The sequence below is a fragment of the Opisthocomus hoazin genome, chromosome 26, assembly GCF_030867145.1.
Source record: "Opisthocomus hoazin isolate bOpiHoa1 chromosome 26, bOpiHoa1.hap1, whole genome shotgun sequence".
Classification (NCBI taxonomy): domain Eukaryota; kingdom Metazoa; phylum Chordata; class Aves; order Opisthocomiformes; family Opisthocomidae; genus Opisthocomus; species Opisthocomus hoazin.
The window spans coordinates 1,661,824-1,731,265 of NC_134439.1; the positions used below are offsets into that span (position 1 = coordinate 1,661,824).

Consider the following 69,442-nt stretch of genomic DNA (forward strand, 5'->3'; position numbering starts at 1 on the left):
TGGAACCCGGACCCGGTGCGTGCCTGCCCGCCAGAGCCGAGGGCGACTGCGGCTCCTGCGTCTGTCTGACACCATTACACGCCGCGCTTCCGCCGGGCAGCGCCCGCAGTTTGCACCGAGGTGCCGAGAGAGCTCTAAGCTGATCCTACCCTCTGCTGCCGCTGTGCCAGCGTTTCTCTGTCCAGGCAGGCAGTGGGAGTCACTGGACCACAGGGCCAAGGTTCAAATCCAGAATTCCCTGCTCCCCATCTCTAACCAGGAGAGGAACCGTTCCGGACGGCGTGGGATGACGGAACACCTCGCTCGCTGGCCCCTCTCCCGACAGGAGGCACCTGAGCAGAAGCAGTGCCACGCGCGTTGCGCAGGAACGGAATTAAAGACGTGGAGTGTTCGACCCAGTCCAGCGGAGGAGCTACCTGGGGCGATGCCAACAGGCTGAAGATGGCCTCTGCGAAGACAACAACAAAAAACACATTCTAGGTCGCTGCCAGTTCACGTGGGAGCACAGAATCTGCAGGCTGCTGTCCTCGGTCCACGGCAACCTCGCATTTCCAAGCGCAGAGGCTACCAAAGGGAGACGCCAAAGCCCAGTGATGCAGGGAGCTGCAGCTGCTGCTCACGGGGTGCTGCAGGTCGCTGGCACAATGCAGCCGGCTCAGGGTAAGATCCTGGGAGGGCCCAGCGCCGTAGTTTTTAGTGCAATACAGTGAAGAGAACAAACCTGGGTTGTCTGTGCTAACTATCGCACCCACACGTCTCCTCTCCACAGCGCTGCTCGAGCCAGTCCTTGTCACCACGCTGTAAAATCCTGCCCTCCCTCAGCAGAGGAGACAGCTTGTGGTGCAGAACATTGATAAATGAAAGTTTTTGAGCACTTGCACTCAAAAATCCCAGAAACCGTTACTAACAAACTTTGCACTCTGGATGAATTTATTTTTTCCTGAAGTGTACCAGGATATAGTGATAACCTAACATGCATGGACTGAAGTGGATTAGTTAAACTGCACTACACCCATACAAAGACACTCTTAATCAGAATTAACGTGATCTTAATTCAATTTAGCTTACTTCACCTTGAGAGTTAAATTAGTGTAACTGTAAATCACCCTTACCGGTCAACTGAATCAGCCGTGGCAGGGTCCTGCAAAGAGCTCACCTCAGAGCAACGCGGCTCTTCCTCCGGCACGCCTGGCGACAGAGTCAGCCTGGCAGGCAGAGGCACTGACTTTTTCCTTTCCAAACAGCAGAAAACGCGTGCTGGGCTGCAAGATTCTTAATGGAGCTTTTCCCGTGATCAGCCCGTCCAAACCTTTGCTGGTGCACAAGTGGTTTTGCGCTCTGCTCTTTGGTCACACGTATCCGAGAGCAATTTAAAAATAAAATCTCGGGCTAACACTTGAATTTCTGCCGTTGGTGCAGGGCCACGACTCTTGGCTGGTGCCATCTTCTGGTACAAGACATGGAGAGACTGAAAGCAGCACCCAGCACCCTGCCTGCAGGCAGCGCTGGCAGCCGGAGCCTTCCCCATGGCACACACCACCGAAAGCTTCACCTACGCTCCGGCGCAGCGCTGCTCCCCGCTTCCTTGCGAGGTGGCCTGTCTGTCAGCAGCCCTTCTCAGTGCCCCTGTGTACGGGGCTCTTCCAAAGGGTCCCTTTGTCACAGACGAAGCATTTTTCACTGCAGCCCTTTTTCATCAAACGCCTGCTCTGGCCTGAGCAGAGGGTCCGAACGCTGCTCCCCGTAGCCCGGGAACACGGAACTGCCCATCAGCAAGCACCCCTCTGCCCAGAGGCTCCCTCCCTCCCGGCTCCATCGCCACCCAAGCCGGGGTGGCTCCGGGTACACCCCCACGGGGCTCTAGCCCTGCTCCACCGAACCCCCGGGGCGAAGGGGCACCCAGGCTCTTCCCAAGCCGCTGTGCATCGGCGCAATACGATGCTCTGAACGGCAGCTCCCCTTTCCTGACACACAGCACGCTGCCCCGGCCTCCCATCTGTGCCAGGGTTTGCTTTTACTTTGATACTTCAGCTCTTTAAAGCTCTGTTAATCTGGTTTATGTCTTTCTGTCGTAGGAATAATCCTTTATGTACGCACAGCTTCGACAGCTGAACTCCTCCTTTTGCGTGAAGCAGATTAGCTTCGCAAGACTATCCCAGGAGATGCATGGTGACTGCTTTTGTTTTTTAAACCCTTGTTTAGTTTCTCCAGAAGCTGTTTTCTTTGTCCCCTAACGTTTAGCTGCTGCACAAACACGAGGCTTTTGTCTTTCAGGGGCAGCCAAGCCCAGTCACGTCTGCAGGTCAGTGCTTCGGAGGGGTCTTTGGGTGCCGGAGGCTCTCCAGAGGTGCAGTGCTCTGGGTTTCACCGGGAGGGAAGCCCTGTGCCTGTGAATTGCTTTTGAACAACCTCACAGGGTGCCTAGTTCGTATTTTAACACCAAAATACCTTTCAGTATTTACCCTTTGGGCCCTGCTCCATGCTATGTACCCGTTATTATATTTCGGTTTTGTAGGTCAGAAGGTTTTTGGACTGATAGAATCTAATAATTATATTAATGCAGAAAAAAAAATAAAAAAAACTTTATATCGTGCTTTAGCAGGTTTTTTTAAGCCAGGCTTCTTAATAACTTCTACTAAATGTATTTTTGTGGTAAGATAAAAGCATATTTTTGAGAACTACCCAGTACAGAAGCGAACCTTTGCCTACTTGGTTTTACCTGCAGAGCAAAGCACCCAGCAGAGCCGTGGTGATGTCAGAGGTCACAAAGCATGAGTCAGAGCCGCAAAAAAAGCCTGGTTTTTCTTGAGGAGAAAAACAAACCGAAGAAAACAACTCCCTCGCCGTGATGCAATGTTTTGGATTTGCCTCTTCACTTCCTTGCCAGTGCCCCTTGGGTGTGAAGGGTGCGCAGCTCTCGGGCTCCCCGTGGGTGACAGCTCAGCCCCCGAGGGGACCCCAGCCTCCTCCAGCAGCACCGGCACCCGCAGTGCTCCCCACACCCTGCAGCTCACCCGCCTGCACCCACATCTGTACCCCCCCGCCCCGGGAGGAGCAGGAGGAGGAGGAGGAGGAGGAGGAGGAGGGGGAGGAAGGAGCCCCAGGGGTCCAGGAGCTCGCACCCACTTGCCAAACAAAGCCCACAGGGAGCAGCCAGCCAGCCCCAGGGAGCCCAGCAGCAAAGGCACCACAAGCTTTATCTGCTCCGTCTGCCTCGTGGGAGGGTGCCAGGCCCTGCCAGGCGCTGCCGGCTGGCCAGGATCCCCTCATGGCTGCTCTCCCGGGGCAGCTGGAGGCGTCGAGCAGGCCCCAGGCTCCGGGTCCCGGCTGCAGCCTAAGGAGCTGCGGGGCTGAGCAGGCGCTGTCGCAGGAGCACGGCAACGGGGATGGGTTTCCAGGTCCTCCTCGAGGTCCCTCTCCCGCAGCGGGTCCCCGATGCTCGTGCCCCTCGCAGGCGTCCCTGCTGGGCACCGCGGAGCTGGCCAGTGGCTCAAACGCTACCCCCGGGGCACTCGTTCAGGAGGTTTTCATGTGCTTGGGGGAGTTATTTTATCGCTGAAGATGACACCTACTCATTCGGGCGCACACCTTAGCTGCAACACACCCTTGTCTTTGCCAGTAATTACTGTTATTTACATGTACCTTGAGAATATGGAGCAGATGAAAAGCACAAACGGCCTTCAGAAACCAGGCTGTGGCATGGGTGAGAGCTGTTGCACCCCAGGCGCCTGCAGCACCCGAGCCCACTCCGCCCCAGCCCCGGGTGGGCAGGCAGCGGCTGCCCTCACGGAGGAAAGCAAAGCTTTCTGTTGGCAGCAACAAGCATTTAAGAAAGCGATTTTTTTTGAAGGAACAAAATGCAGTAAATTACTCTTCAGATGTGAAGCTTCAGGTGTAAAGCAATCTCTGCCTGCAATCGAAGAGGTTCGTTAAAGGGAGCTCAGCTGACGGGAGCAGCTCTTCCATCAGTTTCTGAACGATCCGCAGCACCAACAGATCCCACGGTGGAATTAAGGGAATAGAGCAACCAGGACTGAGCGATCCCGTGTGTTCTTTTGAATCTGAATTACCTTTCTGAAAACTCCACATGGTGCACAGAGCTTTAGCTTTAAACATATGGGCAACAGCCTTGTCTTCGTACGGACTTCTGTCGTTAGAATAATGTGACTTGAACAAAGAACTCCTCAAGTTTCAGCACAAGGGCTCCTGGTTTCCCAGTTAAAGTCAGTCACACCACAGCCCCTGCAGACACGTTGTGTGGCTTTGAGCAACCCAACAGACTGAAATTAGCAGGAAATAAATGCATTCACTCTTGACTGGGGTTACTGCCCGGGCGTGCAGCGGGCAGCCAGGGCTGTAGCTTAACGAGCACACAGAGCTTGTTGGCCCAAGAGCCGGTGCTGTAGGAGACGACACCAGCAGCCTGCATGCCTGACAGGCGGCCGTGCCACCAGTTCTTCTGCGATCCGAAGAGAGTCCAACTCAGGAATTTTTCCTTTGGTTTTCAAAGTGCTTTTGCAGCGTAACTTCTTGTATGCAGTGTATTTCAGTAACGAATTCCAGGGTTTTATTCTCCTCTGGGCTTAAGAGGGAGACCGGCTGATGAAAGCCCTGAATCAAATACGGGCATTACCTTAAAGGACAAGAACCAGACCACTGTAAGTTTAAAAAAACCAAACATGTTGGATTTTATTTAGACTACTTAAAAAAAAGACCAAAAGGATTTAAAAAACATTACCATCCAATATACCCACTATTCCATTACAAACATCCTAGTTTACTGAAGCATCCGCATCATGTGTTCTCTTCTAGTTGTGAAGTCATGAAGGGCTTGTATCTGGTGCTACAATGAAGCTGTTTTTCTTGAGTAGGGCTTCTAATAGTATAGGGCAAAACGTGGCATTTTCAGTGCATTTGTAGAGTTCCCAGAGATTCTAAAAGCTCATGGCAAGCAAAACTACGATTTTTCACCGTTTGTGCCGTATTAGCGACTGCCTGCTCAGAGAACATGGACGTGTCTCAGCGCTCTCTCTGCCTTGTACTCGGCCATATCTCCAGCTGAGGTTATCCCAGGATATCTTAGTAGCGTGTAATGGAGTTAATTAGTAAAGAAAAGCAAAGACTGTTGTTTTGAGAAGAATCCTGCATCACAGAAAAGAACCCAAGATATGTCATTTACCTCAAGACTCTACTCAGCCCTTTGGAAATGGATCTCTTGAAACGCTGCATGAGGGAGCAAGTTCTCATCCCTGTAGAACAGCCACTCTACGAAAGACAACAAAGATTGCACCGAAAAGACCCCGAGACCCACTCTTTCAGCCTTGTTTGGGAGCACTACGCAGAGTTCTGAAAGTTTTCTTTAAAAGCCAAGAACCAGGCAGTCACAACGGGCATCCTCGCTGGCAAGAGCTGAGGCAGCAGTGGTTACACACGCCAGGCTGCTGTGGGGTTTTGGGGTTTGTTGGCTCAAGGCAACGCTCTAGGTTATACCACTACAGGCATCACACGTCTCTGCTTACCACCACCCTCAGCTTTCAGATGCCTCTAACATCCGCAGCCCTCGAGTGCCGTTACCCACATCTCTCAGCCGTGCTGCTCTCCCAGCCTCCATGGCCACAGCACGCCCTGCCTGCAAACGCAGAGAGGCGATGCGCATCTGCATCTCGCTTCAGCCACAAATCAACCGGAAGGGCCTTTGAGAAAGACTACATTTACACTGTGGTCATTTAACTAGAAGGAAGGGAGAAGGCCTGATTCCTAACACAAGAACCAAAACCAATGGTAACTCCCTAGGGCAGAAATCCCGAGCAGCAGGATCTCTCCGTATTGTACATCTGATCTGTGTTTAGACACACGACGTTTTCTTTTCTGTCTGCTGTAAGATATCCTTTGCCCCTAAAGGCCCCGTGAAGTCACTATGCTGGTCATCTGACGTTATTAAAACCCAGATTCCTTTGGAGACAAGTGATACAGGCAAGGAAGATACAAAAGCCGCACAGCACATTTTGAAATCAAATGAGTACTCCATTAAAAAGAGACACATGAACTGAGTCAATATTTATTCTTTCTTCTCGCTGTCCTCAGTGATAGGGTCTGCGGGAGGCTCTTCAACGGTCGCGCTATTGCTCTCTGAACCAGTGTTGCTGTCACTGGTTCCCTCCTCTGCAGTGCTATCGACCCCTTCTTGGCCACTCTCCTTATCATCTGGGGTCGATGTTCCTTCTTCACCATTCTGCTGGTTTTCTGTGCTCTCTTCTGGGTGAGGCTCTTCTGTAACAAGATTATTTCTCAGTGTCATTTACATGCCAATACATTTAATTAGGCTGTGCAATTAGAACTGAGGAAGAAATAGAATCTGTAATAAATCCGAGTATTCCGTAGCAGTTATTTCTGTCACTTAGAATGTGCAGTGAAGGCACAGCTCTGAAAGACCTCTCAGTGCTTAGGAGGCACATGGTCCTACCTGCAGCTGCCTGACCTCACAAGTCTAGCCACAAGAAAGCAGCACGCCTTGGTAAACCAGAAGCACTAGAATTCAAGTTCCTTGGTCCCCTTTCACTTTTGCTCATGCTGTTACGGCAACGGCTCACTGATATATTAGCCACCAATACTCTTAAACACAACAGGATTTTCTAATGACACCGTACAGAATACAAAAAAGCCTGCAAATCAGCTTGTGAGAGCAGCATGGGAAGGAGTGCTGTTCCATCATCCTTGATAGACATGGAGACTGGGACAAGGAAACACTTGCAGTTGCTCCTCGCTAGCTGATGTCCAAAAGGTGAGTTAGGTTTAGAAAGCAGTTTTCTTCCCTCTTGGGTACATCACACACAAAGCATTACACACTGCTTTGTGGGATCTTATCCTCTCCCATTTTTGAAGGGGGCAATTTAGTGAGAAGAGAGCAAACCCTTGTGTTCCCCAAGATGAAGTTAACTATTCTGAATGCTGTTCTTCAGCCTTTCTTCCTACTAACAGCAAAAAAAGAGGGCACTCCTGGCTAAGCTGAGCCTCTACAGAGGTACTTAAATGCTGATCCTTCAAGGATTCTGACACTGGTCTTTGAATGCAGTTACCTGTCTCCATTGGAACACTCTCCTCTTCTTTCTTCTCCTCTATCTTGTTAGCTGCCTGTTCCTCCTCAGCTGCGATGTTATTCTGACTGCGTTCGGCTTGCTCAGCTGCTTCTTTCTCCCTTTCCTCCTGCCTCTTGCGAGCCTGTTCCTCAGCTTGAGCAATTTCAGCTGCAATCTTTTCCATGTCCACTTCCACCTTCAAACTGCATAACTAGCAATTAAAAAAAAAGGAAAGCTCTTTTACTACCCCAGTTACATTGAGAAAGAAAACATCAGTAAAACCCAGTTATGAGTTCGATGTTTCTACATGCAGCGTAATTCTTTTGATTTGACAAAGTTTACATTAAAAGCTTCAGTAACCAGGGAGGGAGATACGAGCACATTAACAAAAAAAAAAAAAAGAGGGATAAATAAACAACCTAAACCTTGGTATCTGAACACAGCCAAGGGCAGAGCAGCATGCTCTCCACAGCAGCTTTAGGCCACCGTCCTTGAGCTGCTCTCTAGTGATCTCAGCCAGTGAAGCCTGAAGGCACTTTTAAACTGTACTGGCTGAATGTCACCACTAAAGGTCACTGAAGGAGCACGAAAGAACGCAAATGCTGTGTGCTTTCTGACACCCACACACTAGGACACTGCAGTCGGCAGTCAGGCAATAATACATGATTGAATACAGAACTAAACAGAAGAGGGTGGAGCTCTTGTACAAATGGGTAACTAGCAGATTCCTCAGAGCAAGTGGAGAAAAGTGAGAGTTGTACCCTTTTAAGCTCGTTGTTAAAGGATTCTGTGCTTTCCAAGAACTTCCTCTTCTTTTCCTGGTGACGCTCTTCAATTTGCAGCAGCTCAGCTTCTAGTTTACGCTGGAAATGAGATAAATGGCAAGAACCTTACTATGCACTCATCTGAAGAACTGGAGAAAGTTTACAGCTACGTACAAAAATACTTCGACTAGTATTCTGAAATACACTTATTCAATAGATAAACATCCTTATGCCTTCCTTGATCTAATACCTAATAGCTAAGAAGTTCATACTGAAGAGTACGAACATGTCTACGCAGTAATTCAGGATTGGCTAGGCATATTATAAATGAAAAACAGGATGTATTTGAGGTGAAATTTCCAGCATAAAATCTACACATTTTCTTTCATATTATACACCCCGTAGGTATACATATACACACACACACATATCAACTGCATTCTCTAATTGAAGACCACCACAATTCCAAGGAAAGAAGGGATACCACCCCCCTCTACCCCCCCAATCTTGTTTTGTTAATTAAAAAAACCCCAACAAATCTCTGTCTCATTCTGGTCTCTCAGTTTTCTTCACCTACATGTACACTGACTATACTGACAGGGTTCTTTTGTTAACACGCTTGTGTGGAAAATACAGGCACATGTCCAGTCAAAGCTAGGTGAAACATGTCAGTGTGACCTCACCACATTTCCTTGTATGCATTTAACTTTCAATGAAAAATGTTACAATAGGGAGAATTTACTGTAATAAAAACAAGATTATGAGTCATAAGCTACCTGAAAGTCACAACTTGACCAGTACCTATGAAACAGAAGCCTTACACTCCATACAGAAGGGTTACGTATAATGATGAAGAGCTATGGAATTAATACTTAAGATCTCCTAAAACCAAAATACAGTTTAACGTGATTCTCTGTAACAAAACAGCACAGAAGGTGAAGCCTCATGTCTTGCAACTCCCAAGAAAACCCAGAGATTAGCTAGTCGAGCGTCTAGAACGTTGACACCCAACAAGAATAGTCATGTAGTGATCAAATGATCCGAGACTTGGAGTACAGCCCAACATCGTTATGATTAGCTGCCCTCATATCATTTATCTTTACCTGATGAACCATTAAAGACTGAACCTGACGTTTAAGAACTTGCATTCTAGCTGTAGTGACAACAGAGCGGACATCAGGCACCACACTTTCACTCAGTATCTCACTGATGAGACGGTGGTTTCTTTGGAAACGAGCTGTGGCTGTGTGCTTCATAGAAAATCCATCGTCATAATCTGAAACAAGAGTTTTAAGTGCAACTGCTTTAATGCCACAAAACAAGCAACAAGTCTAATGACATTGTACCTACATTAGCACTAATTAAAAACAAAGTAAAAACCCTAACACCAGTTGCTGTCATGTCACAAAGTTCACACTCACAAATACAGAACATCAGGTAATCAGAAAAAAGGCAGTGGGAGGACAGAACACCACTGACCCTGGCACAGCTCTAACAGCTCCTATTTTACATGCATTTCCCACATGTTTGAAATTAGTTATTTACTGTGTTGCTTTCCATGTGTCCAGAGCAAGAGGGACTATTAATACGCCCAATAAAAACCATTCCTGATTAGTCGTGTTACCGGAACAATATCCAGTGCAAAATACCAACAGGAGAGCAACTCCTCTATAAATAAGCTTTGTTGCACAGATCAAAGAGACTTATTTTTTGAAACACTGAGGAATGAAAGCGTGAAGCAGCGCTACGTTTACTCATCACTGAAATTTCACAGTAACGTAGTATGAGTATTCAATTTCCATACACATTTTTTAGTAAATGCAGTTCTCTGAAGAACAGCTACTAGGAAAAAAAAAAAACACTTCAGGAAAAAAAGTACATAAGCACATAAGTCAAGTGTTGGTCTCCTTATAAGCTTCTTGCAGAGAAAAGACATTACAGGAAGCCCAACAGGAACCAAACTGCCCCGTTTGACGTGCATCTAGAGGATTAACTACAAAGATCTAAGAATATTTCAGGCCAAGGATTTTTTTCCTCTCTGATCAAATTAAAAGAGCTTCCAATTTATGGCAAGATACTGAACTCTGACAATTTTAATCTAGCTACACAATGTAACATGAGCTACAGCATTATGGATTTCACTAAGTATTCATTTTAAAAGTCAGTTTGATGCTACAAAGCAGATCAAAATAATGTGTTTTCCTATACTGAGCAGCACTCGAAAGCTTCCAGCTCACAGAAGACAGAAGCCTTCCTACGCTGACTTTCTGTGTTTCCTCAAGGAAAGCAGGCAAAGCCTTCCAAGCTAAGAAAAAAATCAAACCAGTCTGCAGTTTTCACATCAAGAACCTATCTACAAAACAGACTAAAAAAAATTCAAGTCAAACTAATTAGAATTTAAAGCACAGTAATTAAATAGCATTAAGTACTGGTGAGGAAACAAACTTAGAAGAAACTTCTGAGTGTTAATTCATATTTAGTTGAGTATTAAAAAGTTAAGCAACAAGTATGAATTATCTTCCATGTCATGTAGAAAAGTCCAGAAATTGAATTTATTTTAGATCAAGTTTTCCTAAGTGAGATTACTTTCCAACTATTCACAGAAATCTTGAGGGAAATCCCAAAATGCCATGCCACAGAATTTTACCAAAGATGGTAACCAGTTCAACGGAAGTTTCTCTCTGCTTTATTTCAAAGTGTTACGTCAAATTTCTTGTTGAGGTAACCGATTAAATGAAGCAAAGAGAGAAAACCAGTGGGAAGACAACAGATTTGCAAGAGACAAAGAAGTACTAAGCAAACTGGTCCCCTTAAAAGTTATGCCTTTGTTCTCTTAATAAGATTCCTTTTATGCTAGAAGTTCTTGACCCTAGGGACGTGCAGGCTGGGAGAGCAGCAACACCTCTGTCCCAGACGGTAACAGGCTGTCTCGTCCCAGGTGCAAACGGGTGCAACGCAGGGCCCAGGGCAGCTGGTTCTGGCCGTGTTCATTTGGCCCAGGTAGCCCAGAACAGCACTTTCAGTCCCAAAATGCCAGTTTCTGGAACACTAATGTATTTACATAAATTTTGCAGTTGCCTCACACCGGGCAAAGTGCTGTTTGTCATCAGCTTTATCTCTAGGGTGTGCTTTTATAAGGGGGAAGAAAAAAAAAGGGGTGTAACTGACTGAGTACATTTCTCACCCTCAGGTTTCAATAAGGATTTGGTCACGAATTCAAAAGCAGACACTAGGTGTACAAGTCCGAGTTTTTCCCTTGGGTGGGGTGAATTTCCTTGCAGTCAAATAAACTTTCAGAATTTTCTCATCAGCTTGTCAGCACCAAGGGCAACTTATTTTCTAAACAATCTCAAATGACAGTTGTGGAACACCTTCAAAGTTCAGGTGCTCTTCATCAGGCCAGAACTCTGCCTGTCAGAATTATGTGGTTCTGCTAATAAAGTACAAAATTCCATGCCAGCTGGATTAAATCAGGCATCTAAGCCTTTTATAATGCACATGTTAAAACCATGACAGAGCTTTAAGCAGACTTTTCTGTTTTGAACTGTAAGCATTACTTCACACGTAATTAAGGGCTGGAATAACTTTTGCCACTGGCTTGCCACCTTAGTTTATGGAAACAAGACAAAGTCAGCCGTCAGCTGTATGAAATAGAATGTGACAATGAAAATCACTATTCAAAATAGGAAGGAAGTCACATTAAGCATTGTGAAAGTTGTGCACTGGTAGTTTTCCATATCTGGTGTCTGTTTCTCTATACTGTCGGTCCTGCAAGGAGACTGTCTCACTGGACACGCACACAAATTCCTTTCTGCTTACCATCTGGATCTTCTGCTGGCTGTATGCTCATGTAAGGTTCACCTTTCTCCATGCGTGACTGCCTTTGCCGGCTTTCTTCTTCCAACGCAGCCTCAGCACGACTTTTTGCGTTGATGTAGGCAAGGTATGCAGGAGAGTTATGGTAGGCCTTCATGGACTCATTGTACTCTATCTGAAATGTGACCAATATTGTTTGATTGCACCACTGGATGGTTTCAGACATGACATTAGTGCAGTCTGTAGAACTCAAACTGTAGTTATACAGACAAAGCTCTTTTGAATCATCTGGCTGATGCACAAATGACCACATTCTCTCAGTCTTTCTTTTTACAAATGAGAACTTCTTCCATAGTCATTCTTAAAAACACTAGCTGGGCTTTCAGGTACATTTCAGTTTAAATACCTGAGAAATCTTATGATAGTTTTGGTTTTTGAGATTTGAAAATCAAACACCTCAGAACAAGGCATTTATGATCAGACAAATTCTGGTAAGATTAAGAAAAATGAGTTAACTTAAAATATTCTCAATAATTCTCTGGAGTTCTAACTAGATCTTTGATTCTGATTTCTTCTCTTTTGTTACTCCGGTACGTCATGAACCAGTTTTCAAAATAACTTACGATTATTCCGTTCTTTGATCCATCCCTGCACTGGGATGATACAGAATGCTGCAGCCAGACTACTGTCTCCTCCTGGTACCAGGACTGCATCACTATTTTCACCTTCTTTGAAGTATTTTTCCCTTTGAATTGCTTTCTTTAATCTCACTTTTAAAATTCGCAAAGTCTAGATTTTGTAAAGTGATTTGAGATATTTCCAATGAAAAATGAGATATAATCTACAATATTGTTAGAAGTACCTAAATGTCTTGTTTTCTGGATGATTAGGACCGGAATCCTTCTACCTAGGCACTGTAAAAATATAAGCAGTATGGCCCTTGCCCCAAGGAGCTTACAATCTAAACATCATTACCATGTTAAAAAAATTGAATTCCTTGATTTTTTTTTTTTTTTCCAACTAAGAGCATCCAGCTTTGAAGTATGTCTCTATCAACATGGAATAAAACCACCTTAGATTTGACCAGGTTACACACAGCCTCAGATGCCTACCAGGTTTAGGCACAACACAGCAGCTGGACGATTTTCCCTTTGTACCTTACAATCACAGTAACAGTCTTGTAAAGGTCCTCAACACTTACCAGCCTAGACACATGAGGTAGCTGTCACCGTTTGTCATGAAGATCAATAAAAACAAAACCAAACCACAAGAAAACACTGAAGTGGTAGCATTTTTCTATCAAGAAACAAAACACTATGCCATAGCGTGGAGTTACACCAGATTACACCATGGAAACCAAACGCTACGTGACTGGAAGTCTTTTATGAACACGTTCATGACAACAGCAGTAGTTGCAGAGCACCAGTTTTGAAAGAGGATTTTGGTGTTGAGACAATCTTTTCAATACTGATGTTGTACAATCAAATCCATTCATTAAACAGTTAAAATCGACACTCAATTATAAACACTTCATTTTGAATTAGGTCTAAAAACTGACCAGTCACAGTTGATGTACAGTTATTTATAAAAAAAAAAAAAAAAAAAATCTAAAAGACGTGTCAGGACATACTTCCATTTAAGTTACATACAGTGGTCTCGTGAATGCCTCATACACCACTGCATGGGTAAGACGAACTTTTCTTCTCAGACCAGTTCCTAGAAGAATCAGCTGTAATAAACATCCCAGATTTCTTCCATTTACCTTTTCAGCTTCATATTCATTCAAATACTCTTGCTTCTCTTCATCAGTGAGATCTCGCCACATTCCTCCAATAATCTTGCCAATTTCCCATAACTTCAAATCAGGATTGGACGCCTTCACTTGGTCCCAGACCTTAACAGAAACAGCTGGAGCTTTACTAATGATATCTAAATACTTCCAAATTAAACATTTTATATTGTCATCTCAGAGTTCTTTCTGGAATCACCACGAAAAACAGGATTAAGTTAGGAATGAGTCTGGCTAAACTATCTCGATTATGTTCTGGGGCAGGAAGTCAGCAGGAAGCCATCTACTGAAACAGGCAATTGCTGAAATGGCTTTGGTTTCATGAGAATATTGCCTTTAACCCTCTTAATTCTCTTCTTAAATGCACATCGCTGCATCTCTGGGAAAAAAAAATGCTACTGAGTAAACACATCCAGCAGTAGATTATGACAAAGACCACTGAGCTTTTCAGATCAGAATGTAACATTTCACAATATTTTTCAGTCTTGCTGATCAATTTGAGTTCCAACAAGTTCTGACTCCACCAAAAAAGTTTCTAACTTTATAGGGAAGGAAAAAAAAAAAAAAAAAGAGCTGCCAGTGTTATTTCTTGCTGCGCCACTTGACTTTTTTTTTGTTGATGGTTTTTTGCCTAAGACAGACATGCTGGTAAAGATACTTTACCAGAAGTAGAAGAATTTCCTTTTGGCTCACCCGCTTCAGACAGGCTGACATGCCCTCCCCATGCCCCATCAGATTTCAGACTCCACAAGAGTCTCACTCCTATTTTCTGTCAAACAGTTCATAGAATAGCGAAGCAAACGTTGCCACAGGCTAGGTTGGTGAAGGAGAACATGCAAAGTCCACTCATTGCTACTCTTCAGTCCAGCTACAGCACTGTACCAAGCCCAGTATACCGCAAGGAATACTTCCTTTATACAAAAAAGTTCTGTCAGTAAGTCACAGGCACTTCTGAATGTGGCAGGGTGGATCCTTGTCAGCAGAGACAGTGGTAGTAAATATCATTTTAGAGAAAACTTTTCCCCCCAGAGATTGGCAGCTGCGTGAACAGACTACTGCTGCCTTTATTCTGAAGGGCAACGCATCTGTACTTTACAATTCCCTTAAAAGAATGTGCAGGCTGTTAGAAGTAAAAGTTTAGAAGCTGAAACTAAGATAATAGCAATTAATTGTTAGCACATACAAATACTAACTTTTATTCTCACTTGTCTGACACTGTATACCCACCTTCCGGCTGTACCTCATGTAGGGCATCAGGGGCTTGTCTGGGGGTTTGGGGGGCTTTGGAATGGTAATACCGGAGGAAGCCTATAAAAGAACCGAATAAACCCATTTGTTAATGTGATCACTGGACAGTTTCCACACACAGTAGTTTTGGAAAACACTCATTCTTGTGCAGTTAGCACAAACCAGCTACACACCCCCCAAGAGAAGCAAGCAACATGGCCACAAAAATTACCCAAACTGCACAGGCACTAACTACAGCTGGTCCTCATGGTGATTTTTTTCCAATTTAAGTTTGTCCTTTTATCTGTAAGTTTACAGAGCAGTAACTAGATATATCTTCAAAAGGGGTCCATATTCTTAAAACAGAAATACACAGCTTAGAAATTTACGTGGAAACACCGATCCCAGCAGGTTGCTTTTCTCATTTCTGATGAACAACTTATTTTACCTGTTTTGAAAAAATTTAATGTGGCTACTGTACAGGTGAAAAAAGATCAGGAGAAAGCTTAAGATCATGAAGTTAGAGACATATTTTCATTTTCAAATCACTTAGCAATATATTTGTCTGCAAAATTTGTCAGTGGTAATGTGGAGCCAATTAAATTACTCATTGTAAAAAGAAAACAATGCTATGCAACTGATCTGCCACTGCGTGCACTATTTGTATCCAAGCTGTACTTAACTGTCCAAATTAGCCTTTAATATCCTTCTGTGCTCTTCTCTTCCTTTAGGTTTGTACGTCGTCAAGCACATTGCTGGCACTAAACAGGACACTGAGCACTACGTGTTGCTGATGGAAAGTTGCTGCATCCCCTCTTGTCCCCTCAATCTACAGAACACCGACAGGGTTTTCTTCTAAAATAGTGCAATGATGCTACAGTCCCTGTCAACTGCAGGTTCTGAAAACCTCCACTCTTCAAGCACTTACACATGCGAGGAGTTCTATTCTATTAAGTGGGAGCATTTTCATAAAAATATAAAGCAGTTTCAAGATTTTCCAGAACTACGGCCACAGATCAGCAACTATGTGGGTTTGGCCAAGCAGGCCCATGTTCAGTGTCGGGCTTTCAAATCTTTCCTCTTGATATTTTTTGTTTTGCTGAATTTATGGAGCTCTATGAAACAATGCATACAGAATTGTGTATAAATAATGTACATGAGGAATATGCATTACCAAAATGTATACATATATACACATACAGATGGATTTGAAAAACATTAACGGAAATTGTTTAATGCCTCTAAATTAACAGGAATTTAACAACACCATACATATATTGATATATGCATGGCAGAGAAGGCTGTATATGCTTGTGACATACAGAAACAACGACAAGGTCTCAGACAAAACCTAACTTCTTCTTGTATAAGGAAAAAAGTATATGTTCAGACAGCATGTTCAGTCAAGTTCCAGCTGGTATGGGGAAGGCTTTTTCCGTAAACATTTTAACAAACCAGACGAACTTCATACATGAAGTCTGATAGAAGGTTTATGAGAGGCATAAAAAGAGTATACTTCATTAAAAGCACCATATATTTGTTCCTTGAGAAATGTTCATATCACATTCCAAACTAATCAAGTGTTTTGAGAAAGTTTTACACGAAAAACCTTGAATTATGAGAATTACAGAAACTAAAAAAAAAAAAAGGGGTATTTACTCTATGTTGTGTTTGTTATAAAAATGTTATACTTCCACAGTCTATCTCTGTTTCCTAACTGCGTCCAATGCTCAGGACTTTATCTGTATTTGAAAGAAGCTGTCATCTCTCTCATCCCTTAATTCCATCTCACTTTGTTTACTCCATGAAAAATGAATGTAACATCCATTTTCCACACACTGACAGAGTACATAAGATCTGAAAGGATTCTAGTTTATCATCATCATCACACTTCTGTTGAAAAAATAATTTCTGAACTTGGGACTTTACAGTTATTACCAGACTAAGACTGGAAAGAAAAATTAAGGCTCACATCTCCTGCATGGCTCAACAGTATGATGCAACTACTATCAACGATCTCCAGTTTGAAAAATGTTCTTCCTTATTTTTGTGCCAAAGAACCTCCATAAAATGCACAGTTCCCTCCCTCCAAGAACTTGTACCCATGCTATAGAGCTTTTCCCTAAACAGGCAGTGGTCACTGAAGACCACAAAGTCTGTCTTACTGGAGTTCTGCATCATACACGATTACCACATTTTTTTCTCTGCCGAGTAGAAGTCCATTTTCCTGCAAAAGGCTTCAGAGTGAAAGGGAAGGGGTAGGGGTGGGGAATAAGAATCAGAAGTAATTTTTTGTTTTTATAAAGAAGCGGCAGCTGACAAGACTCAGAAGAACCTAACTCTAAAGCCATTTCTGGTCAACTCCTGTTGTTTGCCGGATGATGTAATAGTTGATTCTCCTACCGTGACCCGGCTGTTGGTGCCCGGGTTCCCTCCCAGCCTGTAGTTGTTGTAGGCCAGATGGCTGTATGGATTGTATCCCACAAACCCTGGTGTGCTGGGCATTTGCTGATGGAAACAAATGAGACAAAAACACGAATGAGAAATGAGCTCAAACGAGGAAAACACAGAAATGAAAATGAACTGCAATATGGCATGCAAAAGCAACCAGAATTTAAACAAGCAAATGAGGTGTAGCAGTTGGTATCTTCTCAACACACAAAACTTACTCCAGTACAAACCTATTACGGAAATAGGATTTTTAAGCAAACGTGTCACTACAGATTTCTGTCTGAAGTCAGTGATTTTATTTCTATTAAGTGTGTAATTCATTTAAACAAGTATTCTATAAATCCAGCTCATGGCTAACAAAATTGTCCAACATAAGCCACCAAGTAATTCAGGAAGACTCTTATATCCAACAGGTTAAGGTGACAAGGCAACACAGCACACAGTAATCGGGCAGAAATCCCCAGTATTAACATTTCCTATAATGAAAATCCCTGTCTGCTTTTCTTCCTATCATTCTGCCTTTCTGACAACCATTACTGCAAATAAATCGGGGGAGAGGGGGGAATCTCTCCAAGAACCATCTGTGCACCACTATGAGTATTTGAAGACTTTCCTGGTGGTTTGCAAAATTTAAGTGTTTTCAGGAACTAGGATTAGAAAGCTGGGAGAGAAGACAGCTCAGAGATACCCTTCTGAAGGGGTTCTAGGCTGCAGGCTGACAGAGCTAAGGAACCACTATAGCAAGATCTACAGGTTAGAAATTAGACTAGTCTTAACAGGTCACCAAATCCAACACAATTTCAGAAGTTAATCAACACATCTTTATCCATTCTTGAAAGTGGATTGCTTTGTTCGCACTTCAGTAACGTAGAGAAGAATCTAATTTCTTTACAATCCCTTCTTACCTATCATCTCATACAATCAAGTATCAGGAGATTCACTGTATTCCCCTCCTCGCATAAACCTCTTTCCTGCTTTCTTCCACTATCCCCCTCTTCCCAGTCTAGTTTTGCTGGAAAAGATGGATCAGCTATTTCACAGTACTTGTGACCAAGTCCTGACTGTGGTGGTCTTAGCATTCCATCAGGACTCATGATATCCTGCAGTGTTTCTAGACATTTAGGTGTCATCCGCAGAGCATCCCGCTCTTTAGTAGCACTTTGGCCCTAATAAGCAACACATATTCCAACAGTCTTTTGAAGTGATTTGCTGACCGGACCCATTCTAGATTACAGTCACAAGAATTCCACCAACAGGTGTAGGACTCCAGGAACCAGGGTATGACAAATATTGAACAAACATAACCTAGAAGCTGAACTACATTAACTTGTGAAGTTTTCAAGTGTATGTAGACGCACTGTAGTTAGTTTATTTCTCAACATACAAATACAGAGTAAAGTTATCCTTTAACAGTCAGCCTTCAAATATACATTTTATTGCCAAACTCCTTAAACTCAGTCACAGCAGCTGGCATTTACTCGATCTGTATGCCTGTGATCATGACACACACATTCACTATTTAATATGACACCATTTTACTGAAGTTTTCTGTGTTACCATGACAACAGGTTTTGAATATGTTGAACTACACCTCTTCAATAAAACCAGATGATAACTGTAATCTCCGCCTGCTTAATTCTTTATTTCTGCAAGACAGGATTTAAATGTTACAAGGGAACTACCTTGCATCACACGGAGAATTTTTACTTCAGCTAGAATACTGTAGTTATGAGAATTACTGGTATGTTGTTGACTGTAGTAACTGGAACTGGCTGTGGAAGAACAAGCGAGGTTATTTGTCTACTTATAATTATGACTTGTGTTAACAGAGCAGAGACTATCATCTCAAGGACTGTGCAAAGTAATACAGAAGATGCTTGAAAGACAGGTAAAGCATGTCAGTAGTGGCAGTTTTGAAGCTGGTTTCATGTACCATTCTAGAGGCTTCCAACTTGACTAAAGAATGTACCACGTCAATGTACACTGTTTAACAACATCTGCATCCATGCTGCGTCCCAGAGAAATCACACATGCACACGCACAGCTCTTGCTGTAGGAATCCAGTTGTAAGAGTGGATGCCATGATGTTCCTTCTAGTACTAACACAAATCTATTAAGTTGTGTGCACAACGAACACTTTGAACAAACTACGCAAATCAAGTTTTATTTCTGTAAATTTATAAGACTGTAACTTACATCTATACATTATATAATTTTCAAGCCTCTTTAAATGTAGAGTATGACACAATAAATTTGAAGGATCACACTTCATCTAAATCCCATCCTGCAATTTTATCCCAGATGCAGAGATCAGGGACAGTCTACTGAATAACAGTTCTCAAATTCTCTTTGCTAAAAATTTTCACTATAGCATCTTTGCTCATTCTTCCATACAAAATATTTGTATTTTCTCATGTGAGTATATTAATCCTAAAATGCAAGCTATTTAGAAATGTGAGCACTGCAGCAGAGATGCATTTGCTCTCAATGCTTTCCTCACCACAGCACACTGGCATTTCAGTACCTTTTTATACATGCACGAATGCAACTGGACATCATTCACAGCTACTGTTTGTGTTCTCCTTAGTGTCATTCCACACCATTTTACTAGAAAGTAAAAATATTTCTCATGCCATAGATCCCAAACTTCCAGTGATTTCAATAGATTTGAATAAGACTGGCATCATCAGTGTTTCATTATTCTGACCAATATAACAGAATTTTGCACACTCCTGTATTCCACTAAGTATCAGCTAGGTACAGAAACACAAAAAAAATGCAGTGTCTGCCCATGAGTCAGGCACAAGCAGAGTGGGAAGTTCTAGAATTACATATATCAGTTTGTTCTTAAATAGTCCAGTGTTCTCTTGCAACCCACTGTGAATACAATTTCAGACCAACAGACTGCTTACAGAAAATTAAGCATCTGCAGGGTCTAGCCTTAAAGGTGAAACAACTTTATTCAGCTTCTCGCTCACAAACTGCTTAAAAAAAAAAAAAAGAGATTAATTTAAACAATGCATATCACATTAATAACAAAATACGAGTCTGTGCTTCCAACACAGGAAGGTGATACAACTTCGTAATTATTGCTCTGTTGAGTTATTCAATGTTATATTACCAGCTCTGTGTTAATGAGAAAAATCACTATACTTACGGTTGCAGGAGCTGGGGTGGGAGGTGGGGCATAAGACGGCCTTTCTGTTAAGATATAAATGTAAGCAGGTATTTTTTCTTGAAGATTTGAACGAATTCTTTATAAGGCATCTCCTATGGCAAACATTTTAAGCAATTACAAAACCAAGACAGAAATCCTGCTCTCTAAGACTTTGCATTTTGCCACTGAAGAGCACAAAGCAAAGAACACAGGAGTAAGAAAAGAAAGAAAAAATTTAAGACCAGACCTGTGCTATATTGCTAGCCTTTTATTTAGGCATAAGACTGAAGAATATGAAAACCATTTATATGCACAAGAATTAAAAAGAGGGTAAACAAAAAATGCAGTGAAATAGTATTTACAAGCAGCTAATATTTGGATTTCCTATGAAAACAGTACGCCAGAAGTCAGCCACAGCAAGATTTAAGGCCAAAGAGTTTGCTCAGAAATAACTACACTTCATATCATTCCCTTTAATGCAAGGAATAATAGGATTATCTCACAAACAGGTTCTGCTGAACCAGATCTTTAATTCATCAAGTTAAAGGAAGAAAAACATCTGAAAACTTACTTGACATTTTGATAGGCAAATTTTCAGCCACCTGACATTATATTTCTATTTCTGAAAGACAAAAGAATATTGTGCTATTAAGTATTACGCCTTTGCTTCCCCAAATCTTCAAAATGTCAATTATTATAGTTACTGTTTGTTACCAAAAAGTTTGCCAATTTTGAAGTAAAGACAGAAGAGTTTCTAAAATCTAAGGTGTTATCTCTTTGAAACACGAATGTACTTTTCAAGGAATCTGGCCTTAAACAGCTGTGAAATAAGACACAGATTTATGTCATCTCTGTATTAAACGTTTTAAGTATATGCTTTTCCCTTAAAAAATAAAAATGAATACACCTCACTATTTTACACTGCTGGTTTCACAAAGCATTGGTATTTACGTATAAATAATCAAATTAATACCAAATTGGTATTAACGTATAAATAACCAAATTAAACAGTCTCTTCTCTCCAAGGTACACACAACCACCACCGAGCAGGCGGGCAGCAGCGTCACAGCCCACGGACGGGAGCAGAGGGGACCGGCCAGCAGCAGGCCCACCGCCGCGCACGGGAGCGGCGGCAGGACGGCGAGATGCCTGTTCCGGCCCTTCTCCTGGGGCAGCTCCCCCCCGGCGGCAGCAGACGGCGGGTTTCCTTCCCAGAGCCCCGCTCCGCAGCGCTCACCCCCGGACTCCGGGGTGCGGGCAGGCGGGAGCGGCAGGGCCGCAGCCGGGGCAGCCCCAGCGCCGCGGCTCGCCCCGCGCCCGCCATCCGGGGGGGGGGTCCCCCGGCCTCCCCGAGCCCCCTCCCCGCGCTGCACAGCGGGCACCGGGAAAGGCCGCAGCGCCAGCGCGGAGGGGCGCGCACCGCGACCCGGCCCCGCCGCCGCTCCGAGCCGGCCGCTGGAACCCCCACCCCCGCTCCGCCAGGCGCGGCGGCCCCTCGCCCCGCCATCACCGGCTGCGGAGGCCGCAGCCCCCTCCGTCCCAGCCGCCGCTAACGGGGAGGGGGCCAAGGCTGAGGCCTGCCGCCTCGCCCCCCTCCAGCGAGGCCGGTCCGCGGCACCCGTATGCCCGCCCGCCCGGGCCGCCCCGACTCACCCGCTCCCGCGCCGGCCGCGATCCCTTTGTTCCCCGCCAGGCCGGGTCGGCAGCGAGGACCGCGCCTGCGCGCGCTGTTCCGCACTTTCGCGCGCCGCCGTCGCCCTCCCAGGAAAAGGACCCACTGCCGGCGGGCCGGAGGAGGGCGGCGGTTTGCCCAGCCTCCGAGCCCCCGCCGGGCCAAACCCTTCCCCGCACCCCGCGGGGGACGGCGGAGGCCGGAGGGGTTGTGGCGAATCTGTGGGACATAGAGGGCAAAGGCGACCCGGGCGCTGCGCGCGGCCCCGCCCCGCCGGTCCCGGGTAGGCGGCGCGGCCTCGCCCGGCGGGGCTGGTACCGGTGCTCCCGAGACGTCGTGCGGGCCGTGCTGTCTCCGCCCCAGACTCGCGGTCTGCAGCACCGGGCTCGTCGCTTTCGCCCCGCGAGAGCAAGGGGAAGGTGCGGGAGGGACACTGCCCGCCCTCCCGTTCCTCTCGGCGCTTCCCGCCCTCCCGCCGAGCCGGCTGCCGCTCGGCAGCCCCGGCCGTTGTTGGCGGGCGGGAGGAGCGGGAGCGCTGTCTGCCGGTGGCGAATCTGCGGCGGCGGACGAGCAGGCCGGGGGCTGCGGTTTGGCGCCTTTTTCCCCTCAGCGAGAGCGCGCGCGGCGCCCTGAGGCGCGCAGGTGCCCGCGCTGGTGTCCGGGCTCGAGGAAACCCCCTGAAGGCAGGCGGGGGGGGGCTGGGGGGAGAGCGGGAACCGTTTGCTGGTGCCGAGCTGAAGCGATGCTCTGGCAATGGCGTCTCCTCGAGGAGAGGCGGAGCGGGATGCGGCCCTCAGCCTCGTGGCGCTTGCTGCGAGGAAAGCGGGAAGATGGCGGCGCGTCCATGGAGGGTGCGCACAGCAGCGGGCCTAGAGGAGGCACGTGAGGAAGGCTGGGCATACACGCTGCGGGGAAGACCCTAGGTTATAAAACTCAGTGGGTTTTAATTGTGAACTAAGTCAGACCGACAACTCCAACACTGTATCACAGAGGATTATGAATTAGAGTACGCTGGGAGCAGTGGAATTGTCTAGAACAATTTCTTGCAGAAATTTATGACAGTTTCACACACAGAGGTGAAAAGCTTGCAAATACAAAACATGGTACACCGTGGGGCTCAGAGTGTTTGAGGAAGATGAAGAGTTTCAGACTTCAACATTCAGTGTAGGAGTCTTTTATGTGGTGAAAATTGTTAAAGTGACTCAATTAAAAATGAAAATATGAAGTCTGGCACTGAAGTGCTGTCCTATGGCTAATAAGATAAATTTCTAGACATCCATGAGAGAGGATTTCGGTGGATCTGTGAATGGCAGCTGAAGGAAAGCCAAAGAGTGAACGTTCATGACAAGATAGTGGAAACATCTTTGATTTTTTTGAACAGAAAAAGACAGATGATACCTACTTAACCCCAAAAGGTGGTAGAAAGGGAAAAAGAAGAAAAGCCAATTTAATATGATACCGGGTTGCTGCAAGTTAAGCCCGTTTCTTCTTGATACCTACAGTTTGTCCAGCCCAGTTTGCTTTCGTTCCTAGATAAGCACATTTTAATGAGCAATTAGACAAGAACTCTTCCCTCGTCTGCTTACAGTGTGCTATCTGTGGCCACAATGGAAATTTGTTGCAGTGCAGCACAATATGTGACTTCAATCTGATAATTAAAAGAATGTGAAAATTGAAAAGATTCCTCAGTCAGCCAGCAGCCAAATATGCCTCTCTTTAGTCTACAGTTTCACCTGGGCAGAATATTTGTAAAGAAAAGGTGAGAAAATACTTGTTAAGCGGTGAAAAATCGCCTGTTTTTTCCCCTCGTTTTGGCTACTTCATGCATTCATTTCTACTTTATTAAAACATGCTTTTGTTGGTAGTGTTAAAATGCATTTAATGTTGATAACATTAAGATAAATTCTAAATTTGTGCAGCTTACTGAAATGTTTATTACAGTGTTCATGTACATTTACTGATACTCACTTTCCATGCTAGTAGTTCTGAATCATTATATGTGTTTTCAAAGCCAGTAATGTATTCCTTACTTTGTTGTTGTATTTTTTACTTTGCTATTTGCCTAATTTCCATCTTATGATAGTGCAAGATTTTGCCTGCGTACACTTTTTAATATACTGTAAGACATAAGTAGTTTTACTCATTTAATTGGATTGTTTATACTGCATCATACCAAGCAGGGGGCTCTAAATAGTTGGCTCTTACCCGACTGTTTTAATGAGCAACAGTTTCATAAGCTTTGTAATGAGGACAAACTCACTGGAAAGTAGGTTGAGACAATGAAACTCATTTTTATGTCAGACATTTGCAGGTATTGGATGGCAGTAGCTCAGCTGGTCTGAATTTAATTAGCAGCACAGAGGGGAAGGATTCTTTGCCATATTATCAGGCTTCAGTGTTGTATTTTTTCATTGAGGTTTAAACTGACCTAAAATCAGGGTGAGATGTTACTGTGAATACTTCTTTTTCTTATGCCCACATGGAGTTCATGCTGACGCTAGTGGAAGTTCAGGTAGTTTATGAACAAAAGAGTAAGCCCTTTACATTTGAAGAGATAGAAATTGTCAATAATGCAAAAGATATATATGTACTGTAAGGTGAGAAAACTTAGTTAAAACCAGGATGCACACTTGAACCAGTTCTAGAGTGGCAGCAATTAATGCAGCTAATGAAGTCAGTGTCAGGAAGTCCCACATGAAGAAAATAGCCTTGAAGAGGTAGGAGTGGGCAGCCTGTGTTGTGTGTTAACAAAAACCACTATTAAACTGCAGTCTGTTTCTTTTTTTTTTTTTTTTTTTTTTGTAGAGCATCAGGTTTGTGATCATAAAACAGCGTAACTGGGTTTATGCCAGTTGCTTCAAACTTCAAACACAAGTTGTATAGTTTATGAGCAGTCGAGTTCCCAGTTAAACAATGGCAACTACTGTGGCTGGAATAAATTTCTCAGGATGTACTTGTGCTGTCATCGGGGTCAGGGAGATTGCTTCAGAAACCATGAGGTCAGGCCGTTATAGAGGTGAAATAACATATATAATGAAGGTCAACTTTTTTTTTTCTAGTTACATAGTATCTCAGACAATGGGGATATAGAGACACAGTAATTTTCTCTTCTAAAATAATATGGAGGTTGTATTGCAAGGCAAAGTCAGCTGCGTTTTCTGTATTATGCTGGACAAGGTTTCCATCATTAGGGAAGAAAAAAATAAAGTTATGTGGAGAAGATAATAGCCCAAGAAGTACCGTAGGACAGAGAAGAAGCCAAACAGCCCCTGGTTAAAGAAAAAAATAAGTGTGTGTGAGTAAGATTATTCCATTATTGTTTACTGTAGAGATGGCAGTCCCTTCCATGTATTTGTAGAGTAATTTTTATATGCCTACGCATGCTCTTCCAGTATGAGGAAGTCTGCCTAAGCGGTTTTAAAGATATATGCCTTAAGCTAAGTTTCTGTTACATACTTGCCTGCTATGTCTTTGCCTGTCAGCTTATCTTTTAAACTGTAAACTTTGTATGTCAGATGCTGTCTTCTTTCTTGTGAGCTACTCAAAGGCCTTTAGAGCTGCGCAGGGTTACCGGATTTACCAGAAGAAGAGTAATTTCTGTAGCAGGAGGACCCTCACTTTACATGTTATGATAAACATTCTTAGAGAATTTGTGTCTTTCTAGTTGTAGAGCAGAGCTCAGAAAACACTTGGTTGCAGCACTACAGATTTTCTTATCTACAATTTTTATTTTGTATTTCTCTGTCACTTCTTTCCTTTTAAGGTGTATGCATTAAAACTCACAAAATATGCATGGGCAAGCTCTATTTTATTACTTTTTTATTGTAGTACTATAATTTACTTTGGTAAATTCATATCCCTGTTTAAAGTGCCTTAAAGCAATTAAAACTTAGTTTAAATTCAAGTATTGTAAAATATACAGAGTATAAGCACAAAAAAAAAGCTGCATAGTGAAAATACTAGAGCAGGCTAATACATTCAGGATGCCAAATACTCAAGTATTAACAACACCGGATCAGTATTAAGGTTAATGATAATTAGCCAGCTTCATACAGTAGATATAACTGTGGGCAATATAAATGCATTGTTCTTACCATTAACAAAAGATAGAAGCATAACTTAACACTGAAAGAATTTGTAGTATCAGTTTTTGTAACACATGCCGTAAGTAATAAGGCAAATACTGACACTTAAATTAATCTTTTACATGCTGCTGTGAATCCAGCAAATACGGTATGTGGTTTTTCTAGATTCTGAGCCCCTGCAATCCCATTGACTTCAGTGAGAGTTTGTGACATCCATGCCTCTTAAAAATCCTCATTAACAATCATTCTTATCTTAATGCAATGTCTCATAATGTTATAAAGAAGTATGTCTGAGTTTGTATTTCTGTTTTTTCTGTGTACAGACACAAGATCATCTACTGTACTTTGTATTTGCCCATAGCTACTTTGAGTAGTAGTGGGGGATACTTCACGGGTATGGTAGAATTTTACTTTGAATATGTAGCCCTTATTTTGTCCATTTAATTTGAAGGAATAATAGTTGCACCCTGGCACAATAGTGACTTGTTATGTATAATAGATCAAGAGCATAACTTGCCTATCATGTTTGTTGGAAGAGGAATTTATGGAAGATATTTTAATACATATTATTATAATAAAATTAAATACCAGCATTAAAATGGTTGGTTGACTCTTAGATTTGAACAATTGAAGAGTATAATTTTATTTGCTATGGCTAAGAAAGCTGTAGTACAGCTATGTGTGGACAAATAAAAGAATGATTGATTTTCAGTGGAAATTACTGTTTCAAAATCAGTGGGACAATACGGCTACAATATTATTGGCTATTAACACTTTTAAAAACTTGTGTATAATTATGTAAGGGAAAGACATTTTTGCTCAGTTGTTGTCTGAAAAAAATTCATTTAAAAATACCAGCCACTTTGAAAAGAAAATTCTTTGTTAATAGTTTGTGTATTTTAAGAGCATCCCCGCAAGTAGTTTTTGCTGTTAGAAAGTGTTATTTTAAAATATATTTCAAGAAGTATGACAGTTGTGATGTCATTACAAGGATTCATCAGTCATGATATGTATGCAATACTGAATAATTAAGAGAATGAAATATGCAGTTCTCATTTCCAGAAAGAGAAAACGCGTTCTCTTTTACAAAGGCAGAATATGTCCAAGTATAAAGTTATAGTTAAAATTTTTTAATATTTGGTGAAATACTACAAAACAACAGCAATAATGAGAAAATTAAAGGGCTGCACCCAAAGTATAAAACTAGTAGAAGTTAGGTTTCTTGGAATCTTAACTCCCTTGCTCTTCTCCCTTTGTTTTTATTGGATTCATCAAAGTACTTAGTACGATTTTGTAGTTGTAGCAAGATAGGAGGCCGTGTAAGTCCATCTACAGTTTATTTCCAGAGCCCGTTGGAGATGAACTTCGGGTTAATTTGCTGTAAGTTAAGGTTTGATAGAAGGAATACTGCAAGATCTCCTCATTACCAGCCTGACTTCAATGTCAGGAAGCGTTTTCTTTTTAGTGTGTAAACATCCTTCATCCGTTGCTGCTAGATGGAGATCAAAGCGCAATGAAACAGATTTTTTCCTTAAGCGAGGGTTGTCCTTAAAGAAAGAACCTTCCCACTCTTTAATGACTTCATCCACTTTTTCTGTCCTGAAACAATAAAGCAAATGTATTTTTGATCCTTTAGGCAATATGAATTATCTATCTTCAGGACTGCTTTTAAAATGTAGAGAGAAATTGCATAATAAAGTGTCAACGTATTTTAGATGGGTACTGAGACACTAGAATTTTTCTTTTTTTCCACAGGTTCATTCTCCAGAAAAGCTAAATAAAAGGTGAAGGTTAATTATATTCTTGGTTTTGTACTTTTAAGTAGACATGGATACAAAACCACTGCTCCAAACACATCAGGCAGTTTGTTTCCAAGGAGAAAGTTTGGAATCCAAGCTCAAAAACTTAGCAAGAAACCGGAATTCCTGCATCTGAAAGCCTTCAAAATAGGGAGGAGAAAAATCTAGTTCAAATCCAAACCTCAGAATGTAGACCTACATGAAAATAAAAAAGAAAAAAGGGCAGAAGTAAAATATGGAGAATATAAAAGCCAGTTGATTCACAACTGTTTAGGGACTCAAATCCTATTGATTTAATCCTTTAAGTATGTGTCAGGATCCAGATCTAAAAGTCTGGCTGTGGGGGCCTTACTCAGGCAGAGTAAACTGCACCCAGTCAAGCAGCCACGTTCATATCTGACTGATAGTGTAAGATGAACAAGATTATGTATGAAAATGAGCTTTAGGTATGGAATGTGTATTGGTGGACCATATGATGGCATTAATTTTTAATCTGATTTTCTACATGTTTTCAACAGCTGATTACAGTTAAGTATTAGTGACATGGTACGTTATAGTTTGTTTTAAACATAACGTTAAATGCTAGTCTACAAAAAAGCTTAAAGAATCACAGCAGGAAAAAAAAAAGAATGAGGCAATCCAATACTATTAAAGCAATTTAAGGTGAATAATACATACTAACAGACTTTCACATGCCCACTTAGGAGCCAAGCTCTTCGTTTCCTGTTTGGTAGTTGGTGAAACATAGGAGTTTCCAAATAGCAAGTTAGAGCAGCCAAGCCTGAATTTATATGCATAAATTTGCCCCAGAGGGACTCACAAACGTAGTAAGGGCTCTTTTGCTTTCAACCTTAACTAGATGAATTATTCATAGTTTCATTCTTAACAGAAATAGAAATTACAAATCAGAAGCATCATCATGATATTGTTAGCTTATGAAGTAAATGGTAATAAAAAGAACTTTAAAACTTAATATATTGTTAAAACATGCCATTCAATCTACCTTCAAGAACTGTCACTTATTCTGGAGCTTCTTGGCTGTATGGGCATGATATTACAGATACTAAATAATGGAAAACTTGCACCTACTGGAATGTAATGCCCACCATTTACTTTCAATTGTTATTTTGTTAAATTCATGTTTATCTTACTGTACAGTGCCATGAGCTTCAGCACTGTCCTTCATCATATTTCCATCTAGGATTGCTTGTTTTGTCATCAGTTCCGCCTTCTCAGTTTCATGCTTCTTTACACCATCTGTAAAAGAAAACGCAGATATACTAGGCATGCAGAAGAATATGGCCAGGATGCAGGACCTACAGGTCTTTTTCCTCCTGCTGCATTGGAAGATCTTTTGTAATGTCCAGTAATTTGTCGGCAGTTAGGTACCTTCTTTAGGGCCATTGTTCCCTAAGGGAAAAAGTCTAAAAACTCACTTGAAGGCAGTGTAAAGGCAATCTTGCTAGTGGTAGGCTTTTTGTCATCCTTCTGGTCAGGTAGAGAGCAACGAAACCTACAAAAATAAAAATTATTGCAGTCATCTAGTAATGCTGAATTACTTTAATCCAAAACTTGTCTTACAAACAGCTATGAAAAATTTAAAAATATGAGAACTATGAGAAGTTCTGTTTGACTGTAGTAACTATTTGTTAGGATTTCTCATTCTGAGTATAGAGCTGAAGAAAGTTGCTGAAAATATCTGTGCAATTTTGTCATTATTTTCGGACAGTTTTTAGTCAGTTTGTTGTGTGCTAAGAAGAGTTATTTAATTTTATTATTACTGAATTGTGTGTATTTTCAGAGTTAGGAGCATTAAATCTGAAACTGACTCCCCTGTTGGGAGCCTTCTTACACAAACGTGTGAGGTTCCTGGACTGAAACCCTTCATTTTCTGTAGAAAGGACTGGGGGAGGCAATGTTCCACCGAAAGGTTTCTGAACCGCGTGCCTGGTTTTGTTACAGGACACCAGTGCTGAGTGCAAGACGTGATATTTGGCCTTTTCCTTCTCCTCCTTGTTGTTTACATTTGTATAGCTGCCACTCTCATGTCTACATTTCAAAATAGCGGTGTTTCCGTACCAGGGAGAGGGCAGATGTGAAGAGTTACAACCAAGGCAAAATGTCACTAGAAGGCATATTCTTAAATAGCATTCTAATGTGTGCCTTAACACACTTTGAGTGATACTGAGTAGTATGAACTCCACATGCAAGGGGTGTCTGCCATGTGATGAGACGTGAACTCCTCTCCCAGAACTTCACGCGTGTGGACTTGCTTCATCAGTGATCTGAGACAAACAGAACTCACGTCAGGCAACTAATGGGATACAAAGTCATGTATCCCATTACATCCCTCCAACATGCAGTGCCTCCAGTGAGGATGCAGTAAGTGTGCTATTAGCTGCGGTGCATCGTGGAGACACTCTGAGCTCCAGAAAGTGTGGACTCACTGAAGTTAAGTTACAATGAAACCATTTCTAAGGATTTTATACTGTATTTTTTTAATGACTGGTTAATGTCTTTACAATTCTGATGATTATTTCAATGAAAAGTTACGAAATGGATGATAAATTTGAGTACTTTTTCTCTAGACAAAACGTACCTGCTTTCTTCTTGCTCAAGCAGACTGCGATACGTTGCTATCTCTTCCTCCAGTTTCATCCTGGTGTTCAGCAGAATTTCATGCTCTTGAAGCTGTTTCTCAATACCTCTTCTCACTTCCAGTAGCTCTTTCTCTAAGCATTCAATCTCAGCTTCTAAATTTTGTAGTTGCGTGTGGTACTGCTGCTCTGTGGCACGCAATGAACGTTCCAAACCCTTTTCCTGCGAAATTTAACTCATAATAAGATTTGGAAAGTATATGTGTAAAGATCTCGTATGTACTTTTCATTAACAATCTGTGTATTTTTACATCAGTTCTTTTAAGAATATTCTTTAGGAACAGGAGTAAAGCTTTCACGATAATACTTTTGCTGAGAAATTTTCCAGTAAAATCTGTAATAATTTAAGATAAGATAAAAAAATGTAGCCTTCTGTTGTACCAGCAGTCCACTGCCATTGATTTTACAGAGCTCTGATTTTACCTCTATGGTTAAAACGGTATCTAGCGCAGCACTGTATGAAAACTGAGAGGTCTGTGGGCTCTTGCAGCTCATCTGTACTACTGAATTCAGTTAATCACTGACATATTTTATCATGAATGAATTGATAAATTTGGCCCACACATTCAAAAAAAGTTATAGGCCTGATGTGAATTGGTTAGGCAGAATGACCACGAGCTTCATGAGGGAGTATCATGCAAGTATCTGTTTGGCAGGCGTGAGAACATGCAAACACATGTATATTGAATGGCAGATCCTGAACCAAGATGTGATGCTCTTAAATGTGAGCAAATGGCCTGGGTTATTGCTTGGTGGTTGGTGCTCTGTGAGAGGAGCTGAAAGTCCACCACACAGCCTTGCATTTCTGCGTGTGTTGTATTTCCGCTGTATAGTGGGTGGGATTGTTACATAAACTGAATTGTGGAAAAGTTTACATCAACAAAAAGATGTATTTATCCCATTAGATTTTAAGTTTCATTTTTTGGTGCTTACCACGGCGTGGAGAGATTCAATTTCCATCTGCATATGGTGCCACTGTCGTCTCACTTCACAAAGCTCTGCTCTGGCTGCCTTTAATGCTTCTCCATCTTTGTCCATTCTTTTCATTGAAGCTTCTTCTAGCTACAGGGGATATAAAAAAGATAACAATATTAAAAAATAGTCAAATAATGAAAATAAAATAGATACATAAAAATATCTAGTTGGAATTTTGTTAGAGTCACAGAGATTTGTTAAAGCTAATAGTGATGAGTTACTATTTTATGTGCCGTGTAGATGGGAAGCCCTTATCCTGCTGTGTTTGATGGGAAGTCATTGGCCACATCTTTATCCCGAGCATATTTGTTATAGAGGAACTCCTGTACAAATTAACCAGTTGTACTGAGACCTTATTCACCTCTAGAGCAAATGGGATTCATTCATGGATATTAAAGGAATTGCAGTCAGTTCAAGCTTCCAGGTTTGAATAACATTCTTTGTTTTTAATGCATTTTTGATTCCTAAGAACAGTTTTAGAGAGAGGAAGCATTTTTGAGTGTTTGCATGAATAGATCACAATTGACAGTTGCTGTAATTATGGTTTTGCCTGATCTAGTCATTGACTAGATTTCAGATTGTCATGTGAGAGCAAGTACCTCCAGTAATTTAAATATGAACAGCATCTTTATCCAAATCAACAACTTGTCCCTGTCCACTAAGGACAGGTTATTTAAGATTTACCTGTCACAGGAAGGAAAAAATTGGCGTGTTCTCTGAGTATATGCTGTCACCCATGTTAAATGTGACAATTCTGAAATGAAGTGCCTGTTCTAAGCTTAATCCTGATCTAAAATATTATTTGAGATAATTTGCCATCCTTAAGGCTGAAGCTTATTCTTAAAAAGAATAGTCAGTCAACCACTGTATTGTGTTTGCAAGAAAATGTGGGGTTTTGGTTTTTTTAATCCTATTAAATGTAGTTTTTTTAAGCCAACCCTGAGCATGTGTGCGGTCATTTTAGATTTGGTCTCATCTGTGATTTAGATAATGTGCTCATGCATTTAACTTACAACATGATTGTTTTGCTTGTGAAAGTTATTTTTCCTTTTTGATTCTGAGTTTTACTGCAAGTGGTGAAGATGCCACAAGCATTTGAAACAATGCATGCGCTTTTGCATATTTCACTGCTGTATGTAGGTTCTTACGATGCCATCAACTCTAAGGAAATAGACTCTTTATTCAGGGCTTATGAAGCAAGTAAAGTTTCTTTTTTTCCCCTGTAACATACTGACCTACTGTAATTTTACCATCCTTTCGCTGAAAAATCTAGATTTGGCTAATCCACAAGTGAACACTCAGTATTCTTTGCTTATCCTTTTTTTGCCTGGATACTGCAGAATTTATGTGACAAGATTATATCAGTGCACATTGGCTGCTTTGTGCCAAACATAAATATAAACTTGGCTTAACTATCTAGTTTATAGCTGCTGTGTGTCACTGGATTACTGTGTAGATCAGCCAGATTGCAGCAGCAGTCTGGCCTGGGCTTGAAAAAAACCTCCACAATTTCTGCAATACCGAAGAAGTACAACAGGGTGATATAATACCTAATTTTCACCCTGAATTTCTTGATGTTTGATGGCCGAAAATTGTTTTGCCATTTTACTTCAAAGTTCAGTTGGGTTTTAGAGATGTTCTGTAAGTAAATCTACAATAGTAGCATTGCATGTGGATAACAGTTAATCAATCTATATGAAAGAACAAATTATATTTGCTGAAGACTATGACATAGTTTTACTGTGAATAGTATAAAATAACTTCTGCAAAGGTACAGTTTTCTTTAATGGAGGTGCTAAAAAATGGTAAAGCTTTCTGTATAGAATTGGATTCTTTACATTGCATTTGATTTTCAAGATTCTTTTTTCTGGGATAACGAACTGGTGCTAGAGGTTACCACGTCACAGCATATGGCATCATTTTTAAATCACAATATCACTGCTGCAGGTACAGAAAAGCATCCAGATGAATTACATAGCATTCGTTAGTGTGAATTTCATACCCTAAGCAAAATCTATTTCCTTATCTTCTAGCTCACATCTTACTGCAGTAAAATCACAATCCCTTCCCCGACAATATGCTGCATCGAAAAGGAAATACTGTACCTCACAGAGGCTGAGGGAGGAACTGTACAGACAGGGATTGTCTCCTTACTCGGGAAGGTGTATGTCTGTCTGCAGTAATTACCTGGGTCCTTGCTGAGGTGATGGTCTTTATCTGATTTCTGGCGCTGAGCGTTTCATACTTTGCCCTGCTCCCCCCGAGGAGCGGGGAGAGCTCCATCCCGCGCCCATCCTCCCCCCGGCTGCGGGGCCGTGGCGATGGGATGAGCCCTGCGCAGGGCCTTAAAGCCGCAGCGCTGCGTTTCTCGGGGAGCGCCGGACGGCCAGAGGCTGCCCAGCCTTCCGAACAGCGCAGAGAGCTGTCACCTGCAGCGATTAAAACAGTGATTCATCAATTCTGTGCTGAAATGAATACATCCAATGTCTTTATGTTTTCGTTACACTATCACTGTATTTTTTATAACCGCAAAAATGTGAGGTGAAGCGATACAAAGCAAAGGACGAAATGACAGCTGCATGGCATGGGACTGCAATGGCAGAAGGGAAGGCAACAGCTTCCCAGCAGTCCGCCTGGATTGGTGGCAGGGCTGCGGGAACGTGCCTTCACCAGGCAGTTGTGCAGCACGGGAGCAGGCTGTTAGGGATGTTACGGAATTTCTGTCCGTGAAGGTTTTTAAGACTCAGCGAGGAGAAGCCTCAGGTGGCTGACCTGATCTAGCGTTGCGGGCTGTCCCTTTCCCAAAAAGAGCTGGGCTCCTGGACACCCTCTCACCCAGTATTTTGGTGTTTTTATGGGCAGGAACACAAAAAGAGGGAGAGGAACCAGCACTGCTAGTGGTAAAGAATGCTGCGCGCCTTGTGGGGAGGGCTTTGGCCCTCCTTCTGCAGAGTGCCAAGTTCTGGTGAATTAATGCTTCAAACATAGCTATCTGCTGTCAGAAGAAGGGTCTGGTTTGTTTCTGAAGGTGTTCAGGGTGCCTCTGCCGCCTGTCAGGGTGTTCTGGTCATAGACGGGGCAGATCGTGGGAGATTGATGCACCTTTCCTAACAGCTGCCACGGAGGTGGAATGTATAGGTTGTCTGCTGTGCTGTATTTTCTGCAAATAATTCTTGATTCCCCGGCTCACTCTGGCTATTGCACGATCCCAGTGATCTTGTCTGCTAAGAACGGCTCTGACCTGTTTTTCAAAGTTTTTTCAGTAATGGGCAATAACAGATATTTAGTAAAAAAATCAGATTTCAGTAAAAACTAAAAATTCACTAAATAGAATGCATTTTTAGCCTCCAAATAAGAAAATACATCAGTAAAGCAAGAAAAAAAGGCAGTAAACTTTTACAAGACACTCATCTGTTTAGAAGTCAGAGTATTATACCACTTAAAAGTCTCCTTGTGTGCATAAGCCTTCCTTGTTCTTGGCTCTGTCCGCTGGCACACGTGAAAGGATCCTGTGTTCTCATTTTATTTTTGTTAGCCGGCTGTTTTTCAGCTGACCTGGGCTGAGATGAGAATGTTTTGTTGTCCACTATCTTTTCTACAAGTGTCTTAATTATTCTAGTTTTGTGTAGTGCTAAAACCAAAATATTGACAGTGTTTTTCATTGATGGTATGAGAACAGTCACATAATATAAACATTAGGAATCTATCAAACATAAGATATTATACCTTAAGACAATATAAACATTAATAGGAAGAGCTTATGTGTTTAAGCTAATAAGAACTTGAAATGTAATTTTAAATCTTCCTTTTTCTTTGCATTGCAATACCGAATGTTTACAGTTTGCTTTCTGTTCCCTGCGACTCAGAACATCTTCTGTTTACATAAGGCGAAGTCAAGGCTGTCTCATGTCCAGATATGGATCCAGAAATGTGTGAGCTTGAAATACAATATAGAGGTCTGCAGGGATATTGTATTTGGGCCCACAGCCCAAACTTTATGCATCAACAGGCGTCTATGGATGAATCTTCACATCACCAGGAGCTAACCATTTGCCAGTTGATAACATTTTTAAAAGCTTTTTAAAAATGAAGTTAGCACTAATGCTTTCTTTTTCTGTCTTTTTTTCAGGTGTAAAGGGAACATCTGGCTACAAGATCCCTGAAAGCTAAAGGTAGGAATTGTGTCTTTACTAGGATTTATGTAATTTTGACTTCTAGCTACTTTCAATGTTCATATTTTATTTCAGATGTTGGATTTTAGTTAACTTTCTAGTTCAGATACTGTGCAACAATTCTTTGGATTCTGTGACACAGCGTGATGCTGCTGTAGTCATTGCAAACGGCTTTGGTTCGCCTTTGGTGCTTTCTCGTGAGACAACAGCTGGAGCGGTTTCTAGATTTTACGTACATCAAAAGGGCACCCTAGGCAATTCTAAGCCATCTTTTAGATCATAATGTTAAATTCAGGATTAATGTGTGCGTAGGTAAACTGCATGATTGTTCAGTGGACATCTGCGTTGAATGGTGTGGGGAATAATGATTCCACACTGATCACGGTTGCAGTCCTTGACGTACGTACATTATTTCATAGTTTTGTGTATACGATTATTCTGGAAGTATATGTGCCTTTGGAAGAAGAAGATAAAAGAGACATTGTTCTCTTCAAAATGGAGATGCTGTCAGTAATGGGGAAGATGATTTGGTTTCAGGTTTTCCACATATGAAAAAAAAATTATGGATAGGAAAGAAAGGTGATGAATGTTGTCTTGTTTGAGGAAGAGAAAAAATTTCCTTCAGTCTATAGTCTTAAAATTTCTCTATAATGGTAATCTTGGTAATCATACCCAGCTACATAAACAACCTCAATTTGTCTGTTTCTAATATTATTTTAATTTATATTGTAATTAGTTTTAAAAAGTAGTCTGCAACAGTAAAAAATATTATTGCAATACATTGCATGTAGTAAGATGCATTTATTTATCAGCCCTGCTTTTGAAGGGTGAAAAAAAAGAGGTGTACTCGTGTTCCATGCTGTTAGAAAAGGAATTACTTCCTTAGGCTGTTGAAGATGGTGCATTTACTCAAGAGTTTTTGAAGTTGTTCCCTCTTTGTACTGGCGTATATAGAAGATTCTTCTATTTCACTTCTTTGGCTTATTTATCACAGTGCTTTTTCTTTAACTGACTGGATTTTAGCTATTGCAATTCTACTATGCTCATTTAGTTCTTTGATTGTTGTTTTAATTACCCTGGCTTTTACTGGTTCGATGCAGGAAGCAGAAAAAATGCCGGGGGTGGGTTTTACGGAAGGCAGAAGGGAAGCACCGTGTGAAATCCGTGCTCGCAGTAGGAGTTTCGTCTGGGTCAAGCACTGAAGGGCCGTGGTAGGACGCGCAGGACGGTTGGCTCACAGGGACACAGTGATACAGGGGCAGGAGGTCACAGGAACTTCCTGGGCTGGTCTGAGAATCCCGCAGCAATCGCCCAGGCTGCGGGGCGCGTCCTGCGGGGCCTCTGCTGCGGGGGCCGGCCGGCCGCGTGGGGCGCCGCCAGAGGGCGCCCCGGCGCAGGGACCGCGCCCCGCGGCCGCTGCCTGCGCCCAGTCCGGGGCGGGGCCTGGGGCGGGGCCCGGGGCGGGGCCTGCGGGGCGTTGTGCGGTGGGCGAAGCTGCGCTGGTGCGAGTGTTCCTTTAATCCCACATTTAAACAGTTTATTTAACGTGTTGTAGCATTGGATTAATTTCTTTAAATGAATGGGGGGGTGCTGTATCCCACACATGGTGTGTGGTAAAGCGGGGGACCCCACGAAATGGCACACAGGGATCAGGAGCAGCAGTGCTAAATGAAGAGTAAGGGGAGACTGATACCTTAAAGCTTGTTGAGTCCTTTTTATTAGTCAAGAAAACTGGAAAACGAGGTTAGAATAGCAGAATCATTTTATCTATTCATTACTAAAAATATAAAAAAGTGTATCTAATTAAATGCGTAATGTGTGCACCACATTTCTGGTTATTGAACAAAGAATTGATGTTATATTTAAAGAACACCGTGAAAATAATACAGGTAGTACCAATAGACTGAAGCAGAAAATACATGGCATGGCTGCTAAGAATGAATATGCAGGCTTTGTTGTATGTAAAAGAATCTTAGTAAAAAGCCAATCTATTTTTATCACTTCATACAAAAGGTGAAATTATTTATCCATTTTGGCTTTGAAAGAAGTGTGGTGTGAACGGATCCTTTGCAGTGTCAGATTGTGCCTTATATCTTCTCTTCAATTTCATTAACATGGGATGCAACAACTTTTCCATCTACCACTTCTTCGACAATTGTCTTGATCTTTCTAGTTTTGGTAGGGTCTAAACAACATAAACAAAACAAAATATTTATGAAAGTGTTAAAAACTGTAAAACAGAGCAGCACGTGTACATGAACAGTTACATCCTTTTCATTTCAAATTGGCTTCTTGTTATGATGAACTGTATGATGTAGTTAAACAGAATAGCATAGATTATTTTATTTATAAGAATGACTTTATAAACAAAATTTTATTCAATCAAGTGCTACCTACCCTGAGAAGAATCCAGTGACTGTGTTTGTGATTTGGACCCTGTCAAGGATGAGCTTTCAAACGCAACTCCCTGTCCTGCGCTCCTAAAAGTGAATCAGAGACACACGATATTGCAGAATGTTTGTCAGGATCAGGAGAAATTGTATTACTTTAAATACTGAGCAGAATGGTTCATTCCATTCTCCTTAGGCAGAGTATATCGGTATTATTTCAGAATTATCGTATGTCCTTTACTATCTTCTGGTGAATGTACCACTTCTTTTTACCTCTTTTTTGCTGAAAAGGATATTGCCACAGAAAATAAAACAAAGGAGATATTTAATGTAAATTAGTTCCTTACACAAACTCGCCATCCAGCAAACGACGATAGGTTTCAATCTCCATTTCCAGACGAGTCTTGATGTCTAGAAGTTGTTGATACTCTGCATTCTGGCGCTCCATATCAGCCCTGACCTGAAACAGCTGAGACTCCAGATTCCCAATCTGAAGTTGCATTTGTGAAAGCTGAGCACAGTAGCCTCCTTCCGTTTCTGCTAAAGTGTCTTCAAGAGATTTTTTCTGTGCAAGAAGGATATTAAATAATCTCTGATTGAGTAAAAAAAAAGTCTTTACAAAGATAAAACCAACTGAAGTAGTTTAATGGGAGTAAGCATAGCCTCATTACTTAGAGATTTTTGGGGGTTTTTTGTGAATACCAGTTTGAAAACTGGCCTTTGCTGCTTCAGTGAATGGGAACATAAAAGTTCATCTGCTTTCTAACATGCTACTTGCAATCTAATTATGTATATTACTGCTGTTTCGGAACTAAAAGAAGGCAGGATTTAGTAGGAGATAAATGCAAATCTTAAATCCTGTAGAATAGTATAAGGTCTAACAACACTTTTGAAATTGGAAAATCTACTCTGACTAGTGAGCAGCTTCCTTAGAACATACCATCGCAAGCTGAGATTGCAGTTCAATTTCCAAGCTCTGAAGAGTCCTTTTTAAATCTGTGATCTCACTCTTTCCTGACTGAAGCTGCTCAGTGTTGGTGGAGATTTCCCTTTTCAGCTCCCCACTCTGAAATGACAAGGAAGAATAGAGTGTAATTTTACTGTTCCAAATATTTAACTCATTTTTACATGCATTTCACTGAATTTGCTATCATTGGTTGTTACTTTTTCATTGAACCATGCTTCAGCCTCTTTACGATTTTGGTCAGCGATGACTTCATACTGTCCCCGCATGTCATTCAAAACCTTGGTCAGGTCAGTTCCTGGAGCAGCATCCATTTCAACACTGACTTGGCCAAGTGCACTGCTTTGGATACTCTGAAGCTCCTGGAGAGATTGAAAATAAAGAAAAGTTTCTCTTAATGAAAGGCAAAATAGTTCTACCAAAAATATGTATAAAGAAATACCTGTGATATAAATTCTGTTTCAACAAGAATCCATAGCTTGTGTGTGTATTTCTTTCACTCTTTAATTTAGTAAACGCAAAAAAGAACAGCAAACAAAACAAATAATGAAACCAAGGAACTCCCACTGGCATAAATAGGGGAATAATTCGGTATTTCACAGTTCCATCTGCCTTGTTATGAATTCATGAAGAAAATAAAAAAGTACCTCTTCATGATTCTTCTTGAGATAAGCCAGTTCTTCGTTCAGGCTTTCAATCTGCATCTCCAAATCAGCTCTTGTCAAGGTCAGCTCATCAAGAACTCTGCGCAGACCATTGATGTCAGCTTCCACACTCTGGCGAAGAGCCACTTCATTCTCATATCTGTACAGAAAGTCATTAAATATGATTTTTTACATGGTTAATGAGGTCAGGTGCAAACTCTTACTATGTACTTCCATAGCTTTTACTATGAAATTTTAATACACATAATTATTGTAATATTGTTTCATAATTATGTTAAATGAAAGAGATTTTTAAATACAAAAGATTTTTTCCTTAAAATATTAGTAAACATTTTTGTAATATTAAGATATACTTACTTCAGTCTGAAGTCATCGGCAGCCAGTCGGGCGTTATCGACCTGCAAAATGATTCTTGCATTGTCGATAGTTGCATTAATGATCTGGAATACAAACAATGTTCAGAGAATTATTTTATAGCCAAATGGCTTTGCAGCTCAATATAGCTATTTACATAACTGTAATCCTAAATACGATTATAATATTAAATGTAGTTTGTTGGACTCTTGTATAATTTACGATGAAAATATATAGGACAGGTTTTCAGCTTCTGCAAATCAGCAGGCTTTGCTTGATGGCAGAATACCAGTTTGCATTCTGTTACTAGACAGTTTGCAGTCGCTGAAGACCTTGCCAGGCAGTCCGTCTATTTCAGGAATGGAATTTGTGATAGAAGAAATATGAAACTTACTAAAATTTTAACTTTGTAATCTACAAGAGTCTGTAGAGCTGGATTCCATCACTGCCGTCTCCTTCATTCAAATTAGACCAAGTCACAGAGCATTGTGTAATACAGCTACAGAACTGCCAGTAATATACAAGAAAAATTCAGCACATGATACCGGTGCAATGTGACGGAGGATTATTACAGGTGTAGAATAAATTTGCTCTTGGTTTCTGAAAGGAATTAGTTATTTTTATCCAAGATACTATTAGGTGAATTACAAATGTAAAGATACGTGAAGTGCATTGCTTTGTTACCTTGTTTCGAAGATCTTCAATTGTAGGATAATATTTACTGTAGTCATTCCCAGCTCCAGGGATACCAGCTGCAGGGCCATTTTTCTCATACCAGTCACGGATTTTGCGCTCCAACTCAGTATTGGCGTCCTCCAGAGATCGCACTTTGTCCAGATAAGCAGCCAGACGGTCATTGAGGTTCTGCATAGTTTCTTTTTTTGAGCCAGAAAGAAGGCCACCATTCCCAGTGCCAGCAGTGCCAAAACCACCTCCAAAACCAGATCCTGAGCCACTGCCAAAGCCACTTCCAAAACCAATGCCTGAGCTGCTGCCAAAACCACTTCCCAAACCTCCACCAAAGCCGCTGCCTAAGCCGCTTCCATAGCTCCCACCTAAACCACTACTGAAGCCTCCACCAAAGCCACTACTTAAGCTGCCCCCAAAGCCTCCACCTGAGCTACTCCCAAAACCCCCACTGAAGCCAGAGCCTGAACCAAGCACCAAAGAAGCACCAAAACCTCCACCAGATCCACCACCAAACCCAAGTCCACTGCCACCAAAGCCTGCTCCGCTGCCAGGAGCAGACATTCGGAGAGATGGCCCGCCAAGTCCGCTCCGAGAAGAGAATTGCCGGGATCCACCACTTGCGCGCACAGAAAGGGCCATGGTGCTCCAGGTGCCCTGGTCTGCTTTGCTAAGCACACAAGGCCGAGCAAGGCAGGTCAGAGAACAGTTTAACCTTTATATAGGGAAGGCAGTGGGTGTTTCAGTAGTAGTCCCCACCTCATAGGAAGATCTTTAATTCTTTCTCTCCCTCTTGTTTGGAGGGAAGTCAGTTTATTATGTCCTGACCAAATGAAATGATATATACCAATCTAAATTGCCAATGGGAGTGGAAACTGGGTGCCCTCCAGGTCTTTGCTGTATGAGGGAAATGGGTGGAGTAGAGCTGAGACATCATGATAATGTTTTGCCATGTGCAATGAAGCACAAAAATTTCCTTTTGCATTTAAATCCTCCTTAAATAATTTTTTTGTCATTATATGTTCATTGCTTTCTTGGTTTGGGGCTATTATTATAGAATTCTGCTTAAGTCAGTGGAATGATCCCTTTCATATCACACTTCCCAGTGTGCATGTCAAAAATGTGTTTCTTTTCATAATACTTTTCTGGCGTGAACCTCTGTCAGATTAGTGCTCTCTGTATGCTTAATAAGAAGTAAGAAAAGTGATCAACACAAGTGTATGAAGAGGCATATGGACAATCAGTGATCTATGGGTTGATCGTTAATATGAAGACATAAACATGCTTCGTCATACCAAATATAATTTGTAATTATGTTTTCTGCCCTAAACCTTTTATCATTGAAATATCTTTGTAATATGCATAGCCTATACCAACAGTTTATATTCGAAGCTGAAAACTAACCATTGTTTCTTCTAAATAGTTTGCTATTATCTCAAAATAAGGAAGATGGTTTCTGTATTTTGTGCTTTTCATAAGATGAATCTAAAGATCAAATATAGCTCTTCCAAATTACAGGTTTATGCATGGAAACCCTTCAAAAACAATATACTTTTCTTTTGAAGTTATTTTGGTAAACAGAAAATTGTTTTTTCTTTGTCCTGGCTTAATTATATCATTGGATTTGTCAATTGAAATGTATTAATTTTTATTTTATCTGCATCCAGGAGCAGGGGTGCTTTTTGGGGCAGAAAAGCATTATGAGCAGGAGATCAAAGGTTTAAGTAAAGCATTTATGTAGAAATGAATTGATAGCCTGGTATCAGTGACTCGTGACTGTGCAAGCAAAGGATTATTTTCTTTGGCAGCTCTTTATGTACGGTAAATAACACACTGGACAGGTGAGGTTTCAAAAGGAAGAGCTTTTTGTGTTTATGTTGTCAGGAGGAAAATGCAGACTCCTTGGACTGGAGACCTGGGTGTGGCATAGGAGACTTCCACCGTATGGGAAAGGGTACGCACAGTTGTTGGGAGAGAAAGGTTTAGTAGGAATGGTGGTCTTTTTATTTCTGAACTGAAAGGCAAAATATCTTCTTATTGATAGAATATCTTTGCTTGCTGTAGTCTCTGGTGATATAAACATTCATAGAGAATGAAAAATAATAAACGGGCTTCTTCAATTTTACATTTTCATTTGCTATGAAATAAAAAGTGACATTTATTTGAAAATCAGTTTTTACTGAAGTGAAGCTGCATTACATTTCAATGATAGTTCAAGTTCAGAAAAGGTGCACTGAATCAACATTTTAATGCATTTTTAAAAACAAATCAACTCTAAATATCCTAGTACATGAGAGAAAAAATAGATTGCTAAACTTTGGACTGCAATTAAACTAACATATTTGACAAAGAGTGTATTAACTGTTTCTGGTAAATTCTTTTTTTGTAAAGTTTAGATGAGGTGCCCATCAAGGTTTCAGAAATAGCAGCTCTCTTCTAAAAATTTTTCATTTATTATTATGTTGAAAGTGTGAGAATACTTAAGACACCAGCTGTTGAAGTGAGCTGTCTGAAAAAAATGAAGAAAAAATTCTCATAGTGCTTTCAGAAGAGTCCATTACTGTCCAGAGCTTGTTAAGCACATGAGCAAGTTTTGTCTCACGTCTTCAGCTAATGACTTTCGCCAGCTTAATGGTTTGAAACTCCAACAGTAAACATTGCTTCAGTATTTTTCTAAATTTAATTTCGATTTTTTTAAAAGCTGTAGCAAATTGATGCTATACATCATTTGACTTTCTAATTTTTACTGAACAAGTTTTTTAATGTAATTTTAAGATTCTGATGTAGAGTGAAAACTCATAATTCAATTTTTATCTGTCTTGGAAACAATTATACATTTGTAACAGGCTGATCTGTTTGGTTTTTTTTTTATCAAGGTATTTAGTCACCATGTAAGTAAACTCTAAATCTTTTACTTTGTCACTTACTGATTTTTATTAACACTCCACCCCCCCCCCCCACTACAAAAAGAGAAGAAAAAGATTGAGATTTGATAGTTTGACATTTTTCAACCTTTCTGGGTTTTAGGGAGAATTAGATGGGATTCTTTATCAAGTTTATCTTCTAGCTTTGGCTAATCTAGCTAATCTTCTAGCTTTGGCATCAGCTCGAAGCAGCTCAGAGGCCGTCTCCTCTCTGCTGGTGCCATTTACATCTTCTCTTCAATCTCTTTGATCTTCGAGGAGACAACCTTGCCATCAACCACCTCTTCGACAATTGTCTTGATCTTCTTAACTTTACTTGATTCTGATAATGAAATTGAACAGTGAGTTAATTAAATGCAATGTATGTTGACAGAATTACTGTCATACTAGCAGCAGTTTCACCAATGAGAAAATAGATGAAGGCATCTTTTCAGTGCACAGTTCCTGTGAAATAAACTGTTGGGGTATACAGGATATGGTTTCTCTTCCTTCGAAGATCCTGTATGTTGCCCATAATACTGTAGTGGACACTGTATTGAATAACTCTCTATCCCTCCTGATAGTTTTGCTTCAGTTTAGCATGAACTTGTAGTCCTAAAACCTAGGTAAAATCGATATTTTTGCTATTAAATGAGATATACTTTATTTATGAGCCCAGTCTCCCTGTGTAGTCAATGGAGACAAGCAGATGCTTCTGAAGTCGTTCAGAGGGTAATTCAGTAATTCTCTGTCATTCTCTTGGCTCTTTGAGGAGTCTGTGGTTTTACTTTGGGCACCTGAATTATATACATAAAACCAGGCTTTGTATAATCCCTATAGCTTATCTGTTCATACAGTTGATTGCTTTCTTGATGTAAGATTCCGCTGATTGATTATTTGTTCTGAAACTGTTGTTTTATGTCAGGCTACTTAGTTCTATAACATTTCAACAGGTGGCCATCAAAAAATAAGGAAGTTGCTACGACATACCTTTTTCAAGCTCTGCTGCAGATAAATCCACTTCGAAATGTCTGTTCAAATTATAAATTGAAAAACATAAATACATGATGCCTAACGTATTGAAGAAACATTCTTGTACATTTCCTGTGTGTTTAATCAAGACAGCTCATGTCCTTTCATCAAGACATTTAACCATATGGTTAAATGAGTTTTCTCTGTTAAGGTAAAACTTGCTGAGCATAAACTACAGGTGAAATTAATCTGCAGATTCATGTCTGCAATGCTATGACTTCAGCTCATGCAGTTATACCCAGTGTAGTTCCTGAGCCACAGTTGTTGGACAGGCAGAATCTTGGGGGGAAATACCACTCTCTGCTTGTTCTGCTTTATGCTTTTTCATAGATGTCTGCTCTTTTCACTACAGAATGTGGGATACTGGACTATCTGAACATTTAGTGTCAGCTCACTTGCACCCCTTCAAATTTTTAAGTAGGTTGGGTAGTAGTAACACAGGTAGCCTGCAGTGCAGGCTGCAAAACTTGCGGTGGACTGCAAGAGGTCAATGTGCCCTTGCTGAGTGCCTGCTCTAGTGTGACTAGGTGCCATGGTGTCTAAATCAGGTTAAAAAATACCTAGCCCAGGTTAGCCCAGGACTGCAGAAGCTACAGTCGTTGCAGTTATGGACAAGTCGATCCAAAAGCGAATTACTGATGCTTAGGGAGTGTGAATGTCTATCCAGCTACTCAGCTTACAAAGAATAACAGCATATACCTATGCAGCGGCTGAGAGACACAGACTCAGCTGACTTCCACAGAAGCCTCTGATACTCAGCACAAACTGCAGCCCGCTCTGAATCTACAGTTGAGAACTGGCAACAGACTTCCCTCCCTCCCCCAAAACCAGTTGGCAGGTGGCAGAATTTACACTCTCACCTTCCATGGATATAGACAGTGTTGGCAGTGTTGTTTGCTGTCATGCGAAACTAAACCGACAAGCAAAGTGCGTTTCCTCACCCGCTCTCCTCTCCTTCCAGCAGACGGCGGTACGTGGCGATCTCCATTTCCAAACGAGTCTTGATATCCAGCAATATACTGTACTCGTTATTCTGACCCTCCATGTCAGCTCGGAGTTGCCTGAGTTGAGCCTCTAAATTGGCCACTGCTTCCTGTATTTGGGTTAGCTGATAATTATAACGTGCTTCAGTTTCAGCCAGAGTGTCTTCTAAAGACTTTTTCTACAGCCGATGAAAAGAACAGAGATGTATTATTTAATAGGATACAGTTTTGTGTTAAAATAGCATTTTGATTGAAAAGCCTCTCAGTTTCAGTATTTATCCATGTAACTGTCTACTAAACACAGTTCTTATTTCAAGTGCTCTTTATTATTTACCATGTTAAGGTGGGACTGTAATTCTAGCTCCAGGCCCTGGAGGATCTGTTTCCGGTTGGTGATCTCTCTCCTTTGGGCTTGCAGCTCTTCAATGTTGATTGCTACTTCCTGGTTCAGTTCTTCCGTCTGAAATGCAAAAATGGGGGGGCTGTAACCTGCGACTAGACATGACTGAGGTTCTTGCTGATGTTTAATAATTTATCTTACCTGCTTTTCAAATTGTTCTTTAGCTTCCTGACGGTTCTTTTCTGCTATTTCTTCATATTGCCGTCTCATGTTTTCCATAGTAGTTGCAAGATCAATACCTGGAGCAGCATCCACCTCCACATTAACTGAGCCGCCCACCTGTTTGCGCAGTCTGTCAACATCCTACAGCAACAAGGGTTGTATTAAACATCAGCTACAGGGAACTTTCAACCCTGAATATTGGAAGCAAATTAAAAATCTACAGACATAGAAGTAATTCTTAAATAGCACCTCAGGGCAAGGTATCTTAATCACCTTGTAAATGCTGCTTAGTTCACCTCAGGTTAGAACATTTTACATATTTTGTAGCAATAAGTGCTACATAGATAGACGTATTATAAAAAGGCAATTTCCTCAGGACTAGATCTATGGAATGAGTGTAGAAGTCACGGTTCCCATTCGTACACTTTCGTGGGGTAGCAACTCCTAAACTACAAATTATTCTTAAGGAAAACCTTCACTCCTTAGTTTCTGGAGCTGCTCAGCCTTTGGTGCCTAATAGCTGGGATGTCAGTTAGTGCCACACGCAGTTACACTGCTTCCAGAAACAATACAAATGCTTCAATCCTGTTTTCAGGACTGTTTTCCTATTTCAGCACAGTTTTAATTGGGTGGCTAGGATGGCTGTTTTTCTAGGTTGGATCTTTCTAATGCAGTACTTAAATAACATATTTTCTGCAATGTAACAAGGAATTTACACTTTTGAAGTTGATAGTATGACACTAAGAGGAAAGCTTGGGCATATGCCATAATCGAGATTTTGTTAATGGTCATTTTGAATTTAGGATTGCAATTTGTGTCTTTACTTGAGGAGGGGAAATAAACAATGGTGGTGTAACATTCTTACCTTTGTAGGTCTTTGAAACTGTAAATGTAATGCTAAGGGAGAGGTTCAGTTTGAGCTTAGACTCCTAGGAGATACCAAGTGCACATATCTGACTTGTAGATATCTCTGCATGAGCCAGGGCACCTGTTACAACCAGTAGAGACCAGCCAGTGTCCCGGCTGACCAGCTGATAGGTGTTTGCTCCACAGTCAGCTGAATTGCTCTCTAGGCTATGTCTTTTTCACAGACTGTCTCTGAGTTGATTATAATAGAACCACAGGCACATTCACAGAAGTAATATATGAATAGGTACCTAAATTTTGATGTGTTAATCTGGAGCTGAATCCCACCACAAGTGTAATGTTCTTTCAGATTAACCATGAAGATTTCATTACCCCTAGTGAGGCTGAGTTTATGTATGCCTCTTAAAAAGCGTCTCTCCCTGACAGTGTTTGGCGGCTCTCACCTCCTCGTGGTTCTTCTTAAGAAAAGCTAGTTCTTCATTCACACTTTCAATCTGTGACTCCAGATCAGATTTTGTCAAAGTCAAGTCATCACGAACTCGGAGTAGTCCGTTAATGTCACTCTCGACACTTTGCCTGAGCAGGTATTCATTCTCATACCTGTAAAATAAGGCTTGTTTGGTCCTCATGAAAATGCAACTGTTTGATATAAATGTTAGAATCGGTAACTGCTACAGCCTTAGTTGTAAAATTTTTCTTTTTATTAAACTTTATGTTAGAAAATGTCTACTTCTCAGCTTTGATACTAATAACTAGATGTCCATGAAGAAGAGGAGCATGCAAGAGAATTTATGAAATGACCATGGAACTTACTTCATTCTAAAATCATCAGCAGCCAGTTTGGCATTGTCAATCTGCAGGACAAGCCTTGCATTTTCCAACTGTGCAGCACCAATCTGAAAAGGAATGATTGAAAAGCAATGGATCTTTCCACATAAATGCACACTTGATCAGCTTCTGGAAATTCATACCGTACGTGGGCTTCATCTTGCTTAACTTTAGCTGTCTATTAGTCATCCAGGTTTAAGCTAAGTTCCCCTTGAAGTGCATGGAAGGAATTAGGGTTTTCCAAATGGCAAATTATGCTGTCATAGAATAGGTATATAAAATAGTTGCATGAACTGCTCTCTGGAAGGGATCTGCTTTTAAAGAATGGGAAATAGAACTGGCAAAAAGTAAGAGAGGAAAGATTAAAGAAAGTCTACTGGAAACATAATTTGACAAATTATGAGAAGGACTTGGGGGTGCTGGTTGACCAGAAGCTCAGCATGACCCAGCAATGTGCGCTTACAGCCCCAAAGGCCAACCCTGCCGTGGGCTGCATCCTCAGCAGCGTGGGCACAGGGCGAGGGAGGGGATTCTGCCCCTCTGCCCCACTCTGGTAAGCCTCCCCAGGAGTCCTGCGTCCAGCTCTGGAGCCCTCAGCACAGGGCAGAGCTGGAGCTGTGGGAGCGGGGCCAGAGGAGGCCCCAGCAATGATGCGAGGGCTGGAACCCCTCTGCTGGGAGGAAAGGCTGAGAGAGCTGGGGCTGCTCAGTGGGGAGAGGAGAAGGCTGCGGCGAGACCTTCGAGCAGCTGCCAGGGCCTGGAGGGGCTGCAAGAGAGCTGGAGAGGGGCTTGTGACAAGGGCACGGAGTGACAGGACAAGGGATGATGGCTTTGGACTGGGAGAGGGGAGATTTAGATGAGACGTAAGAAGGAAATTCTCTGCTGTGAGGGTGCTGAGGCCCTGGGCCGGGCTGCCCAGAGGAGCTGTGGCTGCCCCCTCCCTGGCAGGGTTCGAGGCCAGGCTGGACGGGGCTGGGAGCAGCCTGGGCTGGTGGGAGGGGTCCCTGCTCGTGGCAGCGGGGTGGAACGGGATGGTCTGTAAGGTCCCTTCCAACCCAAACCATTCTGTGATTCTGTGAAATCTGTCAGCTGATTGCTGTTGGAATAGTTTATTGTTTATAGTGGTAGTTTACTATTTCAGGTAGTGATCTATGATTTTTTCTGAGCATTTGGCAGTCTTTTCTGCAAAAACACTTTGAAATCCTCAGACGCTAAACTATTTTTAAATATGTAAATTACCATGAGTATTTTCACTAATTAAAATTACCTAAGGCAAATAGAATAGAATTAATCAATTTTGATTCAAAGATTTTTCATGTATGAGATTACTCACATCTGTAGACATATATCTAGTATTACAAATTATGTACAATCTGTCGCTAATTTGTATCTGATCAAAATAAAGCATTTATTTTTCTTAACTGAGACAATTGCAATTTGGAAAAGTACGTTTTCTACAATAGATTATTATCTAACTCCCCGATAATTGCAATTCATGTATTTAAAGATGGCTATATGGTATCTTACCTTGTTTTGGAGATCCTCAATTGTTTTAAAGTATGAGCTATGGTCGTGCCTTATGTCAGTAGTATTCTTCTCATACCACTCCTTGATCTGCTTTTCAATCAGGGAGTTTGCCTTTTCTAGAGAACGCACCTTCTCCAGATATGAAGCCAAACGATCGTTTAGATTTTGCATTGTTGTTTTTTCATTGCCAGTAAGCAGCACATCATTACCAGTAATATTATGCTGGAAGCTCCCACCGAAGCCTTGCCCATAGTTGGTGCTGGCAGATATGCGGGTGCCGTAGCCACCGGCTCCCCCGTAGACACTAGGAGCCTGAATCTTCGGGATGGCCATTTTCCTGCAGCTTAAACCACTGACACTGGGTGCAGCCGGTTGGAAGCGGGTACTTGTACCCCACTGAAAGCTTCGGTTTGAGAACGCCATTTGTGTTCTTTGTCTTCTAAAGTGAAACAGCTAAACCTACACAGACGGAGGGCCGCTGAAGTGAAGAGCAGTGTGTGCTCTGTAAACCTTTATACTGTGTTTCAAAGAGGAAGCACAATAGCTATAAACCCCACCTCTGTTGACACATAATATTACTGGTGTCAGCACAAATAGCACGCAGCATATTGCCCCCACACTCCCTATAGTGTAAAGGGGTTTTCATCTGTTCATCTGTGTTTGAGAAAAACTCCCCAGGTAGTTTGGCTTGCTTTGTTATTATTTTGCATAAAAGATAAAAGACAAATAAACTGTTGAATCATTTATAGCAATATACCTGCAGCCATTCTCTCTATAGTCCTTCTGAACAAACAAGTAGATTCTTACCCCTATGTGCAGGGTGAAATTAAAATGAGAGTTGACTATATGTGATGAGAGACTTAAAAAATTTATATTTGCAATCAAGTATATATTTCTGTTGAGTAAGCAATAGTTTGAGCATCAGGACAGTCTAGAACAGTGTGTAAATTCTTAGAAAGGAGGCATCCTTATCTACCACGTTAATTCGTTTTATAGTAAGCACAAAACAATATTCATACTTTATTGGAAGGTGAATGTTGTGTCTAGCTTGCATTGCATATGCATTCATTTAGTGTTAGAAAACTGTTACAAGTTGAACTCTAGCTTTCAGTGCAGTTGAAATTAAGCAGAAAGAGCATTGCTTTGTCCATAAATAAAGTAATAAGAACAAGAATATTGGAAATCTTCATTGCCCGCTTTATTTCACGTGTGAGATGCTGAGGTCCATAGAGTGACAGGAGGCATTGAGATCAAGCTCCCAGCTTAACTGGCTTCCAGCTCTCCTCTGTGGCTGAAGTTAAAGCAAAACAAGTATCCCTCCTGCCTCGTCAATATTCTGGACAACGAGACTGCCAGCTAACGAGTTCCACTGCTGAGCATTCTGTCACAAACCCGGGTGTTAGGTTCATTAACAGGGAATCAGCTGCCTTTGTTCAGTGCATGAAGAAACCCAACAATCCTGCTTCTAATTGTATGGAGGTTCCTAAGCGGACTATGGCATATACTTTTTGATACAGAAAATGGAGAGATAAAAATGGAAAGCAAGGGAAGAAACTGATTGCTGAGGGGGTTATTAGTGCTGCAGGAAAGCAGGTAGCAGGCCTGCATTGGGACAGTACGTAGGTGTAGTTCCTTGGGGCATTGCACTGACAGTACTTTAGTGTATTATTAATGTACAGCTAGTCAGGTAGAGCAATTAACACATATTGCTTGTATTTGTGAAAACAGCTGCTGTGCATACTGATCTTCAACCTTGGGGCAAGGAAATTGGTGACACACTAAGCTCTGGAGGCATTAAAATGTATATTGGAAGGTTTCTGAGGACACCTAACCTGGGATATTAGAGAATCTGTACGGATAAGTTTTTTAAGTTCCTGTGCTACAGATTAGTGTAAATAGTATTGGATCAAGGCAAAGACTTAAGCTGTCATACTTAGCTATTCTGAAAATAGGCATCTTCCAACCCAAAGTGATCATCATCCAGGGCAGAACTTTTTCAGGAGGATGCTGTGAATTGTCTTTGGACCTTGAACTTCTTTGGGTGTAAACTGATAATGAAAAACATTTATGACAGCTGAAACCAAAGTACACTAGCCACATCATTTGGACTGTCACTATAGAAACTCAAGGTGGGTCATCTTTTGTTCGTTAAAAATATTCAGATGAAAGAACGATTGTGTTGGTAGGGCAGAGCTTACACCTTTAACGCTGTAAGTGGAATATAGCAAGAGATCCCACTGCAGTTACATCTCTTGGCTGTGTATTTCAGTGCGTATTTTATGGTAGTCTATTTTAAAGTAAACATTCTGCTTTGTCTTCTTTGCATTTATTAAAATTACTTTCCATGTCACCTTGGTGGTATTTTTTCTAAACATCACTTGAAGATTCAATGTTTTCTTCTATTGAGCAAATGACAAAGCTTGTTTCTTAGCTTTCATGTTTGTCTAAATGCAGAAAGATGTCGTTGAAGGTCTAGATTGGCTTTTGTGGGTTGAATTCCTAATCTTTGTATTCAGAGCTATTCCACCTCCGTATGGAGAAGCAGCTACATAGTTTAAATATCAAAACCTAATTGCATGTGTTATTAATGTCAGGTATTTGACATTTACAGAAGCTGGATACTATTTAGAGATGTAAGAATAACATAAAATACAGTGCGGATTGATAGAGAAATCAAATTCACTGATATACAAAAATTTTGAAACTTTTCTCTAACTTCACCTTATGCAGCGATCTGAGTTAGAGTGGACATCAGAATTGGGTCAGACATTTGCCCTATGTCCTAGCTCTGCTACGTTAGGTCAAGCTGAACCATCAACCATTATTTTTCTTCCAGAATCCCCTTGACTATTAAGCAAAAGTGTTCAAGGTGTATGCAATTGGAAGCACAGAGCAACAGCAGCATGAAGACCTAGTATGAAAAGACATTGGGCTGAATATTTTTAGCGTTCTTTCTGTTTTTTTCTCCAAATGGTTTATTGATGATTTCTCTGGTCCTATCATTTTATGTGTGCTTGTATTCCAAAAAATAAGCTGGACTATTTGCAAGAATATATACTAAGATCAGGATAGGTGTCGTTCATATCAGAGATGGGGTTTGCTCCTATTTTTTGGTGCAGCATAGTGTTTTTCATGGAATATATCTTGAATGGTTGTATAAATCACTGGAAACTGCACAGCTGTCAGGGGGAGTGGCCATCAGCCTCCACTACCTCTTGAACTATGCCCAGGTATAATCTGGAAGAATACGGGCTGCTTTTTTTTTTTTTTTTATTTTATTAGTTGTAACAGTAAGTCATATAATAGCTGTGGAGCAACCTAAAACTAGATTATCTGATATCTGCAGTTTTGATCAATGTTAAAGAAGGGCTGTTAGTACATTGCTGATGTTTTAGTTCCGCAGTGCGGTTGGCAGCCCGAGCCCCAGTTGTGCAGACTTTATACAGGACAGCCTGTGGGTTCAGGCGTAACCCTGCCTTCCCGTGACGTGCTCAGTTGGAACGCTTTGCGTGCAGTCACAATAAAACATACATGGCAACGCCAATAAATTGTTTGATTTAAAGAAGAAATCTCACCTGTGTGGCAGACGTTTAATGTCTATTAGAGGGCAATGAAGGTAAGTCATTGCGGGGTTCTGATAACATGTGCATGTCACTTAGTGTTACTCAGCTTTACTAAGAAGCCATGGGTAACCGGTCTTGAGAGTTCAAGGGAGAAAGACACACCCAGCTTTGGTTCTGCTTTTGTGCTGCCTTTAGGTGGAACACACGCTTTTCTTTTGGCTGACTGAAAGATTTGACTAAAGAGAAGTCTTTTAGTTCAGTTTTTATGGATGATCCATTCTAGGAGTGAAATCCAATGCCCCTTTATTAGTCCCTGTAACTATGTTACTGATCTCAGTTTGGATTTTGTGTCATAAGAATTTGAATCTGAAAGATCTCTTACAATTCAGTCATGAAAGGACTTCCACTGTACAAAGGGCATTCAAGGAGGAGGAATTCCTTGTTCAATATTCCAGCCATATTCCAGTATTCAATATTTCTGTGTCTGAGAAATTCCCCTCCTTCTCAGCCTACTTGCGAGAAGTTACTTCCTGATCTGTGCCATATGACCGATTTACAGGCAAGGAAACAGTTGTAAGATGAGCTGTCAGGAGAAAATAAATTTTTAATGTAGATGTGAGCCAATAGCATATTTTAAATGAAGACTTTTCTGACTGAGTGAAAAAAAGTACTCAGGACAATTCTCCACCCTGAAAACAAACTATCTTTGCACCATTCGTTAATGCAAATGCTGCACCCTTGAAGACTGCTCTCTCCGAAGAGTAGAGAAAGATGTTTTGTGTTTTGCTGAATGTGATCAGACAAGAGGAGCGTCCAGACAATGTCACTAACTCAGCCGGATTCACTTAAGCCCTGAACATTTGCAGCACAAGATCTTACACTGTCTTCCTCACATATATATTTTTTTCCTCATTTTCCTTTCCTTTTTATCTTTTGTCCAATGAAAATATTTTTATTGTCAAATCACTACACCTTATTTCTTTCTGCTTTGAGCTTTTGAACAGAGAGGTAAATTTAAAACATTATTTTGAATAGTATGGTACTTAAAGAAGTGTTCCAGATCTTGGAGTGGTGCGTGAGACAATGTGTTGGTTACATCCTTCCCCACCCACAGGCTGAAAATCAAAGCCAGGAGCTGCCTTTCCTGTCCTAGCTGCTCTCCTCGAACAGAATCAGATTTGAGTGCCAGCAGTAACAGCTCCAGGCCATACAAATGAACCTTCTGCTTTTTCTCCCCTAAAAGTATCATTAGTATCAGCTCTAATATGAACTACAAGACTACCAGGCAGGTCTGTTTCCCTTGCAAAAATGATGTGCAACTGAATTGTCAGTGGAATGAGAAAACCAGTGAGTTGTAGAGTATTTCAGCTTACTAGTTTTCTCAGTTTCGTAATGCTGGAATAGTTCAGTATCCGTGAGAAAATATTACATTTTTATATGATTCAGTAAGCAAATACAATTTTCATGGCCCAGTGCAAATATATGCACACACTGATAGTACGCCATCAAAGATATGTACAGATACACTTTATTGCATGTATTCATGTTTGTGTAGATTTTTTTCACTAGCTTTTAAAAAAAAATCCTTGTGGTTTCAGGGACGTGACTTGTATCACACTTGGAACCCCCAAACCAGGAGAGAAACTTAATTTTTTCAAGGACCCAATTGCACTCACACCTGGCAGGAGCTGCCTGGGCAGTTGCATGGCTGCAGGTTTTTGTTTGGGGCCCACTCTGGTGAGGCATCCTTTCGGTACGTTCCAGTGATGACTTGGCATCCCCTCTCCCAGTACGTGCACAACCAGAAGCAAACTATGGGTTGCTTGCTTTGTGAGGAGAAGGCACCTGAACCACTGTCCCAGCTTCAGGATCTGCGTCAGGCAGTCAGGTGTCAAAAAAGGAAAAAAAAAAAAGAGTGAAAACAGGCCGAAAATACATCTCGGTACTCCTCTCGAGGAAGGTGGGCACTTCGGGACTGTCCATTACACAGTCTGCGGTTGGGCACCGCAGGCTGCCCCGACGAGTCCCGCAGCAGCAGCAGCGCCAGCAGCAGCGCCCGGCCGGCCCCGCAGCAGCGCCAGCAGCAGCAGGGTCAGCAGCAGCAGCGCCCGGCCGGCCCCGGAGCAGCGCCAGCAGCAGCAGCGGCAGGCAGCAGCAGCAGCAGCGCCAGCAGCAGCAGCAGCAGCAGCAGCGCCAGCAGCAGCAGCAGCAGCAGCAGCAGCAGCAGCAGCAGCAGCAGCGCCAGCAGCAGCAGCAGCAGCAGCAGCAGCGCCAGCAGCAGCAGCGCCAGCAGCAGCGCCCGGCCGGCCCCGCAGCAGCGCCGTGCCGCGCCTCCGCCCGCTGGGCGCTAGAGGCCCCCGCGCGCCCGCCGACGGGAGCTGGGAGCCGGAGGATCCATGCTGGAGCCGGGACGGGGTTCAGGAAATCCGCGTATTACATAACAAAATGTCACATATTACCTACTTTCCTGGTCCTATATCCAGGAGACAAATTTTTTCATAACTCTTGTGGCCAGATGTTTAAAGTAATGTTTGTCTTCAGAGCCACAAGCCGTAATTAGAAGAGTTCAGTGTTGTGTATGGCAGTTTGTAAGCAATGGCAACACATATTATCTATCTTTCTTAAATCTTGAAAGATGAATTTTTGAGCACAGAGGTGTTCATTATCCCTTCGAATTATGCCCCTTTCTTTATGACTGATGCTTGAGTATCTTGATGTTTAGATAGCAATGAACTCTAGCCATTAAAGGTTTCTTTGGTTTTGTTTTTATGGTTTTTTTTTCTGCATAGCAGCAATGTTATTTCCAGTGGAATATGTCCATTCACCAAGTGGCTTGGTAACTGACTTGAGACTGTTCTGTGTTGAGATTAACTAAGGAACAGAGCCTGGGCGCTGAAATGGCTTCCACAAATTGATAATTTGTCTCACTAAGAAGGAATGAAAAAGTGGGTTTTTTCCTGCACTGGTAACTGTAAAATCACAGTTTTCCATCTACTTGCAGCAACATTACATATTTCCTTCTTTGAAATTTCTCTGGCAAGAGTTGCTTCCAGTGTTTTTGTTTTATGGATTTTACGTTTTAATTTCTTGCGTGCACGGTTCGGGGGGGTCAATCTTAGCCAAAGCTGGTACTTTTTCTTTAGAAGTAGCAGACTATTCAATTCTAAAGAAGTACCGTACAGTTTGTCAGCTACTTCAGCTTGTTTGTTTCTCCTTCTTTTCCCTGTCTACTCTAAATAATTATTCCTCTAAACTGAATTACATTTTTCTCAAATTATATTCCTCATTTTTGGTGCTTTCCACAGCCTATCGAATTCACTTCTTTTGACTTGTCCTTAGGATGTTAGAAAGCAAAAAAATTTACCCCTGAAGTCTAGATAGTTATTGAAAGTGTCTTTACCGCAGCTGATGCTATAATTTTATGCCTTTAAGCTTCTGATGCATATTCAGACTTTCAAGAGGCAAATTAATGTCCGGAAGAAGCAGCCATGCACCTGTTTCACCGTTAGGTCAGCTCCAGTGCTATGAGCTGCTATCAGAAGGGCAGTCCAAACTGTAATATATTGATGTTTATGTTGACTGTGATATTTTCACAAACAGTTCTTTTACACCAACCCTACATATGTGGCTTGAGTAGGTCATTTCAGTATAGTCATACAACTGAAAATGTGATAGAAGTACAACTTGAAAAGAAAAGAAGAATTTTACTGACAAAGGAGTTATGAGGAAGCAATACATAGTAAAAAATTACTTGTGAGTTCACAAAGCCAAATGTAGAAGTACAGTCAATGATTAAGATGCTTTCGTTGTATAATTCAGGACGTGGGGAGGACAGGGGGGTGCAGGCCTCTCAAGCATTATTCTTTCCTTGCTTCCCGGTTTATAGATTCTTCCCTTTTCTAAATGATTCATACGCAGGAACAGGCATCTCCCAGCAAAACTTTAGAAACCTTTGTAGGTCAGGGTGTGGACATTGTGAAATGTTTTACTGGCTCTGCTACCTGTTCTCTCTGCTTCCACAGTAGCATGTAACCAGTGTTTTTAGCAGTGTTATAAATGCTGGGGTTTCTTTTCTTCTCTTTCTGAAATGACTTCATTAATTTTGCATTTGTATTAAGAAGGCAGGCAGAAAGCAAAAATTTTGCTTTCTACAGAAATGTCTTGTTCATAAATAAGAAAGAAACCTGCCAATGTGTGGCCACATCACCAGAAAGAATGTGTGATAACAGCACAAACCATTACTGCATTACCTCACTGCAGACTTCTTCCAGAGGATCAACAATTCACTTACCAAAGATGCACATTGTAATATACCTTAATAAGTTTTAACATTTCTGCAAGTGAAATGAGCTATGACTCATACACATTCTGGAGTGCATTCAAGTGTGTTATAAATCACGTCGGAGGATTATTTAGTGCAGGACTTCCTTAAATGGCAGGTGAAACTGTGAGAAGTGGTTTGTGAATGCTGGCGGTTTCAGCCTCCTTTTATAGACTGTGAGCTCCTGTGTCTTGTTAGTTTGCAAAAGTGCTGTTACATCATTCACTTAGACTTAGAAATGACATTATCTCCTACTGGTATTTTTTACTATCCTATTCCATTTATGGGAAATAGAATATATTCATTTTGAGTGTGTTACTTTTTGTGATACTTCAGATTTTTAAAATAGCAGTTTCTTTGGGCCTGGGTCAGTCACTTCCTTGACGTAGAAATGGCATTTCTCGGTGTGTTTAGTACTGAAGTAGAATAAATTCCAGCTAGCAGAGTTCAATCAGTTTTAATACAATGCATTAATAAAATAATTAGTAAAGCAATACAGTGGCACACTTCTGAAGATTGTCTTTCCTTCAAGACACTGATCTGGGACTAAAAGAAAGAAACACGTATGCCATCTCTTTTTTAAAGTTTCCCAAACAGTACAAAATCACTAAAGGCACCCAGGCATAGTGTTCTGCACAGGACTAATTTTAGTAGGGCTGTTGGCACCTGTAAATTGAAGAACATCATCAAAGTATGTGCAGGGTCTTGACCGGTAGCACACACTTGAATCAATCACATCATCTCTTCAGTGCGATCAGATACAGAAAGGATTGGTGTAACTGGAGAATGGCTCTTCGCGGAAGCCGTGTTGTCTAATAGCTGGGGTAACTAGAAGCTGTGAAGTGATGAATTCTAATTTAGTCACTATCAGTGACTTTCTTTGCAGCCTTGAGCAAGTTGTGTCATCTCTTTTTCCAATTTCTCAAGCAGTAAAATGGGAATGATAATACTACCCCCATTCGTTATCTCCCTAACTTCATCTCTCAGCATGTTGTGAGAATATAAAGTTAACAATGCGTGCAAGTGGTAAATATAGTTATTATGATTTATTGTCTAGGGTGCAGACCTACCCTATATACATTTAGAAATGCGTGGCTTATTTACCAGAATACAAATTCAGAAATAATGAATAATCACTAGATATAAGGCAACATATGGCCGGTGACACACTATTATAAGCTGCTCAACAAAAAAGAAATCTGCAATTATACATGGTATTCTAAAGGCATGAAAAACTCTCCAGAAAAAAAGCAATTTTTGCCATAGAATACTTGCTTTCATTTAGAAAACAGAATGTAGTGGGACTGATATTTATATGTTTAAGGACTAATTGGTTTACTTCACTTGTAAGACAGCAACTTGAATGGATGTGTTAGAGGCATCAATGTGTGATGATGTTAGTAAACGGAGTGAGCCTTGAGGTCAGTGTTGTGAGCTGTACTGGTCTGACCATCACAGAACGCAATGGCACGGTTGTAAGAGAAGGTTAAAATCATCAGAGCAGTGGAGTGGAATGGGAGTCTGCTACGTCTTAGTCAGTACCATTTGGACCACAGCTGAGTGTGACACAGGGGTGCAGAGAGCGCATCTCTCACCTCTGCACGAGGGGACACTAGCACATGAGTAAAGCCAGTGCATTGCTCAAGAACGTGAAAGAAGGACAGGCGTGTTCTATAAAGCATTTCAATTATTTGTTTTTCCTTCTTTCCTTGTAGTTTAGCACAACCAAAACCTGGCACAAAGCATAGATACTTGCCTTTGATTTAGAAGTAACGGGCTGCTTAGAAGTTTTTATAATTATTTGTATCACAGCAATGCAGTTATGCTCTGTAAATTTGATAAAAGAATATAGCTTTAAATAACACAGAAAGTTGTTCAAGAAAACCTAGGCACATTTTGTCCAGGTGCTACAAATACCAGGTCTGGCTTGTTGGATCTGGTAAGCCATAAGGAAGGACACTGTTAATTAGCCGAGTGTTACTAATCCTGTATTACAAGTTTTACCCAATTTAAAGAAACCATTAGGTAATCCATTCAATGCTTTTGGGATCTCTTTGTGCAACAAGGGTGGAGAGTTGGGGGGGAAGAGAAGGGGAATGATGAACTGGTCCTAACCTGCCTGTAAGAAAACATTGTATCATAGAGATGGACTTTGTTTATTTTAAATCTGCATTTTCTTTGAAATGTTCACTTTATTTTGTGAGCCTTGTTTCAAAGCAAAGCAGATAACAGGCATCCTTTAAGAAAGCTCCCTATGAGTAGGTATGAAAGAGTACAATGACAATTTCGCTCCTGAAAATGAGACTGCCCCAAACACCCTGCTTTGTATGCAGACGTTGACTTTGGAATGCAAATCCGTACAGACACTCGTTATGCTCCATTTTCTCTCTTCGTTCTGCTTAACAGGCTTCCTCATCTAAACAGCGCTGATAATTCCTTGCTCAGTTCTTAGCTTTGCATACCACTGGAAATTTTCCTATTGCTGTTAGGGTCTCCTGCTGAGGCGGAGATTGGGCTGTTGTGAGAAAGGGGAAGCAGCTTGGATTTGGCTGAAGAACCCGGGCCTCTCCCTTTACGTTAGTGGGCATTGCATATACCAGTCTATCCTGACTACAGAACCCGTCAACAAAAACGTTGAATGTTAATGTGAATGCAAATAACTGAAATGTTTTTTTGAATTAAATGGGTCACTGAGAAAGAATGAGAGTATCTGGAAAAGTGCTTATAATCTTTGAAGGACAGTGTGTAAAGGCAGTTAAAGAAAATTTCTCTAAAGCTCAAGAATAAATGTTTCTAGGGTGACTCTTTTAGTAAAGCGTATTTTACACCAATCCTACTAGTAATGCTGTTTCAAATGGTGACATTGAAACATTCTATGTAGGGAAGTCTAATAGTTTTGCTTACATAAATGTCACCTTTTACTTGTGTCACCTCTTTTCTTCGTTTTTTGTGTCCTTCCAGTTTTATACCTCCTGAAACGATGAGGCTTTTGCAGTCTTGACCTATGTCAGTAACACTGCCGCTTTGGGCTGGTGCCTATGTAAGAAAAAGCAAAACTGGAAATTCCAATGACCAGAACAAGTAATGGAAAAGAATTTATTTGCTGCAGTGAGGTATATGATGAGAGACATGAGACCAGGAGAAAAGTTGAGAGATTGTTCACTTTAAATTATAGTTAATTTGCAGAGCAATAAATGAATCACAGATGGAGATTCATGCCCCGGTGAGATGTTCAGAATACATATTACCAGCTCAGCCAGTCATTTTCATTGGATTTTTTCATTTTCTTCAGCATTTTGATGACTAAAAGCTCTTTAAAATAACAGTATCAGCTATACCTAGCTCTGATTGCCACTTTTCATTATTAGACTGCAAATCATTTTAGGAGAGAGTTCACTATAGTGTCCCTATTTTACACCCAGGGACACCAACATACAGCATGTAGTTGCACGAAAGGGTTGTCAGAGCTTAGCCTGCTAGGAAAGCCAGTAGTCAGCAGAACTTTTTACTTCATGCTTGCTGGGGGATCTCGTTGATGGTGGAGGATACCACCTGCCCATTCACGCTGTCATGGACAATTGCTTTGATCTTTCGACTGGTCAGCCCAGCACGTTCTGAAAGAAAAAGAAAGGTTAATTAGACAAGAAGCAATGCTGAGACAAAATGATGCAGGGGAAGCTTCATTTACAGTAATTTACCAGCTACCTCCTCAACTGATTTAGTTTTGCATGTTTCCCTTCAAGTCAATACTTATTACTGCTCTTTGTGAAATGTACTGCCAGAAAGTCACCCCGAGTCTTGTCCAGGTCAGGGCAAATGAATAATACAGCTACATCCCAGCCAATGCAAATCTAACTTCAGAGCAGATTAACCTAAATGTCTGTAGGTCATGTTCACGCCAGAATATGAGTTTCCAGACATGCAGATTTTCTGTTTGCTCTCAAGCCCTAACCCTGTTGTAGTCACCAAGTGGAGTCTCTGTGCCTCCTCATATACCATGAAAGCTTTAGTCTTGAGTCTGAGCTTTGGACAATGTGTCTGACTACGAGAGGTCAGTCTGAAGATAGTCCATGAGTGGGCAGACACAGCAGAACGTGCTCTGAAGTGCAGCGCTTCAGAAGACTGATGAACTGAAATTATTCTCATTCACTGAAATTACTCTCAGATATGGCCTACATGAGAATTAACTGCCATGCAAAACTTTCATCATTCATTCGTGTAAGGTTAAAATTATTCTGAGTAAAATTTGGTTGGAAATGACAATAATTGAGAGTCACTGTAGAGAACAAAATAAGGGACTTTTACCTTTAGCTTTTGATTCAGGTTTTTTTGCTATGCTGTAAAGACAATGAAACAGAAAAAATAGTGATTATACTAATTTCAAGAAGTTATTCATCCCCTTCTTCTCACTGATTCTAAGGAGACCTCATACCACTATGGAAAGAGATAAAATAAAAAAAAAGAGTGATGTTTTCATACCACGAGAACTTTTCCTCTTTGGTAGTCTTATGTACAGATACTTCACCTTGACCTGTTCCTGTGTACCTTCATCATTGCCTCCACTGTGGACAGCTGCGCTGTTTCTCGTATATTCTGAGTTGCTCAAGTTGATCCCATTTTAACTTCTGACCAATAACCCTGTACTTGGAGCCATACTGTCCTGCCTCCCTGAGATTTTCAGTTATAAAGACTGCTAGTCTTCCTTTTGCTGGTTTTGTATAAATAAGACATACTCTGTATGTAAGAGGAGAGAATAAAGAGTGGAGAGGCCCAAAGATTTCTGAAAGCAGAGATTTCAGACAAGGCAGAGATGGGGAAACCAAACAGCCCGTCAGCAGAGGGGCCCACTGTGCAGATTTTGTGTGCTGGTATTTGTAACTGCAAGTGGCTGACCAAAGAAGAGCTCAGCTTGTCTCCAGGCTTCTTTTTGATCTAGAACTTCTTTTGAAGATTGCAAATGACTATGAATTTTTACTGAAACTGGCATTTTTTACTATGCTGAGACAGGCATGCTGTGGGAATGTAGAATTATTTTCTTTTTAATAAGAAGTTATATTAGTTTAGGTGATCCAAATTACATGGGTACAAGTTTCTCTGTATACTAAGTCTCAAGCTTTTTATTATGATCCATCACATTAAAATACCAACCCTTGATGTAGTATGGAACTCACAAGCTTTGATTAAGCATAAACAAACAAACAAATAAATAACCCGAATAGGAGAACTCTCTTCTCATCTATTCCAGTCAGAGCGGCTTTGCCTTACCTGTCAACATTCCCCTCCAGCAGCAGGCGGTAAGTGGAAATTTCCTTCTCCAGGCGGGTTTTGATCCCAAGAAGAACCTTGTATTGGTTATTTTGCTGCTTAATGTCATGTCGAACCTGGCTTAGCTCTTCCTCACATTTGGAGATAATCCGCTGCATGTTTTGAAGTGCAACGGCATAGTAATTCCGGGTCTCAGCCAAGGTGTCTTCCAGCATGTGTTTCTGACAGAGCAGATAATACCAATACTATGATTATTATTTGTGTGGTAGATATAATGCAGAAATGCCAGCAAATTTGGTCTCTGGCTAGAAGATTACAAAATTAAGAGTGTGGTAATTGAAACACTTATGCATTTGCATGACTATTCATGTGAAGACAGCAGAATCATGAAGCTGTGTCATGTGTGCATAATGAGAGGCAAAAACTGAGTAATTTATCCCTGCCGTATTCTTTCTGCTCAAAAGCTGTGCTCCTGTAACTGCTGACTCTGTTGTCAGTTCTGCATTTACTGTTCAGAATTGCTCCAAAGTCTCCAAGTCATGGGTTTGTGAGCTTTAACCCATACAAGAGCTGAGTAATACTTTTGAAGATTCCCCACCAACATTTTTCACAGTGCATATATTTCATGCATTATAATAGGGGTTGTAAATATGAAATCTGTATTACTATCTGTTTTCTTGGACTTTTTTTCTTTCTAGATCACGGAGTCAGCTATCTCAGCTCTTCTTTTTCTTCTCCCCATATTTTGTTCTAAGGAGAGGCATAAATTTTTCACTTGCTGGTAGTTGCTGAATCTATTTTGCATATTCTAGCAAAGTCAGGCACGGTCCAAATTCCAATTTCACTGATACTTTAATAACTACAATGAAGTTATGCTAACCTATGGATTTAAATGAAGAATTGGTCCACGACAATTTCTGAGTATGTATGACGTAACAGTGGCCCGCCAGAGATGTCTGCAATAGATACCTTACTCATCTGCGTCTGCAGCTCGATGTCCAGGGACTGTAAAGTCCGTGTTAGATCCTTGATCTCGTTCTCATTGCGCTGTGTCTGTTCTGGATTAGGGGTTTCTGCCAGAGACATAGCTGTGCTCTATGGAGCAAAAGCAAGAGAAAAGCTGCCTGAGTCTGGTCAGTCACGCAGAGCAACAGAGATCTTTGAAATGAGCAGACAATAGCTGTTACCTGTTCTTTGTACCAACTGTCCAGACTTTGACGATTCTTTTCAATTATGGCTTCATAATCTTCTCTTATTTCTGCCAGAATCTTGGCTAAGTCTTCAGGAGGTGCTGCATTTACTTTTACATTGACTTTGAAGTCTTGTGACGAGCGATTTGCTTCCATATCCTGGTCATATATTAGAAGAGAAAACCAGCAAACTTGTTTATGAAAGTGGAAAGTTTTCATTCCTGTCTTGTCTTCTTCAGCTCCATCCTCTCACAATACCCAGAATATTTTTTTCATTATGGTAGGTTAATTGTTATATGTATATTCATAGATACATAACAATTCAGTTAACACTGTTTGGAAAATTTATGGATAATACTATGACGTGACTTGAACTAGTGACTTATATTTGCTTCTGTGGCAGAACTGTGCTAGAGAACTTAATAAAAAACATATAAGAAGATCTTTTCGTATGTGTCTGGAAGATACGTACTTAATGAAGAAGCACTGACTTTTTTTTAATTTATTTATCTATTAGGAACCCAAAACCTTGGATGAAAATCTAACAGTAATTTCATTTTTCTTACCCTGTATGTTAGCATTTATGGAACTATAACTAAGTTTACAGGAGAGTAATGTAAAAGTTCTATGTAATTGTTAAAGGAATAATTGGATTAAAGCATATAATTACTGTGTAAACAACATAATTACAGGACAAGTCAAGCAGGTATGGCAACATTCCTTTTGGTGTAGCACAATCTTATGTGCTAGGTACCATTTTCAAAAGCACCCAGGCAAAGCAGCATGTCGGTATGACATCACGGCCTCCAAAATGCAGATCAGCTGGACATGCGGATGTCGCTGTTGGCTGCCCTGCTTCCAAGAACTGTTTTGTTACAGCTGTCCAGTAGTATCCCTGGCTATAAGGGCATCACCAAAAGACAGCTTCGCCTGCTGCACTGTAACCCTTGTGTTTCTATTCTGCTTTTCAGTCATCCACAGATACCGAGTAGGATGTTTGGTTCTGCATTAGGTAATAACTGAAAACAACATCAGATCAAGCAAAATGAAAACAACATGTTATCAAGCAGTGGTATTACATAAGTGGGAAGAACAGTGACCACTGTGACATGGCTCTGGAATAATTCTGAGCAGCATGTTTTTGACAATTATTAAGTATTATCTAATTATTGTGCTTAGAATTTTGCAAGAATAAGTAATTTTACTTGACTTCACCAACCATTCTTTTTAATTTTGATCCTTCAAGAATTCAAGGTCTGTTTAGTTCAGGTCAGCAAGCTCTAGGTGACCTTGCTTGAGCTGGGAGGCACACAGACACACACAGACACACAGACACACAGACACACAGACACACACACGCAGACACACAAAGACACACACACACACACACACTTACACACGCACAGACACACAGACACACACAGACACACACAGACACACACAGACACACACAGACGCATACACACACACATACACACAGACACACAGACACACACACAGACACACAGACACACGCACAGACACACACAGACACACACACAGACACACACACACACACACACAGACGCATACACACACACACATACACACAGACACACAGACACACACAGACACACACACACAGACACACACACACGTTGACCTCGAGAGGTCCCTTCCAACCTCAGCCACTCCGTGCTTCTGTGATTCTGTGAAATGATATATCCAGAGTTGAGGGAAAAGTCTGTGATCAGTAAAACTCAACAGCAACCAGTAACGTTTCCTATTTACTTGAGATCTCTGTGTGTTTATATCTAAGTATTTCTGAGAATGTTTCTGTTGAATATGTAAGTTATTATTAGCTATGCATGACAGATGGGTAGGTGACTAGAAAAGAGTGGGATAAAGTACAGCAATTTGGTATCTTTTCTGAAATCCCAATTAAATTGGTGAAGTAGTACACAAACTTTGTGCCTCAGCTGACTCTCATGGGCTCCTTTAGAAACATGGTTAAGTTCTGAATCATCGATCCCATTTACAGATTGTGGATCTCACTCAAAGTTAATTACATGGCAGTGAAGACTTGTGTGATAGGATTTTACCAAGTGGAACTTTTTCTACCTCCTCATGGCCTTTCCTCCTGAGGATGTGCTCTTCTCTCAAGCCTTCGATTTCCATTTCCAGATCTGTTGTGACAATGGTCAGGCCGTCGAGCTCCTTACGCAGGTTCTCAACATCAAGCTGCACCCCCTGCCTGCGAGACTTCTCTGCTTCATACCTTTATGAGGAAAAAGAAGATAAAGTGTGCCTGCTGAGAGCAGACCGCTTCTAGCCTCTTGTATAAGCAGTATCAAAGAGAAGCAGACTTGCTTAAGTCCTCTATGTAGGGAACTAGAGAGAACAAAAACCAAGGAAACAAATTCTGTTTCTAAAATATGTTCTCTGAATATTCTTGAATAGTCTTAAAGGTAAGATAGGTTTCATTTTTGTTTTTCTTTCTTCCTCACAAGTCCTCCTGTATGGTGTGAAATAATTGCTTTCTTAAATTTTCCTTTTGCAATTTAACAATCACCAGGTTGTGAAAGCTTTGAGAATATGATTCTCAAAAATTTGCCAATAAAGATGTGAAAACAGTATCAACAATCAATGCTTTCTGTAGTTTTTCCAACATGGTAACTTCTCAGTCCTTCAGCAAATAGGAAAAATGTCACGGAAGCCAGTTGTTACCATTCCTCTCTAACCTCTTGCAGTTTGCCGTCTGTAGTGACCCAGTCAGACAGACACTGCCGTATCTTCCCTTGGGCATGTGAAGCAGTTTGGCTCCTCAGAAGCTCTCCCTTTACTTGTTTTTTTATGGGCTCTGTTGATGCTTCTACATTCAACCCATCAGACTCATTCTGTGAAGAAAGGCAAGCTGAGATATTTTTTTAATAGCTGATCATCATCTGTTGAAAATAAGATAAATCTTCATGATTCTTAAGACGTCTAACTTACAGAAATGTAAATTCTTTCCTTTGCAAAGATCTGCCTGGAAGTTTTCTGTCCAAACATTTTGGCTTTTTAGTTGGTCTGAGACCTATCTTTCGACAATGTACTGAAAAATCCAAGTGTGTACAGGTAGCCGAGGAAGCGCTGGCCCATTTACTGTGACAAAACGTATGAGACTCCAAAGCAGAAGATACGGAAGGACGGGTATTTCCCGCGGAGCTGGACAGAAGAGGTGATAAGTACAGGAAACAGACTTGGGCCGGACTGGGGAGGCACAGTGCAGAGAAGGGTTAATTTGTATTCTCCGATGACAGGTTTAAGTGCCTTTTGTCACAAGTATGAAGTGTCTGCTGCAAAACCTGCTCTTCAGGACCTGAACTGAGTATCATAAACAGGGTGACTCAAGATGGTTCAGCTATCATTGGTGGGTTTTACATCCTTTTTATCCTTTTGGGTTTTTTTGTGTTCTACATTGGTTTTATTTATCCAGTATCACCAGAAAACCTCAGTAAAATCAGTTTCCTATTGGATTATCAAGAAAAAGCAATATTTTCCTTAATCATCTTTCAAACTTAATCAGGAAACAAAAGAAGAGCTTACTTGAGCCTGAAGTCTTCAGATGCCATGTTAGCGTTATCAATTTGTAAGAGGATACTGGCATTTGTGATCTTGCCATCCTCAATCTGGAAAACAAAGAATCCAACAGGAGACTCAGTGTTGCCGTATGGCGATGGTGAAAAAGCTGCGCTGCTTTAGACTCCCTCCTGCTTGTAGGAAGCATCTAAATAGCAGAAGTCCCATGTTAAGGGGAGTACATGAATAAAAGCAGCTTAGTTTGCTGATTCACTTAGACGTTTCTGCAGTTTTTGTCCATAATCTTACTTTTGTCTTTGTCTGACTTTTCTGGATGTGAAGCAGGAGGAATTGTCTTATTCCTTGCCAGGCAGAGGATATGAATAATATTACACAGACTTCATGGTCTGTTACAGAATAGCAATCACTGTCTTCCTTTTTCTCTGAACTGATTTTCGTTCTGTTTAACATTGCTGGAAAAGCAGCCTTGATCATCTTTAGGGCAAATTTCAGTAAGAACCATTAAGCTGTGTCTGAGTACAGTCAAAATGCTGGAATTAACCATATGCTAAGAAGTAAGCACGTGCATAAACACCTTGCTGAATCAGTGTTGTGGTGCAGAAACATAATGGTGATGGCAGCAGCAACTCATGAGCAGGACCCCTGAAGTCCGCCATGTGCTTCAGTCTGGAGTTGCATGGATTGTTATTCTGAGAATAACACCGGCATCTAGTTGTCACGGTTCATTCAGTTATTCACCTAGAACTATACTGAATCGTCCAGCACCATGGAGTGATTAATTCATGTTTCTGTTTTTGCTTTGGCATGTTGAAAATTGCCCTAAAAGGTGCAGGAGAAAGTGTACTGCACCATTCATTTGGTGTACTCAGCACCCACTGAAAAGACTTGTAAGTCCCTGTTAGCATGAAATAGCCTTGAACTATAGATCTGAATATGAAAAGCTCAGTATTCCATTACAAATCTTTGAAAGAACTCTAGCAGGAACTCATACATAGTTAGCAGGAGCTAATAATTGTGGGACGTCATGCCCTTTTCTAACAAAGAGGAAAGAGAAGCATGGCTGCAGTTCCAACAGCTGCCTTCACTCATCACTTACAGAGCAAAACAAGGTGCATTATGGCTATGCAGAAATCATTAGCCATTTACAGAGCTCTCAGCACCTTGAAGTAAAACTTCCCACACCTAAATGAATCACAAAGAAACAAGGAAATGACAAAATTGTCCTGAAGTGTCACAAGTCTACCTCTCACAGTAAAAAAAAAGAAGGTGCCTGTGGAATGTTTTAACTAATCTGTTAACAGACTGCACATTCTTGCGCGATTAGCAGCACACTTGGGATACTGCCCTGGGACACGATCAAGGCCAGCTGAAGAAGTATAACAATACCCTAAATGTGTCGCTGCCTGGAATTTAGTGTCAGAGAAGAGGCAATTCTTGAACCCATCCTTACAGAATGGTAAATTTTACTATGGAAGGTAATAAGGCAGCGAGAAAGCAACATGAGTTCTTCAACTTTGTGTCACTTCATAATCATGAAACACAGCAACACATTTATATAAATGCTTTATGACTCTTTCTGTGCTATCTGAAAGAATAAAGAATACAACAAAGAAGTTAGAATTGCTAGTATTTTGCCAGCTGCTGTATGATATTGATTGCTATGCCTGTTAGCAGTGCATTTTGAACGTGGACATTTATCTGGTTATAATTATACAGATTTCTTCACTACATCCATCATGAACATGGGTGCATCACTAATATCAATCCACAAACTTACAGATAGTTTAAGTAAGAACTCACACATTATTATATACGAAATATGCTCAAATTCCTTCTCAAAACAGATTTTTTTTTCAAGAAGGCTTCCTGCACTGACTTCTTCCTCAGCATATCTTGTGTCATTTGTCCAACGGCATTGATCCTGTCTCCTTGAATGCTCTGTAAATCAGTTACCTTATTTAGCAGTACAAGATATTTGAATGAGACATTGCCTGAAGAACTGGTGCTATTTTACTTTGTGTCTGGGTTAGAATGGAGTCAGATGGGAGTCAGTCTGGAGCAAGGCAACTTGCTGCTCCATCTGGCATGTTCATCCCAAATTCAAGTATCCAGGGAAGAGTGTGGTCCAAAGTGTAGGACC

The 69,442-nt window shown here is 41.3% G+C and overlaps 5 protein-coding genes across 14 annotated transcripts in view; all 5 read right to left on the reverse strand.

Annotated features, from left to right (window-relative positions):
- Window positions 1-4,659: 4,659 nt before the first annotated feature.
- Window positions 4,660-22,436, reverse strand: SMARCE1 (SWI/SNF related BAF chromatin remodeling complex subunit E1). Of its 4 annotated transcripts, none has more exons than XM_075443906.1 (11): window positions 21,934-22,436; window positions 20,852-20,902; window positions 20,281-20,324; window positions 17,076-17,180; window positions 14,673-14,753; window positions 13,419-13,550; window positions 11,660-11,831; window positions 8,944-9,116; window positions 7,838-7,939; window positions 7,077-7,287; window positions 4,660-6,270 (listed from the first exon to the last, which is right to left on the reverse strand). In XM_075443906.1, exons 2-11 carry the CDS (start codon window positions 20,856-20,858, stop codon window positions 6,059-6,061), a joined length of 1,239 nt encoding a protein of 412 aa, XP_075300021.1. In that variant the 5' UTR covers window positions 20,859-20,902; window positions 21,934-22,436; the 3' UTR covers window positions 4,660-6,058. The 4 variants fall into 4 exon arrangements, with proteins under 4 accessions (XP_075300021.1, XP_075300022.1, XP_075300024.1 ...); XM_075443907.1 differs by lacking the exon at window positions 21,934-22,436 and adding an exon at window positions 21,791-21,813; XM_075443909.1 differs by lacking the exon at window positions 17,076-17,180 and having other exon boundaries at window positions 21,934-22,435.
- Window positions 22,437-25,711: 3,275 nt separating this feature from the next.
- Window positions 25,712-33,776, reverse strand: KRT222 (keratin 222). 2 transcript variants are annotated; one of them, XM_009936196.2, is made up of 6 exons: window positions 33,656-33,776; window positions 31,427-31,555; window positions 30,436-30,656; window positions 29,273-29,349; window positions 28,988-29,093; window positions 25,712-27,636 (listed from the first exon to the last, which is right to left on the reverse strand). In XM_009936196.2, exons 1-6 carry the CDS (start codon window positions 33,749-33,751, stop codon window positions 27,423-27,425), a joined length of 843 nt encoding a protein of 280 aa, XP_009934498.2. In that variant the 5' UTR covers window positions 33,752-33,776; the 3' UTR covers window positions 25,712-27,422. The 2 variants fall into 2 exon arrangements, with proteins under 2 accessions (XP_009934498.2, XP_075299709.1); XM_075443594.1 differs by having other exon boundaries at window positions 33,574-33,664.
- Window positions 33,777-37,727: 3,951 nt separating this feature from the next.
- LOC104330940 (keratin, type I cytoskeletal 12) lies at window positions 37,728-41,342 on the reverse strand. 2 transcript variants are annotated; one of them, XM_009936197.2, is made up of 8 exons: window positions 40,698-41,342; window positions 40,017-40,099; window positions 39,642-39,798; window positions 39,195-39,356; window positions 38,971-39,096; window positions 38,384-38,595; window positions 38,038-38,120; window positions 37,728-37,825 (listed from the first exon to the last, which is right to left on the reverse strand). In XM_009936197.2, the coding sequence occupies exons 1-8, from the start codon at window positions 41,340-41,342 to the stop codon at window positions 37,728-37,730; spliced, it is 1,566 nt and encodes a 521-aa protein (XP_009934499.2). The 2 variants fall into 2 exon arrangements, with proteins under 2 accessions (XP_009934499.2, XP_075299493.1); XM_075443378.1 differs by having other exon boundaries at window positions 38,378-38,595.
- A 1,595-nt stretch (window positions 41,343-42,937) lies between these two features.
- LOC104330941 (keratin, type I cytoskeletal 20) lies at window positions 42,938-49,825 on the reverse strand. 5 transcript variants are annotated; one of them, XM_075443362.1, is made up of 8 exons: window positions 49,403-49,825; window positions 47,861-47,943; window positions 47,491-47,647; window positions 46,160-46,321; window positions 45,953-46,078; window positions 45,577-45,797; window positions 44,144-44,154; window positions 42,938-43,946 (listed from the first exon to the last, which is right to left on the reverse strand). In XM_075443362.1, the coding sequence occupies exons 1-8, from the start codon at window positions 49,823-49,825 to the stop codon at window positions 43,849-43,851; spliced, it is 1,281 nt and encodes a 426-aa protein (XP_075299477.1). In that variant the 3' UTR covers window positions 42,938-43,848. The 5 variants fall into 5 exon arrangements, with proteins under 5 accessions (XP_075299477.1, XP_009934503.1, XP_009934502.1 ...); XM_009936201.2 differs by lacking the exon at window positions 44,144-44,154 and adding an exon at window positions 44,156-44,169; XM_009936200.2 differs by lacking the exon at window positions 44,144-44,154 and adding an exon at window positions 44,594-44,634.
- Window positions 49,826-60,796: 10,971 nt separating this feature from the next.
- The window catches only part of KRT23 (keratin 23), a 10,896-nt gene continuing 2,250 nt past the window's right edge, over window positions 60,797-69,442 (reverse strand). Inside the window, exons 2-8 of the mRNA XM_009936203.2 lie at window positions 67,309-67,391; window positions 65,842-65,998; window positions 63,739-63,900; window positions 63,521-63,646; window positions 62,552-62,772; window positions 61,592-61,623; window positions 60,797-60,900 (exon numbers count right to left, since the gene is read on the reverse strand). Of these exons, the coding sequence (XP_009934505.2) occupies window positions 60,797-60,900; window positions 61,592-61,623; window positions 62,552-62,772; window positions 63,521-63,646; window positions 63,739-63,900; window positions 65,842-65,998; window positions 67,309-67,391 (885 nt within the window). The remainder of the gene's footprint in view (window positions 60,901-61,591; window positions 61,624-62,551; window positions 62,773-63,520; window positions 63,647-63,738; window positions 63,901-65,841; window positions 65,999-67,308; window positions 67,392-69,442) is intronic.

What these genes read in the sequence shown, in the direction of transcription:
- SMARCE1 (XM_075443906.1), bottom strand. An exon ending in ACATGAGGTACAGCCGGAAG is followed by an intron (nt 13,551 to 14,672) that starts GTGGGTATACAG and finishes GTTTCTGTTAAG; the next exon opens with GTCTGGGACCAAGTGAAGGC. An exon ending in GCCAGCAGAAGATCCAGATG is followed by an intron (nt 9,117 to 11,659) that starts GTAAGCAGAAAG and finishes CTCTTGTTTCAG; the next exon opens with ATTATGACGATGGATTTTCT.
- KRT222 (XM_009936196.2), bottom strand. Translation starts at nt 33,751, where the DNA reads ATGGAGCTCTCCCCGCTCCTCGGGGGGAGCAGGGCAAAGTATGAAACG. An exon ending in TGCCTTTACACTGCCTTCAA is followed by an intron (nt 29,094 to 29,272) that starts GTGAGTTTTTAG and finishes TTTCTTTTACAG; the next exon opens with ATGGTGTAAAGAAGCATGAA. An exon ending in GAAGCTCATGGCACTGTACA is followed by an intron (nt 27,637 to 28,987) that starts GTAAGATAAACA and finishes TTATTGTTTCAG; the next exon opens with GACAGAAAAAGTGGATGAAG.
- LOC104330940 (XM_075443378.1), bottom strand. Translation starts at nt 41,342, where the DNA reads ATGGCCCTTTCTGTGCGCGCAAGTGGTGGATCCCGGCAATTCTCTTCT. An exon ending in TTGAAGATCTTCGAAACAAG is followed by an intron (nt 40,100 to 40,697) that starts GTAACAAAGCAA and finishes TTTGTATTCCAG; the next exon opens with ATCATTAATGCAACTATCGA. An exon ending in TCAAGAAGAATCATGAAGAG is followed by an intron (nt 39,357 to 39,641) that starts GTACTTTTTTAT and finishes CAATCTCTCCAG; the next exon opens with GAGCTTCAGAGTATCCAAAG.
- LOC104330941 (XM_009936200.2), bottom strand. Translation starts at nt 49,825, where the DNA reads ATGGCGTTCTCAAACCGAAGCTTTCAGTGGGGTACAAGTACCCGCTTC. An exon ending in TTGAGGATCTCCAAAACAAG is followed by an intron (nt 47,944 to 49,402) that starts GTAAGATACCAT and finishes ATTCCTTTTCAG; the next exon opens with ATTGGTGCTGCACAGTTGGA. An exon ending in GCTGATGATTTTAGAATGAA is followed by an intron (nt 47,648 to 47,860) that starts GTAAGTTCCATG and finishes CTTATTTTACAG; the next exon opens with GTATGAGAATGAATACCTGC.